This window comes from Scardinius erythrophthalmus (assembly GCF_964197995.2).
Source record: "Scardinius erythrophthalmus genome assembly, chromosome: 13".
Classification (NCBI taxonomy): Eukaryota; Metazoa; Chordata; class Actinopteri; order Cypriniformes; family Leuciscidae; genus Scardinius; species Scardinius erythrophthalmus.
In genome coordinates, this window is record NC_138233.1 from 27,208,187 (window position 1) to 27,280,275 (window position 72,089).

The 72,089-nt window shown below is 41.0% G+C and overlaps 1 protein-coding gene across 3 annotated transcripts; it reads left to right on the forward strand.

The window, feature by feature from the left end:
* The first annotated feature begins 12,852 nt into the window (after positions 1–12,852).
* reep2 (receptor accessory protein 2) lies at positions 12,853–31,753 on the forward strand. 3 transcript variants are annotated; one of them, XM_081382804.1, is made up of 8 exons: positions 12,853–13,081; positions 15,459–15,531; positions 19,658–19,734; positions 19,935–20,055; positions 20,199–20,312; positions 21,129–21,276; positions 24,299–24,465; positions 29,316–31,753. In XM_081382804.1, the coding sequence occupies exons 1-8, from the start codon at positions 13,050–13,052 to the stop codon at positions 29,391–29,393; spliced, it is 810 nt and encodes a 269-aa protein (XP_081238930.1). In that variant the 5' UTR covers positions 12,853–13,049; the 3' UTR covers positions 29,394–31,753. The 3 variants fall into 3 exon arrangements, with proteins under 3 accessions (XP_081238930.1, XP_081238931.1, XP_081238932.1); XM_081382805.1 differs by having other exon boundaries at positions 29,319–31,753; XM_081382806.1 differs by lacking the exon at positions 12,853–13,081 and adding an exon at positions 14,926–15,138.
* The last annotated feature ends 40,336 nt before the right edge of the window (positions 31,754–72,089 follow it).

Sequence of the window (72,089 nt, forward strand, 5' to 3'; positions counted from 1 at the left end):
CTTTATGATGCAGTGCAGACAGTGACACACGCATGCATGTCACATCAAAAGTTAGGGCATCAAAAAAGGAAAGGAAAGAGAAGACAGAGAACGCCGAAGTCGACAGTGTCACACAGTTTTTCAAAAAGAAAGGTATCTTGCCCTATTCCTGTATTCCAATAATTACTGAATTATGATTTACATCCAACAATAATAACATCTCTGGGTTATCATGTCTCTGCACCATAGACTGTAAAAAAGCTACACAGATTCAGCGGCTGCTGCACCCACGTCCTCCTTCTCCCCCCGTGCGAAATTCGCGTCCGATATTTTAGCACGTTAAAAAATAAATACAACCTCACGTTATGTCAATCACACTTGCACACTTCCTCCGAAACTTTCGTCCTATCAAAAAAAATAAAAAAAATAAAATCGGATCGGGTTCGATTTTCTGCGTTTTTCGCATCCGTAACAAGGGTTTGAATAGTGTTTTGACAGTTGAAATCAGCTCCGATACGGCAGCGAAACGACCGGAAGTCATTCATTTCCTATGGAGATTCGCATTTCGCAGACCGCATGCGAATGGGTCCGAACCAGGTGCGAACGAGTGCTGTGCGAAAAAAATCGTGTCCGTTGGCCATCCGGATGCGTTCAAAAAATTGAACTCTTGCGAAAGGCTACGGACGGTTTCTATCCGAAAATCCCAACGGAAGTTAGCGTTGCTATGGTACTGATAAACAAACCTGGATTCTTAACTTTTAATAAAATAAATAATGATTTTATAACGATTAGTTGTCATGTCATTTTTTTATTTTCATGATGTTTTAACGTTATTAGGGCAGTTAATACAATTAAATAATTCAATATTTAAATATACTCGCTTCCGAGGCTTCCGCCCACTGATCTATATAATGACATTATATATATCTATCTATCTATCTATCTATCTATCTATCTATCTATCTATCTATCTATCTATCTATCTATCTATCTATCTATCTATCTATCTATCTATACGTGTCCCAAGTTTAGTATATTATATATATAATGTCATTCTATATAGATCAGTGCTTCCGACGCTTTTCACCGTTGTGTACGACATCCGCTGGGGGCGTAATGCGTATTGCGTATTACGGAGCTGATTTGGGACATTCTAAAACGCTTAACGTGAAAAACGCTTAACGTGGCTTACTGTACTAAGACAGTGATATTAAAAGACCAAACTCAGTACACATCATATTTATAAACCATACTATGTATAAAAAATCAGATGAGCCCAGAAATTGAACGCAACGCGTTTAATTACACGTTAAGCGTTTTCCTCCCATAGAAAACCGTTAAAAGAAAAGGCTTAACGTGGCTTACTGTACTAAGACAGTGATATTAAAAGACCAAACTCAGTACACATCATATTTATAAACCATACTATGTATAAAAAATCAGATGAGCCCAGAATATGAACGCAACGCGTTTAATTACACGTTAAGCGTTTTCCTCCCATAGAAAACCGTTATAAGAAAAGGCTTAACGTGGCTTACTGTACTAAGACAGTGATATTAAAAGACCAAACTCAGTACACATCATATTTATAAACCATACTATGTATAAAAAATAAGATAAGCCCAGAATATGAACGCAACGCGTTTAATTACACGTTAAGCGTTTTCCTCCCATAGAAAACCGTTATAAGAAAAGGCTTAACGTGGCTTACTGTACTAAGACAGTGATATTACATGACCAAACTCTGCACACATCATATTAATAAACCATACTATGTATAAAAAATAAGATAAGCCCAGAAATTGAACGCAACAAGTTTAATTACACATTAAGCATTTTTCTCCCATAGAAAACCATTATAAGAAAACGCTTAGAAAAATACTTAACGTGTAATTAAACGCGTTGCGATCAGTTTCTGGGCTTATCTTATTTTTTATACATAGTATGGTTTATTAATATGATGTGTGCAGAGTTTGGTAATTTAATATCACTGTCTTAGTACAGTAAGCCACGTTCCCTTTCGTTGTCACTCCGAGTTACGTCGGATGACGACGAATGGGGTTTCGCTTAGAAATCCTATCATCTTCGAGTATATAAAACGAGCCAATGGCAATGAAATGCCATGGGTCTGCGGAATTTGCATAGCGTAACTCCGCCCCACCCTGGGGGTATATAAGGAAGTGCGCTGGCAACATGCAGATATGTTTTCGCTTCGGAGCCAAGTTCAGTACTTCACTCCACAAGCCTTCTGAGTGTCATCTCAAATCTCTTCGAGACGAGCGGCTCTTCAGTGTGTTGGTGTGACGGCGTTTCCAGCGAGATCGCATTCCTGCTGCTGATTTGTGCAGTAATCTGCCGACAGTGAGTGTGTTTCTCCCTGGGTGCTTCAGCACTCTGCTGAGCTTTTCCACTCTCTAAAAGAGCTGCACGCGGCACGTCTTTTTCAAGACGGTTCGCCCGTGTATTTTCTATTTCCTGGATGTGTGTGCGTGTTCATCTGCCTAACGGTCGCGAGCGCTGTTTTGCGTGTTGGGCTTAATCACGCTCGGCAGCGCTCGTTGATGAGTCATGTTTTCATTGCGGGAACATGACCACCGCGATGTTTATAGATCGAGACTCAATGATCTCCATGTGAGTAGAGTCCCCTCTGCCACACCCCAATTTATCTCTTCCTCGTGAAGGGATACTTTGGCTGGTGGCCAGGGTGATCTGAGGGTTTGGTGTGGCACAACAACCGACGAGTCAATTCCTCGGGCCACACCCCCCTCCACATCGCGAGCCGTGGAGCTTCCGTATGTGCCTGGTTTCTTTCGGGGACCCAGTGTTTCATTCGGGGCTCTGGCGGATGGTGTCATGCACTCACAGCATCACAAGGCGGGCTTGATTCCTCTGGAAATGAAGTTTCGACTGCGTTGCCTCCCGCGGGAGTGCCATCGTTGCCGGGACCGATCCAGAGCTGTCAGCCATGCTTTCCCGGGCAGCTGAAAGCATCGGCTGGAGTGGCCCCGCCCTCCCCCCGAGCGCTGTAAGCTTCTCCCGGACGTGCATCAGGCCGCCTGCGCTCCGCGAGAGTCCACGTGACTTTCGCGGCCCGCTGGTGTCCTCCGCCTTCGCTGCTTTCGATCGCACGGCGATCATGGGCTGTATGTTCCCTGTCACTATTGTGGCACGGTCATGCAGTGCTGTGTGTCGCCTGCGCCTTCGATGCAGTGCTGTCCCGGGAGTTCTGTCCGAACCGGCCACAGTGGAACGCTAGTCCTTCCCTGGCCAACCCTGGCAGAACGCGGAAACTCTAACCACGCCCCTATGCTGGGACGCTATGCTTCCCATGCCGGCCTGGTTGTTCCGCCACGCACACTGCTGACCTCGCTCAGGCGACATCAGTACCTGCGTGATCCTGGGTCAGGTGATGTCCACTAGTGTGGTCCAGACATGGGCTTAGCCAGGTTGATGTGGGGGTGTCTGAGAATTCATATTCTAAGCTCCCCCATGTCCCGGGCTGGGCTCTTTGGCGGTGTGGCTTCGACCACCTGAAGTAGACTCGGGTCCTGCACCGATGGTCATCCATCCGTGCGGTCTCCTTAGTCTGCTTCCCGCCAAGGCCCCCTCCGTGCGGCTGCTCCCCTCGGGTCTTCACCGGCCCTGAGCAGGAGCAAGTCGCAGGAGGGCGGCGCTGCCCGTCTCCGCCCCTTAGACTGCCACGCCAGCCTAAGCAGCACTCTTGAGACGGGCAGCCTGGTCGGTGGTGTGATTGAGGATTGCGCCCAACAGTCTTCGATCACTCTATAAGCAGGCTGAGGACCTTCTGCACCGACGGTCATCTGTCCGTGCGGTCTCCTTAGCCTGCTTCCCGCCGACACCGCCCCTCTGCGATTCCTCCCCTCGAGCCTTCACTGGCTCAGAGCACGAGGAGCTCGCAGGAGGGTAGCACCGCCTGTCTCCGCCCTGTGCCCCGCTAACGCCAGGCCAAGCGGCGCTCCTGAGACGGGCTGCTCAGAGATGGCGTTGAGTTCTTCCCTGGAGACGGTAGCAGGGCCGCTCCTTCCCCCGGTGGAGGGCCGGGGGAGAATCCTTGCCGCTGCTCGTCCCACGACGAGCAGCACCCTAAGTTAAAGAAAGAACTCACTTCCCCATCTCTGAGCAAACAGAGCGCGCGGATGACAGTGCACGTCGCTCACGAGCCTCGCCACTCTCGTCCCCCTCTGTCGCCAGTTCCCTGCCAGAGCACGTCCCAGTGGGACGCTAGTCCTCCCCTGGCCTCCTCTGGCAGGATGCGGCTAATGACCGTGCCCCCGCACCGGGCCGCTATGCCACCCACGCCTGGGCCGGTCATTCCGCCTCGCTGCACCACCGAGGGTACGTCTGTGGTCCGTATGACCCCGCTGGTACAGTTCCTGGAAGCCTGGTTAGAGCTTCCCAGGCTGTCCCGCTGGGTCGCGAGGACCATCAGGCTCGGCTACGCGATTCAGTTCGCGCGGTCTCCTCCCCGCTTCAGGGGAGTCCGCTTCACTATGGTCGGTGGCAATGCCCCGGTTATGAGAGCGGAGGTCGCTACCTTACTGGCGAAGGGTGCGATCGAGACTGTCCCTCCAGCCGAAATGAGGTCCGGCTTTTACAGCCCTTACTTCATTGTACCGAAGAAATCCGGTGGGTTACGGCCAATTCTCGACTTGCACGTCTTGAACCGCTCCCTTCACAGGATGCCGTTCAAGATGCTCACGGCCAAGCGCATTTTCGAGTGCATACGGCCGCAGGATTGGTTTGCAGCGATCGACCTGAAGGACGCCTACTTTCATGTCTCCATTCTTCCTCGACACAGACCGTTTCTACGGTTTGCTTTCGAGGGGCAGGCATACCAGTACGCGGTTCTCCCTTTCGGGCTAGCCCTGTCTCCTCGCGTCTTTACGAAGGTCGTCGAGGCAGCCCTTGTTCCCCTTCAGGAACACGGGGTTCGCATCCTGAACTATCTCGACGACTGGCTAATTCTAGCTCACTCTCGAGACCAGGTTTGCGAACACAGGGACCTTGTGCTCCGGCACCTAGCTCGTCTGGGCCTTCGGGTCAACTGGGAGAAGAGCAAACTCTGCCCCGTGCAGAGGATCTCTTTTCTCGGTATGGAGATCGACTCGGTCGCCATGTGCGCGCAGCTTACGAGCAAGCGCGCGCAATCACTGCTGACTTGCCTTCGTCAGTTCGAGGGCAAGAGTGTGGTCCCACTGAAACTATTTCAGAGGCTCCTGGGGCATATGGCATCCGCAGCAGCTGTCACGCCGCTCGGGTTGCTTCATATGAGACCACTTCAGCTTTGGCTTCGCGATCGAGTCCCGAGGTGGGCATGGCACCACGGCACGCTCCGAGTTCCAGTGACTCCGACCTGCCGTCAGACCTTCACCCCGTGGTCGAACCTCAGTTTTCTTCGGGCCGGAGTGCCCTTGGAACGAGTGTCCAGGCATGTTGTTGTGACAACAGATGCCTCCACCACGGGCTGGGGCGCCATGTGCAATGGACATGCGGCCGCGGGCTCCTGGACAGGACCCCAGCGCCTTTGGCATGTCAATTGCCTCGAGTTGTTGGCTGTACGTCTTGCCCTGCACCGCTTCCATGCGTTGCTCAGGGGTCAACACGTACTGGTCCGATTGGACAATACCGCGACTGTAGCGTACATCAACCGTCAGGGTGGTCTGCGCTCCCGCCGTATGTCACAACTCGCCCGCCACCTCCTCATATGGAGTCAGAAGCATCTGAGGTCGCTTCGTGCCATTTATATCCCGGGAAACCTGAACCAGGCGGCCGACGAGCTGTCTCGGCTTCGGCCTCTCGCTGGAGATTGGCGACTCCATCCCCAGACGGTTCAGCTGATTTGGGATCAGTTCGGGGTCGCACAGGTAGACCTGTTTGCCTCCCACGACTCGTCCCACTGCGACCTGTATTATTCCCTGACCGAGGGCACGCTTGGCACGGATGCACTGGCGCACAACTGGCCGCGGAGCCTCCGCAAGTATGCGTTTCCCCCAGTGAGCCTTCTTGCGCAGACCTTGCGCAAGATCAGGGAGGACGAGGAGCAGGTAATTTTGGTTGCCCCGTATTGGCCCAACCGCACCTGGTTCTCAGAACTAGTACTCCTCGCGACAGCACCTCCCTGGCCTATTCCCCTGAGGAAGGACCTGCTTTCTCAGGGACGGGGCACCCTATGGCACCCTCGTCCCGATCTGTGGAACCTCCACGTGTGTCTCCTGGACGGGATGAGGCAGGTTTGAGTACCCTACCACCAGCGGTGGTGGCTACCATCACTTCCGCTAGAGCATTGTCCACGAGACATGCCTATGCGTCGAAGTGGAACCTCTTCGTCAACTGGTGTTCTTCTAAAATCTAGAACCCACGATATGCCGATCAGTGTCGTGCTTCCTTCCTGCAAGAAGGGTTGGAGCGAAGGCTGTCTCCCTCCACCCTGAAAGTGTATGTTGCCGCCATTGCCGCACATCACGACGCAGTTGATGGTAAGTCCTTAGGAAAGCACGACCTGATCGTCAGGTTCCTGAGGGGAGCCAGGAGACTGAATCCTCCTCGGCCTCCCCTCGTACCCTCTTGGGACCTCTCAGTGGTTTTAACTGCCCTGCAGAGTGCTCCCTTTGAGCCTCTGCAATCAGTGGAGCTTAAGTTCCTGTCAATGAAGACAGCGCTCCTGGTTGCATTGGCCTCCATCAAGAGGGTAGGGGACCTGCAGGCATTTTCGGTTGACGAAGCGTGCCTGGAATTCGGACCGGCTAACTCTCACGTGATCCTGAGACCCCGGCCTAGATATATGCCCAAGGTTCCCACCACACCCTTGCGCAGGTGGTGAACCTGCAAGCGCTGCCTTTGGAGGAGGCAGACCCAGCCTTGGCACCGCTCTGTCCAGTACGCGCACTCCGTGCTTACGTAGACAGAACGCAGTGTTTCAGGACCTCAGACCAGCTCTTTGTCTGTCATGGTGGGAAGCTGAAGGGAAAGGCTCTCTCCAAGCAAAGGCTGTCTCACTGGATAGTGGACGCCATTGCTTTGGCATACCAGCAGCAAGGTCGACCGTGCCCCCTTGGTGTGACGGCCCACTCCACCCGGAGTGTGGCATCCTCTTGGGCTCTAGCGCATGGCGCCTCGCTAACAGACATCTGCAGAGCTGCAGAGCTGCAGGCTGGGCGACACCTAACACATTCGCGAGATTCTATAAATCTCCGAGTGGAGCCAGTTTCTTCTCATGTACTCGCTTCAACTAGCCGGTAAGAGATTCTGCTCAGGTGTCTTCGCTTGTTCGCCATTCCTCTCCACGGATGGGATACGTGCGATATATTTCCTCAGGTGAGCCTGATAAGCCCTGAGTCTCCTCCAGCACTGACGACGTCAACGCCAGAGTTATGCCACCGGCAGCTTTCGCGCTTGGCCAGGTGCCTCCATGTGCATAGTTCCCCCTCTGGGTGACCCCCACATGTGTATTCCACTGTAAGCCTCTTTTGAGCATGTGTCTTTCCCTTGGCAAGCCACCTTGCCACCCCTGGGGTTGAAATATTCCACCTGCGGCTGGACACCCCAGTGTTATTCCGTATGCAGCCCTTCGGGGTCATATGTGTATTCCAAGTCCCCCCCCTTCAGGTTGGGCATGATTGCATATTTCCACTGGATATGCTTCCCAGTGTACCTTGGTATTCCTGTGTTAAGTAGGACTCCTTCGTCCGTGCTAGTCTCACGACAGGGAGCTCAGACTTACGCAGGGCACTGGAAGACAGTCGAGAGGTGGCGTGATTACACTGGGAACCCCATTCGTCGTCATCCGACGTAACTCGGAGTGACAACGAAAGGGAACGTCTCGGTTACGGATGTAACCCTCGTTCCCTGAGTAGGGAACGGAGACGTTACGTCTCCCTGCCACTTCCGCTGTACCGCTGGAACGCCTGAGTTCAGTCTCGGCTCCTCAGCGAAGACATATCTGCATGTTGCAAATTCCGCAGACCCATGGCATTTCATTGCCATTGGCTCGTTTTATATACTCGAAGATGATAGGATTTCTAAGCGAAACCCCATTCGTCGTCATCCGACGTAACGTCTCCGTTCCCTACTCAGGGAACGAGGGTTACATCCGTAACCGAGACGTTAAGCGTTTTCTTATAACGGTTTTCTATGGGAGAAAAATGCTTAACGTGTAATTAAACGCGTTGCGTTCAATTTCTGGGCTTATCTTATTTTTTATACATAGTATGGTTTATTAATATGATGTGTGCAGAGTTTGGTAATTTAATATCACTGTCTAAGTACAGTAAGCCACGTTAAGCGTTTTCTTATAATGGTTTTCTATGGGAGAAAAATGCTTAATGTGTAATTAAACGCGTTGCGTTCAATTTCTGGGCTTATCTTATTTTTTATACATAGTATGGTTTATTAATATGATGTGTGCAGAGTTTGGTAATTTAATATCACTGTCTTAGTACAGTAAGCCACGTTAAGCGTTTTCTTATAATGGTTTTCTATGGGAGAAAAATACTTAACGTGTAATTAAACGCGTTGCGTTCAATTTCTGGGCTTATCTTATTTTTTATACATAGTATGGTTTATTAATATGATGTGTGCAGAGTTTGGTAATTTAATATTAATGTCTTAGTACAGTAAGCCACGTTAAGCGTTTTCTTATAATGGTTTTCTATGGGAGAAAAATGCTTAATGTGTAATTAAACTTGTTGCGTTCAATTTCTGGGCTTATCTTATTTTTTATACATAGTATGGTTTATTAATATGATGTGTGCAGAGTTTGGTAATTTAATATTAATGTCTTAGTACAGTAAGCCACGTTAAGCGTTTTCTTATAATGGTTTTCTATGGGAGAAAAATGCTTAATGTGTAATTAAACTTGTTGCGTTCAATTTCTGGGCTTATCTTATTTTTTATACATAGTATGGTTTATTAATATAATGTGTGCTGAGTTTGGTAATTTAATATTAATGTCTTAGTACAGTAAGCCACGTTAAGCGTTTTCTTATAACGGTTATATGGGAGAAAAATGCTTAACATGTAATTAAACGCGTTGCGTTCATATTCTGGGCTTATCTTATTTTTTATACATAGTATGGTTTATTAATATGATGTGTGCTGAGTTTGATAATTTAATATCACTGTCTTAGTACAGTAAGCCACGTTAAGCGTTTTCTTAAAATGGTTTTCTATGGGAGGAAAACGCTTAACGTGTAATTAAACGCGTTGCGTTCAATTTCTGGGCTTATCTTATTTTTTATACATAGTATGGTTTATTAATATGATGTGTGCTGAGTTTGGTAATTTAATATCAATGTCTTAGTACAGTAAGCCACGTTAAGCGTTTTCTTATAATGGTTTTCTATGGGAGGAAAACGCTTAACGTGTAATTAAACGCGTTGCGTTCAATTTCTGGGCTTATCTTATTTTTTATACATAGTATGGTTTATAAATATGATGTGTGCAGAGTTTGGTCATGTAATATCACTGTCTTAGTACAGTAAGCCACGTTAAGCATTTTCTTATAATGGTTTTCTATGGGAGAAAAATGCTTAATGTGTAATTAAACTTGTTGCGTTCAATTTCTGGGCTTATCTTATTTTTTATACATAGTATGGTTTATTAATATGATGTGTGCAGAGTTTGGTAATTTAATATCACTGTCTTAGTACAGTAAGCCACGTTAAGCGTTTTCTTTTAACGGTTTTCTATGGGAGGAAAACGCTTAACGTGTAATTAAACGCGTTGCGTTCAATTTCTGGGCTTATCTTATTTTTTATACATAGTATGGTTTATTAATATGATGTGTGCTGAGTTTGGTAATTTAATATTAATGAATTTAATATTAATGTCTTAGTACAGTAAGCCACGTTAAGCGTTTTCTTATAACGGTTTTCTATGGGAGAAAAATGCTTAACGTGTAATTAAACGCGTTGCGTTCAATTTCTGGGCTCATCTGATTTTTTATACATAGTATGGTTTATAAATATGATGTGTGCAGAGTTTGGTCATGTAATATCACTGTCTTAGTACAGTAAGCCACGTTAAGCGTTTTCTTATAATGGTTTTCTATGGGAGAAAAATGCTTAATGTGTAATTAAACGCGTTGCGTTCAATTTCTGGGCTTATCTTATTTTTTATACATAGTATGGTTTATTAATATGATGTGTGCAGAGTTTGGTAATTTAATATCACTGTCTTAGTACAGTAAGCCACGTTAAGCGTTCTTCACGTTAAGCGTTTTAGAATGTCCCGCTGATTTCAACTGCCAGTGTGAAGGCGGCGTAAACTGTCAAAACACTCAAACCCTTGTTACGGATGCGAAAAACGCAGAAAATCGAACCCGATCCGGTTTTAGGTTTCTGTTCCAAAAAATCACCTTGCTTTTCTGATTGTTGTTTTCAGAATCTAAGAGAAAGTGTTTGTTAAGTTCCAGAAAGAGCCCTGTTTGTATAGCCTACTTTACTAATTGGGCCTCATTTATCAATCTAAAGTATATCCGAGCGCAGAAATCATCTTAGACAGGGTTCAGGTGTGATCCATGAAACATTCCAACACAGCCAATCCCATCGTACGAATGACGTTGATAAATGTGGCGGCTGAAAACAATCGTCATTTGAATATCATGGCCCTAAAAATTCACGGTTTAGAAACCGTAACTTCCTCATTATCTTCACCTGGGATGTTCCCATGACAATGCGGCACGGTGTCCATCAGCTGTTCTTAAAGGGGTGGTTGATTAGGATTTCAATTTTTTAACTTTAGTTAATGTGTAATGTTGCTGTTTGAGCATAAACAACATCTGCAAAGTTACAATGCTCAAAGTTCAAAGCAAAGGGAGATATTTTCTTTTAAAGAAATTGCTTTTTAAGGATTCCTTCAGGGTTAGTGACATCACAAACCCTAAAATGTACATAAACCCTGCCCCTGGGAATGCGATTTATAGATTATCATGACAGAATATGTTAATGACTAGAAGATAACTACACAGCTACATAAATTCATCAACTAACCATTCAGAAATGTCCTGTTGCATTCTACATGTTGTTACTTCTTGAGACTCTCCATCATTGTCTGACACCGGTTTGAACATAAAAGGCTAAAAGTTTTTGAAATTTTCAGTGCATGCCTGTGGCCCCGATCACACCTGACGCGTTTTTTGCAGTGAGAGGCGCCTTTTTTCAATTGGTTTCCTATGGCAGCCTTTTGACAAACTCCTCCCTTCTCCACTTTTGTTGAAATCTTATAGGCTAACAGCAGCTTGGAACAGCTGGAAAATTGTTGCGAAGTATGCAAATACTGACAGGCTTGCGGGCACTATAAAATGCATGGTGCGACAATTGCATCAGAATCTCTTTCTTCACGCTGTCATTGTTGAAATTGCACCTGAGGACTAATATTATCACACGGAATCAATGTTGATGCCGTTGAAATTCTGCAGCAGAGAGACTCAGATCATAAACAGTCTCTCGCGTTTACTTCATTTAGTCAAGGCTACAAAGCCGACTCCATGTTACAAATATGTTAGAACCATAACTTCTGCCACTAAAGATTGCTTTATAACATTCCTGATCAGATTCATCTGCTCAGCGATAGCCTAGAAGAACTCGATATTGCAAAAGCACCAACACTTCAAAATAATTATATTTGAAACTAGACTTCTCAGTAATTCTGAAGATATTAGTCTAGGCTATTATAGATTACATCAACACCTTCCCCTTTTCCTTTCAGATGTGGCTCGTTTTTATAACAGTAATCTTTTATCATGCAATTCTGTAAAACACAGCACATCTAGGTTATAATCTGTAATCATATCATTAACAATAAGTGCTTTTGAAGTAAGGGACTGAATATTCAGGAACCCAAGCTTTATCATTTGTTAGCTGTTTTTTATTTGTTGAACATCAATTAAATTTTTACCCTTAAATGGGTTTTGGGAGTTTTGTGATTCCTAGTTCAGGGAACAGACACAGTCTTTATATGATGATATCTTGGTGAAAGAGGCTCTGTGTGATGGGATTTATCTGACCTCTGTGACGTGAGACAGCTAGCAGACAGTCGGTTTAGCCATAGGCATAAACACAGACACACATTAGGCATAATTGTCAGATATTAATCCATTAGAAAATTGTCAGTTTAACCTTCAGCAAAAAAGTAATTTCTATTAAAATGTTTGAAGTGGTTCTTTGAAAATGGTTATTTAGAAAAATATTATTAATACAGGGGTCTAAGCAACACCGAATGTCTTGGATTTTGCAGGCTTTATGAACCAGCCAACATCATCTTGGTTTTGTATAAGCCTACACCAGAAAGTAGTCATGTACAATTTAACAAATACAAATGTACCATTTTGAGCTGATTATATAGGCTATTTATTAAAAAGTGTGGTTTTAGTTTCACTTCTAAAAACATTGATCGTTAGTTTAAACACACCAGTTCATGCAAATGCTTGATTTAGGCCTACTTGTATTAAGTATATATTTTATATTTTAAGTTTTAAAGGTCAGAATGGCACATAATAATAATAATAATAAAAAAATGACCTAGTTATGGATTTTTAGCTGCAAATTATGACATTTGAAATTTATCTATGGCATCCTACATGATTAAAAGGAGTCCACATACAACACCGACCTATATGACAGTAAAATGTACAGTAATTTTTCTTCTTCTGTTTGAACCCCTGTGACTGCAGCATCTGGCAATGTTCATAATGTACATCAATATGGCTGGTTTTACAGTACAAGCAATAACCATGTACTAGTACCTTTCTGACGGAAACTATGGATACCATGTCAAATATTTGTCAGGGCAGCAATGAAACAGATAAATTAATATTTGTTTTTTAATAAACGGAGCAGGTGTAAAGATGTCACTGTCCCTTTAAGAGACACGGGCTGACAGACTGAGCGCATATGCAGCGGCTCCCCGTCATCATAACGGCTATACTGAGACACAGACACACAACATCCGTTGAGGTCCCTCCTGATATTAAACATCACTCGTGTCGTGTGGTCGGAATGGAGATGTTGAATAATCGACTAAAATAAGGAAAAGTCCTCGCAGAGATCAAGATGGTGTCGTGGATCATTTCGCGAATGGTGGTGTGAGTGTATATGCGGCACGCGCGTGTGTTTGTGTTGTGTGTTGCTGCGGATACATGAGGCTTTTCAATGGAAATTTAAATATATCTGCTTATTTTTTTCTGGGAAATGCTTTACTAGTAACAGTTATAGGGATCTAAAGATATCCAGCTACTCATATAAATTGCATATAGGGTTAAATTAATAAAACAAAGCGATGACTTCATCCAGACGAGGAGGGTTCACCATTTGTGTTGCTTGTTGTGTGATTTTCACCTGGAGCAAAATGCCCTAGGCATTCAATTGGGTCTTAATGTACCAAACACTTCAGTATAGAATGTGAAATATAGAAATGTAGAATGTGAAATATAGAAATGTTAAAAAACAAAACATATGGGCAGGTTTAAGGCGTCCCAGATGTTAGCCTATGCACTGTATGTATTACACCCATCACATCATCTCCTTTGTATGCTTATGTCATCATACTTTAAAATGCATATTTTTTTAAATCACAAACTGTGATCAAAGACTTCTGAGATGGGTTTTTCATTAGGAAGGCCTACCTGCACAGCTGATTTGTCCCGGCTGGTAATGTTACGTAATCTGTTCCATATGACTCACATTTATGATGTTTGGGTCTCTGGTGGGTTCCTTAGTGGGATTTACAGTCAGGTTTTTGATTGGATCATACTCCGATTACTAACTCCATGATTAATCGATTACATCAAACACTTAGGCAAGGCCATACATGCATGTGCCGAACAAATTGTCCCAAAGACTGCTTGGGCACAAATGGCAGAAGTTGAATTCATTATTTGTTGGTCTGGATCGAGGCCATTAGAAACAAACATCAGGCATCATTATCATGGTTTTGCTGAATCTCATGGAATGCTCTTTGCTGTGGCTTTAACTGTGGTGAGCAGATGCATTATGGGAGTCGGCTAGTTGTAATGGGACAGAGGGCATGTGGTCTGCCACGCGCCAGACTGCCTCATTGTCCTCATGCTTCATTATGCATTACACATGGTGCACGGTCTAACTGTACACATTTACAGAATATAATGCATCATATGCACAACCATAAGATAAAGGGATAGTTCACCTAAAAATAAACATTCTGTCATTACTTACCCTCAAGTTGTTCCAGACCTGTATGAGTTTGTTTCATCTGTAACCAGACAGTTGACGGTAGCACTTCCATGGTGCCGTCAACTCTCCGGTTACCAGCATTCTTCAAAATATCTTCTTTTGTGTTCAACAGAAGAAAGAAACCCATACAGGTTTGGAACAACATGAGGTTGAGTAAATGACAAAAGTTTCATTTTTTGGCTGAACTATCCCTTTAAAGCATGTTTTTGAAGTCAGCATAAAACAGAAGTTATGATACTTTTCTTCTCTATTGTGATGTATAGGCTATCTGTGTGAAACGGCTTCTCGAACAAGATAAAATGTAGGGTGGGACTTGATTTTGTCCATGGGGAATTGATTGGATGGTTGTGGTTTGCTATTGGTCGATCCCGTGTGAGTTACATGTTGCCCCGCCCTCTCGCCAGTAAATGCATCATCAGGGAAGAGATGTCGCTGCAAGAGGGAGCGGAAGTTATTTTGATTAAAGATTTCAAGGACATGTGATTTAAAAATAATAATAAATAATAATATGCGCATAGATAAATCATTGATAATAAACACTGGAATATTCCATTAAAAAATAAGAATTGCCAATTTTGATTTCATGGTGACTTTAAGCCACAGAACACAGTGATCCGGATGCACTCGTGCCAGCTGCTGTGGGTAGGTGTGGTCTGTCCTGTATCCTGACATCCTCTTCTGGATCTGCTAGTGCAGAACGTTCAGATTTTGTCGCCTCAGCACAAAATGGCATGTTTGTGTGTGTAGGAGCGTGAGGGCACGTGTCTGAGTTCATGCTGTACATGCAGGGCATCTGTGTGGAATCTGGTCCTTTTGTGTGTAGATCCGTCTTCATGCGCTCATAAATGATTTACTTTTAATGGCTCTCAGTCAGATTCAGAGTGTTTGCTTCCAATAGCGTCATGAAACATGCTGGTGTGTGTACAGTAGGGTTAGTATTGACTGGGATACGATTTATGAGCTTGCTTTTCACTGAAGTGCAGAGCCTCTGAATAATTTGATCAGTCACCAGAATTGGTTGTGTGATTCATAAACTTGTTTTTTCTGTTCTGGTTAGATTTGAATGAACTGGAGATAGCCATCCTCTAACACTTAAAATAGGCAGCGTCTTAAGTGCTGTAATTGTGTCCTGTAACTCTAGGCAATGGTTCAAGTGAAATTTTAGCTGCTGAAGTGAATTGGTGTAATTGTAAGATGAGCTTGCCTGTTTCTGCTGGGAGTGTGTTCAATAAAGGTCTTTTCTCTCTGCAGCCTGGCCTTCGGGACTCTCTACCCAGCCTATTCCTCCTATAAGGCTGTGAAGACGAAAAACGTCAAGGAGTATGTGAGTATTTCAGTACGGCTTCTAATAGGATATTTGTTCTTATTTTTTACTCTTTTGTAATGTTATAGTTATATTAAATTATATTGCTATTAATTGGACTAGGTTTTATTTTAGGTGGGTCGCTTTTGCAGAAAATGAGGAATCTACTATATATGAAGCTAGTATATTGTATATAATATTTTATATACTATATTTTATAAATATATACTATATAATTTTACTAGCCTATACTATTTATAGGCCTACTAGCCTATATTTTACAATACTGTATTTTTTTTTACATATATAGATACATATTTTATATCTCATACATATATATTTTATAAATAGATAAAATATATATATATATATATATATATATATATATATATATATATATATATATATATATATATATATATATATATATATATATATATATATATATATATATATTAGAGGTGGGCATAGATTAATTTTTTTAATCTAGATTAATCTAGATTAAAATGGTTCATTTGAATTCTGCCGAAGGCATTCAGAATATGTGTGCTACCCAAATAATGACTATAAAAGTAAGTCTTCAAGCCAGGTGGCGCATTAGACCAGGGGCTCATCTCCTGTTTCCAAAATGCATCACAAACTGCTTGAGAAAGCTGTTCTACTCATAGACTGTAAAAGGTTACTACTGTACTGTTACCGTCCGTAGGTAACATTAGGTAGGCCTATGTTATTATCAACTACTATAGGCTATCAATTAGGGATGGGCGATATGGCCTAAAATCCATATTGTGATATACATTGCAGCCTCTTGCGATAACGATATTATAATAAAACTATTTCAGAACAGGTTACACAGACCCTGCTAAACAACTGCTAAATGTATTTTTTTTTTTTTTTTGAAAGGGTGTATGTAGTTTTGAGAACATATATTGTGCAAAACTGTAAGTATACAACATAATTTTGCAGATAAATAAGATTTAAGTACACTAGCTGCAGAGACTTAAGTAGGTCTTGTTTATTATGGCTTGGAGCTTATGAAACCCCAAATTTAAAATTAGAATATTGTATAACTGATGTCTTTTCAGTTAAAAAGAAACACAACAACGATTCTTAAAATCGGGCGCTTTTAATAAAAAGAGATTATGTGCTACACCACTCACTAAGATATATTGGGAATAATACGCGCGCGCTGGTATTCAGTGATATGTTTCGTTTTGAATTTGAGGTGGTAGAACGGATTAGTCGTGTGTTAACTTACCGAACTGTTACACCACACAGTCTACGTCGGACGGCTTAAATCCGAACCAAGTCCAATTAATGGATGTTGTTGTCGATATTTTTTTTATCGCGCGATAAGAGTCTCGTGTTAACGCAGCGCGTTAACGCCGATAACGGCCCACCACTAATATATATATATATATATATATATATACTATGCTATATATATTTTACTGTATTTTACTAAACTATATTTTATACATATATATTTGACAAAAATATACTATATTCGTTTTATATACTATGCTATATATAGGCCTACTATATTTTACAATATTTTATTTTATACATATATATATATATATATATATATATATATATATATATATATATATATATATATATATATATATATATATATATATATATAGTGTGTATACAGTGAGGAAAATAAGTATTTGAACACCCTGCTATTTTGCAAGTTCTCCCACTTGGAAATCATGGAGGGGTCTGAAATTGTCATCGTAGGTGCATGTCCACTGTGAGAGACATAATATAAAAAAAAAAAGCTGCATAAAGACACCTGTCCACCCCATACAATCAGTAAGAATCCAACTACTAACATGGCCAAGACCAAAGAGCTGTCCAAAGACACTAGAGACAAAATTGTACACCTCCACAAGGCTGGAAAGGGCTACGGGGAAATTGCCAAGCAGCTTGGTGAAAAAAGGTCCACTGTTGGAGCAATCATTAGAAAATGGAAGAAGCTAAACATGACTGTCAATCTCCCTCGGACTGGGGCTCCATGCAAGATCTCACCTCGTGGGGTCTCAATGATCCTAAGAAAGGTGAGAAATCAGCCCAGAACTACACAGGAGGAGCTGGTCAATGACCTGAAAAGAGCTGGGACCACCGTTTCCAAGGTTACTGTTGGTGATACACTAAGACGTCATGGTTTGAAATCATGCATGGCACGGAAGGTTCCCCTGCTTAAACCAGCACATGTCAAGGCCCGTCTTAAGTTTGCCAATGACCATTTGGATGATCCAGAGGAGTCATGGGAGAAAGTCATGTGGTCAGATGAGACCAAAATATAATTTTTTGGTCATAATTCCACTAAACATGATTGGAGGAAGAAGAATGATGAGTACCATCCCAAGAACACCATCCCTACTGTGAAGCATGGGGGTGGTAGCATCATGCTTTGGGGGGGTTTTTCTGCACATGGGACAGGGCGACTGCACTGTATTAAGGAGAGGATGACCGGGGCCATGTATTGCGAGATTTTGGGGAACAACCTCCTTCCCTCAGTTAGAGCATTGAAGATGGGTCGAGGCTGGGTCTTCCAACATGACAATGACCCGAAGCACACAGCCAGGATAACCAAGGAGTGGCTCTGTAAGAAGCATATCAAGGTTCTGGCGTGGCCTAGCCAGTCTCCAGACCTAAACCCAATAGAGAATCTTTGGAGGGAGCTCAAACTCTGTGTTTCTCAGTGACAGCCCAGAAACCTGACTGATCTAGAGAAGATCTGTGTGGAGGAGTGGGCCAAAATCCCTCCTGCAGTGTGTGCAAACCTGGTGAAAAACTACAGGAAACGTTTGACCTCTGTAATTGCAAACAAAGGCTACTGTACCAAATATTAACATTGATTTTATCAGGTGTTCAAATACTTATTTGCAGCTGTATCATACAAATAAATAGTTAAAAAAATCATACATTGTGATTTCTGGATTTTTTTTTTTTAGATTATGTCTCTCACAGTGGACATGCATCTACGATGACAATTTCAGACCCCTCCATGATTTCCAAGTGGGAGAACTTGCAAAATAGCAGGGTGTTCAAATACTTTTTTTCCTCACTGTATGCTATATATATTAGCCTACTATATTTTGCAATACTATATATATATATATATATATATATATATATATATTTATATATTTATTTTAAATATTATGCTATATATATTTTACTATAGGTCTACTATATTTTATACATATATATATTTGACAAATATATAGAATATATATTTTAAATATTGTGGCTATATTTGATCTACTTTTCATTTAAGTATTATTTTAATTATTTTTAACACAAAATTCCAGAATGTGTATTCCTGAAAGGGTTGCAGATTTAGAGTCTTGCTAGCTAGTTTGGCAACAAATGTTGATTGTTGTTAGTTATTTATACTATATATTTGATACCGAGGTTGAAAGGTTGAGCCTGATGAATTCACTGACTAAACCATACAATTTGTGTAAATGGAATATTTATTGCAGAAATATTTATATGCAGAAAGAAAATGATCATATTTACATTTATTAAACTAAATGCATTACTAAATTATTCAAAAAGGCACATTGTGCCTTTATTGCTTCAACTACACTATTCATGTAAAATGGCAAACATATGATAAATTTTAAAAGAGATAATGACCTTTTGTTATTCCCTACGATTTGAGGATTAAATTATGTTTTTGGTTAAATGCATCATACTATTTTTGGAAACGATTTATCTTGGATTCTCAGGTTACTAGTTGCTATGGAAACCACTAGGGCAGCAGTTTGCTCCCACGGACACCATTTTTAGTCTCATCTGTATTACAAATACAGTTTAGTAAAGGGTTTGGACATTTCGTAACGTTTTATTCTTCTGTTTTCTTGCGGACCTGGATTTGTAAATGCACAAGCTTTTTTCTAGACAAACATAGTGATGTGTCATGTGATCATTTTTTTAATTAGCTGTTAATCTTATTGGCAGTTCAGATAGAGTCAAATCCATTGGCAATAGCGACTGTTTTTTTCATAAGCAAGCAGTCATGCGTAATACACAAGGCTGTATTCAGCAAGAGCATGTGACCTGATGTGTGCTTATGTCATGTGCACACGTGCTTGATTATAACATCTGTGTGTTGTTCTTTCCTCAGGTGAAATGGATGATGTACTGGATAGTGTTTGCGATATTTACGACGGCAGAGACGATCACAGATATGCTTCTCTCTTGGTCAGTCAACTGATTCTTTTAGATGTATTTATCATGCTAAATACATTTTTATAAAAAAAAATTTTAATTAAGCTACAAATTAGTTTTATAGTGATATAATATTATGGTCATCTTTATCCCTATCATTATTATTAATGATTATTCATTTATCTTTACTTTTGTTGCATTAATCGTTAATATGTTGACCTCCCATTTGCCAGGTTTCCATTTTATTTTGAGCTTAAGATTGCCTTTGTTGTCTGGCTGTTGTCCCCGTACACCAAGGGCTCCAGCGTGCTGTACCGCAAGTTTGTGCACCCCACGCTCTCCAATAAAGAAAAGGTACTAATGAACTTGCTTCATGAATATAATCAAACTATTGTTAGAGTTGGTTGCTTTCAAAAAGGTTTCCTGAGCACTCCACCAATCAGGGAATTAGGGCAGAGTAATGAATTTGTGTTGCATGACGTATGTGTGTGTTACAGGAAATTGATGAGTACATAACCCAGGCTAAAGACCGCAGTTATGAGACCATGATGCGGTTTGGGAAGCGAGGACTCAACATTGCAGCTACTGCAGCCGTCACAGCCGCCTCAAAGGTGAAATTAAAGTATTAATTTCTTTAAAAGAGACCACAAACTTTTGATCAGTAGCATATAATAATATTTATTTCTGAAATAAAAATATAATATACTTTTTTGTGGTTGAGCCAATGAAAATATAGGCAAGTAAAATCCAGCATATAAGAATTCTTATTGTTGTGACCTGTAGGTGCAGATGTTTGTTGCATATAAAGTTAAAGGGTTAGTTCGCCCAAAAATGAAAAATCTGTCATCATTTACTCACCCTTTAAACTCAAGACTTTAGTTTATCTTCAGAACACAAATTAAGTTATTTTTAATTGAATCTGAGAGCTTTCTGTCCCTCCATTGACAGCTACGCAACTACCACTTTGACGCTTCAGAAAGTTCAAAAAGAGATTGTAAAATTAATCCAGTCTAGTCCCTTTTTTCTGAAGAGACGCGATCGCTTTATATGATGAACAGATTGAATTTAGGCTTTTATTCACATATAAACATTCATCAACTCACAAATCAGTGGGTTCATGGTTCTATGGAGGGACAGAAAGCTCTAAGATTTCATTAAAAAGATCTTCATTTGTGTTCCAAAGATGAATGAAAGTCTTTCGTGTTTGGAACAACATGACAGTAAATGACGACAGATTTTTCATTTTTGGGTGAAAGAAATGTATCAGTGTAAATTTTGTGTAGTGTAGTGTCAAGTTCACTGTTCAATACGCATTTGTCTTTTATTCAAACTGTGTTCAGCAAAGAACAAGTATGTACAGTAATAAATATGCATCTTGAATAAGAATATGCAATTGTAATGTTTGTCTTTTGTGTGTTGAACTGCAGGGTCAGGGTGTGTTATCAGAGAAGCTGCGCAGTTTCAGCATGCAGGATCTGACTCTGATTCAGAACGAAGACGAGCTGCTGCTGGACAGCACAGACGACACCCACACCGCAGCCACGCTACCTCGTGCTAAAACTGTCACGCGCTCAGGTAACACACAAAACAACAGTCCTAAATAGGTAACCATTAACCAACTATCGATTAAAGCCAGGTAGGGTAGGCATTTTTAGAAGATTTTAGAAACTTTTTGTTATACTATTAAAACTATATGTACTTATATCTTCTGTGGAAGTCTCAGGACCAAAACATGCCTGTCAATATGTATTTCAATACCTGGGCGCACCTGCCCGCGCAGACATCACACGTCATCAGCGTGTTTGATGAGGCGATGCAGAGTTGTAGCCAACAGCAGCCACCTTTAACATTTCCTCCTGAACCAAAACAACAAGCTAATGCTGCTTTCATGCCATGTCATAACCGTAATTATGAGATTGCAACCAGTGACGTTCTACCCGGAGCTGTTCACAATCTCAGACTTGGATTTGTGTGTTTCTATGTCAGCACTATCAACGCCGAAATTAATCTGCAGCAGTCAGGTGGTGCTCTGTGAGTTGTTTATGTTCATTATTATTGTAATGTTTAGTGCTTTGAGACGGGAGGTAATTTAACCCGATCTATCGTGACGCTTTGCAGACTCTGCTGTGTACGTTCATGTGTTTTGTTGGAGGCGTGGCTTTGGAGACGCTCTAAAGGGAGGGTGGGATCTTATGCTTTCAAAGCTAGCTTGCTATTGCTAGCCTCTCTGAAATTTCCTACCCTTCCTTTAATTATCGATAATAATTGAATCAATATCATAACTTATCGATGGTTGATTAAGCAAGTCCATAGTTTTGAGGTGCGTGCGGCTCATGCGCAAAATACGTGCAGCAAACACATGAGGAAAAATTAAGCGGGCGAGCCGTAGTTACGTATTCTAAATGTATTAATGTCTTCAAGCCATGCAATAGATTAGGTAGGCTAGCCGTTTATTGCTAAACATGATTAACTAAGGGTCCAAAAAACCCTCCAAACAAGTGATTTTTCTGAACATAAGAACTACTTACTTGTGTAAATGCCACAATAAAAGTACATAAATAAACAATAAGTAATAAGATCCTGGTTGACGAGTGATCTTCCAGCGCTGTTTCTGCAGTGCACTCTTATTCTGTGGCGCATGGTAAATTCAGACCTGTCAATCTGGGGTGCGTTTCCCAAAGCCAACTATGGTCACAACTCTGCCAAATACATAAATGTAAATGTAAGAGTTCAATGGAAATTGCAATCATAGTCGGCCAACAATGCTTTTGGGAAACGCACCCCTGAACGAGCGATCCAATCCAAGCTCGATTCTGATGTAAAACAGTGTCCGATTGGTACACATCGTCCCTACCCACTATCCCCAACCACCGCATCCGAGATCCAGATCCGGAAAGTTTGGCAAGCTGTTTTAACTCCCAAAACTAACTCCAAATGAACTTTGTTTCGGCCTAATGTTGTTTGAAATGATGTCACACCAGTTCGTTCCTCAATTTTGCTTAAAGTGTATCTAGGACATAACTATATGGAACTAAAACATAATAAGCCACGTTTACACAGTCAGTGTTTGGTTGCAAAACTGTAACAGGTGTGACTCCCTAAATGTACATACAAGAGCAGACAGGTGCGGATTGAAAAATGCTGGTATGTAACCACAATAAATCCTCTTCTTTAATGTCTGTACATGACAAATAACTGTAGTGAATATCCCTTTGTTACAATACTATTTCAATATAACTCCTATTTATAATGTCCTGTTCAAACACACACAGGCAGGTCAGTGAGGTGTGTATGTGTGTGTTTGCTGACTCACTGAAAGCTGCTTTGCAGGCAGCCATTGTCTCAGCCTGTTTATAATGCTGATGCTGATGCGACCAGCATGTGATTCAGCTGCCTACTGGATGAGAGACGAGGGTTCAGTCTGCTGGAGTTTGTTCATGCTCAGCTTGGATGAGTTTCAGCACTCATTCAAGCAGATCAAGACCATGAAGTTTAGTGTCTTTACACACTATGACGTCATTAAACTGGCATGTTGCTGAAGGTCATGACCCCCATGTGAGGCTTTACAGCAAACACGAACAAAGCCTGTGGTAGAGTTATCCAGAGTTTCACAGAGGTGATGATTTCAATAATGAGATTCTATTAGCACACAGAGCTCCTTCTTTGAATTACAGAGCATCAAACATATATTGTGAATAGACAAGTAAAAGGCTCTTCTTTGTTTCAGGCTTTGAATGAGGTCTGGCAAGCTTTAAATGCCAAAGAGAGTCCGTTTGCACCACAATGCCTGAGAGCTTCGATTCATGTGACCTCTTAAATGTGGCTCATTTTAGGTACTTGTCTGTAACAGATACTTTTTTTATAATCGTATCATATCGTAGTCAACAAATTTCATATCACTTAATTGATATTTTGTTAGAAACTTTTTTTAACTTCCATTTTTTTTAAAGTATACATATCAAAACACATTTCCAGTGTATTTTCACATTGAGCAACATTCAACTGTATTGTGAATGTAGCCTGAGACAGGTTTTTTTTTTAAACTGGGGTCAGGGGACCCTCGGGATGTTAGGGGTTCTGTGAAAAGTTCAGAGAAAATTTAAGTTTGCAAATAAATGAATAAAAACTAATTATTATGACATTTATTTATAAATAAATAATATAAAAATATCATTACATTTACAGAATTTGAGAGTACTGTTTTATTCTGTTTTCTAAAGACTGGTCTGTAATCATGAGATTAATGACAGTTACTTTGCTATATTTTATGTACATACATGCATACATATTTCTAGATAATGTACACACTTCTAACATGTTTTACTAAACAAACTATACATGATTATGTATATGAATTAAGAAAAGGGTCTCTTTGTAAGAGAACCTCATATTAAGGGATCCTTGGCATTAAAAAGTTTGAAAACCCCTGGCCTGAGAAACCTACTCAAAATCTAGTTCTTTGGACTAATAAAAAGCAAATGGCAACATGTCACATTCATGGCAGCTGCTCATCTAGAAGATGAAAAAAAACAGTATAGCACATGCTGCAGAGTATGAATTCTGTCTAAACTGTATCCATCATTATGGTTTTCCCCAGTTCGTGCCACACCCATGCCGGCTGACACTGAATCACAGCACAGCTCTCGCTCGGATGAGCAGTCAGATTGCAGGACTGAGCATTCAGATGAAGATGCAGCTGATAAGGCCCCCAAACGCACTGCAAGCGTCAGAGCAGCCAAGAAACCAGCCGCTGCCAAGACAGAGGTTTGTGCTCTACCACCCTCTTTTTTTCTTGTTTCTTTTACTCATAGACAGGGCCTAAAACTAACTTTTTGCCACTCCTGCCAATGGCGGATGACTTAATTTACCAGCCATAAATATATTTTACCGGCCTTGAAACGTTTTTTTTTTTTTTTGCGTCCTTTTCGCATCCTATTGCACTTGAATGTTTAAATTGGCAATGCTTAAACTTTGGGGACGATGCAGCACTGGCCCGTCAACCATCCCAAGTGTCGTTCATGTTCTCACAACACTGTATTCTTAAAATTCATAAAATGGACAACTGGTGATTGACACCTTTCATATACTCGCCAATGCCGTTTTTTACTCGCATTTGGCGCCTAGTGAGTGTTAATTTTAAGCCCTGCTCATAGACACACGCTGATTCTAATTAGAAAATGGGTGCAAATGTCTTGACAGTGTCCTGTACTTCTGTTTTCACAAACTGTATTATTTATAGCACATGGTTTTGTTGTGACTGTTGGGGCTATTTCAGCATTTGTCGATTGTGTCTGGAATATTCAGTATTCAGGAAAGCTTCTTAAAGTCTTTAAGGTCTGAAAGCACCTAAAAATATTCCATGGACACAAAAGTTATGTTTAGCAGAATGTTCATGCTGTTCTTCTTTAAAACTCTATGAAAACTCAATTGAAGTGGCTCATACATCTTTTGCACTATATTTCAAGTCTTCGAATCTGAAGAAATATGATAACTGCTGGAATGAGAAAATAAATGTTCCTGGCTTAGATGTTTTATTTGCCATACCCACATTTCAGAGCTTACTTCACTGGTAGTTTGTAATATGTGTTTTCCAATTACAGTTCTCTGAAATACAGTGCATTCAGACCAGTTCATTTAAATAGTGACATTTTATGTTGCAACCTTGTGCTAAAATGCCCCACATGCCATAATGACAAAGCAAAATCATATTTGTGATGAGCTTATCTCAAGTGCATCCCATTTCCATGGATTTTTGAGATGTTTCTACCCTTTGATTGAAGTAAATGTGACAAATTCAATTAACTGGAAATGATTTGGAAAGGCACAAACCTGACTAGACTTAACTCAGCGTCAGGGTTGTGTCGAGGAACAGATCTGGGGAAGGCCAGAGACAAATTCTGCTGCATTGTAGGCTCATAAGAACACAGTGGCCTCCATATTCCTTAAATGGAAGAGGTTTGGAATAATCAAGACTCTTTCTAGAGCTGGTTGCCCAGACACACTGAGCAATTGAGGGAGAAGGGCCTTGGTAAAAGAGGTGACCAACTTGATGGTTGATCTGGTTGAGTTCAGAGATCGTGTGGAAATGGGAAGAGTAATCGGAGCAGAAGGACAACAATTACTGCAAAACTTCACCGGTCTAAACTTCATTACAGAGTGGGCAGCTGGAAGCCGCTCCTCATTGGAGACATGTGGAAGCATTCTTCAAAAAAACAAAACAAAAAACAAACACCTAAAGGACTGAGAAACAAGATTATCTTGTCTGATGAACTTCAATTCCCACGGTCATGTGTGGAGGAAACAGCACAGTACCATCATCCCAACAGTGAAGCATGGTGGTGGTAGCATCATGCATTAGGGGTGTTTTTTCTTTTTTTTTGGCAGGGTCTTGGGAACTGGTCTGGGTTGAAGGAGGGCTGAATGCAACAAAATACAGAGATATCCTTAATGAAAACCTGGTCTAGAGCACTCAGGACCTAGGTCTCTCAGAGGTCTCCCAGACCCCAGACTTTAACCCAATCAAACATCTCAGGAGAGACCTGAAAATGGCTGTCATTCAACCTTACCCATCTAATCTGACAAAGCTTGAGATGATCTGCAGAAAAGACCAGAGAATTGACCAAATCCAGATGTGCACCACAAAAGGCTTGAGGCTGTAATCGCGACCAAAGGTGCTTTAACTAAATGCTGCGTTAAATTGCCTTTCTGTCTCCTACAACAGGTCAAAATACACTTTAATTTTCTCATAATATACAGAGTCACAGTGTCTGAAACGGTTCAATAAAAGATTTAGGCCCAATCCCAATTCTATTTTATACCCCTTCGCCTACCCCTAACCCTTTGCCTACCCCTTACCCTTGCCCCTTTGAAACAGAGTGGCAATGCGTAGGGGTGAAAATATTCCCCTAAGAAATGGGACACCACTACTACACCGTTACACGTCATTATACGTCGTTGCTAGCGCCTACGTCACAGGAGATGCGCCAATGTTTATCACAAACTTCCAAGATGCCGTCGTCAGCTGTAGTCTTGCGTGAGTTACAGCTATTTTTTTGCTTTTTCTTCTTAAGTTCGTAGAAAACAACGGAGATGACGATATCTTCGACGGCTAATGCTGTGTTCACACCAAACGTGAATAGAGCGTCTGGCGCGAGTGATTTCAATGTTAATACGCGTTTACGCGCGTCTTGCGGCGCGAATGAGGAGTTTAGCGCGGCGCGATGGACGCGAATTCGCCTCATTCGCGCCTCCACTTCGCTTCAAACTTTTGGTTTTTACACGTGTCATATTGTTAACGAACTTTAGCTTTTTTTTTTTTTTTTTTTTTTAACCGTTTCTTTGAAGAACATGACTGTAAATATGAACACAAGATTGAAAATGATTATTGGCAGTCATGTTGCCTCTGTAGCCGGTGTATGGAGGTGCATTTCTCATACCCCTTCGTTTGAAGTGTGGCCCCGAAAAATCTTCGTTTCAAGGGTTATCTGGCCCTTACCCCTACCCCTCCAACCAAAAGAGAATCGAGACAACCCTACGCCTTCACGGGAACGCGCAAAACGGAGAGGTAGGGGCAAGGGGTAGGGGCAAGGGGTGAATTGGGATTGAGCCTTAGTCTCTCTAAACTCCTCCTTTTCGAGAGCCTACCCCACTCTGATAGGTTAGATGTGCTAGCCTGTTGTAATTGATCGACCGAACCGAAGTGGTCATTACCATATCTGAATTTCAGCTCTGGATCTTCCTCAGCACTTGATGCACAGTGATACGAACAGTAACTATGGCGTTGGTTTTACTTTATCAGTTCCAGCGAGTCCGCATCCTTTAGAAGTTCATGCAAAGAGGATTTGCTTTCACAGAGCAGAAAACAGCGTCTTTTTGACATGCCAACAACACAAACCAAACTCTTCCAGGCCTCAGCCACAACTACAGTGTTTGAGGATCAAAGTACATTGTTCACGGACAGCCAGTGAAGACCATAGGCTGGCATTATGCAAACAAACCTGCATAGTTTTGAGCAGGAAGTAAGACTGGAATTACTGACAACTTGTTTCTGGGACTTCAAATTTGGTTCTTTCTTTTGGGAGACAATAACTCTTTTGATCTTTGAAACTTTGCAGACCTTTTACATTCACAAACAACCATATTACACACTACATGAAAGGTAATATCTGAAAAAGCATAATAGGGGCACTTTGAAGGCCTGTACACACCGGGACGAATTTCGCGCGCGATATTCGCCGACGTTTAACGCCTCGTGACTAAACAAAGGGCGCCAATGTAAGTGTGCACGCCGACGCGAAAAACGCCACGCGTAAAAGCATAATTTTTTAAAAAACGCCTCGGGTTCGTTTTTTTGGTTTGACGTGCCGCGTCAAAAACTATCCGACCAATGAGATTGGCGCTTTTGCTCACGTGTCTGGAGCTTCTGGAGTTACAATAAAACACAACTTGGGGGCGCTCAAACACAAAACAAGCACACATACGTAACGGCGAAGAAGATATACTCCGAGTAGCATCTAAACACTGCCGGGAAGAAATAAGACAAGGAAGATGCAAGGCAAGATGAATGTAGAGCTGCTGGTCTCGTTGGTGTCGGAACATAAAGAACTATATGACAAACGCGACAGCGACTACAAAAATCTTGATAAAAGAGAATGGAGTGGTTATGGAGTGGTATTAAGCGCCATCTAATGTCAGGGAATGAATTTGCATGTTCACTCGGCTCATCGTCAGCGAAAATCGCTTGGTTGTGAACACAAAAAACGTGTTGAAAAACGCTGGCGAATAACGCGCGCCGATATTCGTCCCGGTGTGTACGGACCTTAAGGCTCTGAATACTTATGCGAATGTGATATTTCAGTTTTTTTTTTTTTTTATACATTTGCAAATCATAATTGTCATTATGGGTTATTAGGTGGTTTAAAGGTGTGGTCACATTTAGCATTTTTGAGCTTTTATGCATACATTTTCCTAGGTGAAATCCAGTCATTTCTGTTGGAATCCACATGATCTGGAATTTTGCGTGAGGGCAAAAGTTTTGCAACAGGTTCAAGTTAGTTATTTGGGTTCACTGCGTTGATTAACAGAAAACTGCTTGGTTTGAAAGTGACTTCTGTGTGAGCAGTGCTTCATACATCGCTACACTATTGACCTTTTTGCCTGCAAAATTCTGCCGACATTTTGATAATGTGATCGCACCTTAAGGCTGCATCAAAGCAAAATAAAGGGGTCTGAACACATACTCTGAATGCACTGTAGTCTGTCACATCTGCCTGCTTGAATGTAGACCAGAATAAGACAACTGTTTATTTTCTGTATACACATTTTACATGCCTTTGTGTGTGTGAGCTGTCATTAGCACATGCCTTCACTAAATTGTTTATCCAGTTGGTCTTGTTATAAATGTAAAAAAAAAGGAAGTGTGTGAGAGACAGTGTGTGAGTCTACCATTAAGTTTTTCACATTTTTGGAGCCTTTTTTTTTCTTGTTGAGCACCCAATTTGAGCAACATTTTGCTTGGATGTGCGTGCTTTGGATCTGATTTTCTTGTTATAAATGTAAAATTGTATTAATGCTCTTTTTTTTCTTTTACCACCATTTCTTGCTGTCATCCCCAGCAGACCACCAAGACATTGAAGAAACCGCCAAAGAAGAAAGCCACAACCACGACCAACAACATTGCCGAATCACCATGAGTCACACTGCGTTTATCCATCCCTGGACCACACACAAACATCACATGCTTCCTCATACTAACAACCAAATATTAGTGCTCTTTGCTATAGATACTTACTGATACACACATACACATCGCCTGGGGCTGTTTTTGTGTAATAGGTTTAATGCGGTGAATATATTTAGAGCTCAGGCTTCATGTGTTTATTTTCCACGTTATCACTCCTGTGCGTGTGTTAAGTAAGGATGGGTCTTGTCTTATTCTCTGTAGGCCTTTAATACTAGAGAGCATCTTTGTAAAGCATAAGACCAGAAAGCAGTGCCTGCACATGATCGCACATCAACACTTTTGTCCTCAGATTCCATGCCAGAAGTGTTTTCCATAATGGAGGCTTGTTCCCTTTTTTTCTTTAGCATGTAGGCCACACGCTATGGGACGAACAAGAATTGGGAACAGAAAAATTGGGCTATTAAATGAATAGAAACAGACTTGATTTACACGAGTGCAGCGTCCGTGGAGAGTTCTGGAGGCGCCCAGAGCAGTTCTGTTCTTATTCCGGGTCACAGAACATCCAAAGTCTTGCGATTTGTTGTGAATATTCATGATCAAAGAGGTCAGATGTCTCCTGGAAGCTTCAGGCTCTCAAACGATCCTGCCATTAATAGCGCTTTTGTCAGCTGGGGCTGGAGGCGTTCATCTCGCATAAGCAGTCCCTTGTGCTAATTTTACATTCGTGTAGCGTGATGTTACACATTTTGAAAGTATTGTAAGACATTTCTGTTAACTGGTAGATCAGATAGCAGGTGTCATCTGGTGTTTTGGTATTGAAACAATCACATGTTGGCCACAGAAAAGGGCAAGATCCCTCCGTCTTGAGTAATCTGCGTTTCAATGCTGGAATTTTTGTTGTGGCTTGCTTTGGAAACTCAAATACTCCATATCAGTTTGTAATTATAGTGAGCAGATTCGGTTGGCGCAGCACAAAGCATGGCATCACCCGAGAGTTAACAGGTGGTTAAGTTTGGTGAAATGATCAGCCGTCGTTGTTGAAAATCATAGGTGCTTTTATAGAAAATGCTCCAATTATTTTTTTAAAAGACATCTATTGATTTTTTTGTTTGTTTGTTGTATTGGACCCTGTGAACCAAGTTCATTTGAAATTGCATGTAACCCAAAATCCAAATGTGGGCAGCTGTGTTTCCCAGCACAGCTGTTCAGAACTGAAGGATTTGGTGTGTGGTGGTACTGATCTTGAGCAATGGCAGTTTGAATTATGGTTTTGCAAAGATAATACAACTTGCAGTCCTACTGAGAGCTGGTAGGGGGCGCTGCTGTACAGGGAAAGAGCACAGTGCCCTGCCTGTCAAGATTAAATGATTATACACGCCTTTTGAATTAGTCTATTTAAATCAGTCGGTTATTTAGCTAAAATTTACCTGGAAATGTTTATTTGTATAATACTATTGACTGTACAAAATTTCTGCCTTACTCTGATAGGCTTTTTAAGTTATTTTTCTTTCTTTCTTTGTTTACATTTAATTTGTCACTTTTGTTGTGTAGGATGTACAGAAACATGTTAATTTCTTGTTAAGTGCTATTTGTTTAGTGTATATTCGTGTGGTGTTTTAATTTAAAGTGTTTTTTCTTCTCTCTGCCTTATTTTGTAGAGAAATGAAACATGGGGGCAGTTGCGTTTGAGAAGGACTGATGATTTTTTTTTTTTACAGTTTCTTTTAACAGTGCAAAGCATATGTCAGTCTCACATTAGACACTAGTTAATAGCAGATAGATGTTTCTGTAGAAACACGGTTTAGAAATAACATGCGGTAATGCAGATCTGTTGTCATGACACACTGCTGTCTTAACGTCTTTAATTCATTGTTGCTGATTGGCAACTTGACATTCTCTGTCTCAGTCTCTTGAGTAATTCAGTTTTTAAAAAAAGAAACTTGTTTTTCTTTTTCTTTTAATTAAATGCTAGTGTGGTTGGTTCTCACCAACCCACACAAAAATGACAAGTCAGTCTCACTCTTTTCTTTGTTCCTGTTTTTCGCTTCTTTTCCCCCTTTGTTCAGTATGTCTTATTTGCATAATCAAAAATGACTAACTTGTTTTTAATTCACCGATGCCTGCACTGAGTGAGATGTGACAAATTGAACATATTCAGTTTTTCTTATAGATTTTTTCTGTGATGTGTTGGAAATTTATGTTCTTGCATACAGATTTGATCTGTGAGAGAATAGTCAACATTAATATACTGTTTGTGCCAATCTCAATGCTCTTAATATATTAAAAGAATGAAAAAGAAAGAGATTGCTGCTAAGTGTGTACTAACTGACCTTGAATTATTATTCAATAAAAATGCAATTGCATCCCTAATGGATTATTCATTTAACTCATTTAATATGTAGTTTTTCATCTTCTTTCACCATTCCTGTAATTTAATATCTACCTTTAGTTTTTCATAAAGAACTTTTTGTTATGGTTTATGAGCTGTAAATTCTCAAGCTTAAAGGGATAGTTAACCCAAAAATGAAAATTGTCATTAATTACTCACCCTCATGTCGTTCCAGACCCAATAGACTTTTTTTCATCTTCGTTACACAAATGAAGATCTTTTTATGAAATCTGAGAGCTTTCTGTCCCTCCATTGACAGCGACGCAACTACCACTTTGAGGCTTCAAAAAGTTTATAAAGAGATCGTAATAGTAATCCATATGAATTGAGCGGATTCCAAATTAAAAAAATTCTGAAGAGACACGATCGCTTTATATGATTGTGTATTTTATTCACATATAAACATTGATCAGCAAAAATAAAAAGAAGTTCAACTGAACCTGCTTGATGCACAAGAACAAACCTCTTGCTGAAGCTCAAACGTGCTGCGTAACACGAGAATGAACCTCTTTGGCTCTTGCTGAAGCTCAAACGTGCTGCGTAACACGAGAATGAACCTCTTTGGCTCTTGCTGAAGCTCAAACGTGCTGCGTAACATTAGAATGAACCTCATTGGTTCTTGCTGAAGCTCAAACGTGCTGCGTAACACGAGAATGAACCTCATTGGTTCTTGCAGAAACTCAAACGTGCTGCGTAACACGAGAATGAACCTCATTGGCTCTTGCTGAAGCTCAAACGTGCTGCGTAACACGAGAATGAACCTCATTGGTTCTTGCTGAAGCTCAAACGTGCTGCGTAACACGAGAATGAACCTCATTGGCTCTTGCTGAAGCTCAAACGTGCTGTGTAACACGAGAATGAACCTCAATGGTTCTTGCTGAAGCTCAAACGTGCTGCGTAACACGAGAATGAACCTCATTGGTTCTTGCTGAAGCTCAAACGTGCTGCGTAACACGAGAATGAACCTCATTGGTTCTTGCAGAAACTCAAACGTGCTGCGTAACACGAGAATGAACCTCATTGGTTCTTGCTGAAGCTCAAACGTGCTGCGTAACACGAGAATGAACCTCATTGGCTCTTGCTGAAGCTCAAACGTGCTGTGTAACACGAGAATGAACCTCAATGGTTCTTGCTGAAGCTCAAACGTGCTGCGTAACACGAGAATGAACCTCATTGGTTCTTGCTGAAGCTCAAACGTGCTGCGTAACACGAGAATGAACCTCATTGGTTCTTGCAGAAGCTTAAACGTGCTGCGTAACACGAGAATGAACCTCATTGGCTCTTGCTGAAGCTCAAACGTGCTGTGTAACACGAGAATGAACCTCAATGGTTCTTGCTGAAGCTCAAACGTGCTGCGTAACACGAGAATGAACCTCATTGGTTCTTGCTGAAGCTCAAACGTGCTGCGTAACACGAGAATGAACCTTATTGGTTCTTGCAGAAGCTTAAACGTGCTGCGTAACACGAGAATGAACCTCATTGGTTCTTGCTGAAGCTCAAACGTGCTGCGTAACACGAGAATGAACCTCATTGGCTCTTGCTGAAGCTCAAACGTGCTGTGTAACACGAGAATGAACCTCAATGGTTCTTGCTGAAGCTCAAACGTGCTGCGTAACACGAGAATGAACCTCAATGGTTCTTGCTGAAGCTCAAACGTGCTGCGTAACACGAGAATGAACCTCATTGGTTCTTGCTGAAGCTCAAACGTGCTGCGTAACACGAGAATGAACCTTATTGGTTCTTGCTGAAGCTCAAACGTGCTGCGTAACACGAGAATGAACCTCATTGGTTCTTGCTGAAGCTCAAACGTGCTGCGTAACACGAGAATGAACCTCATTGGTTCTTGCTGAAGCTCAAACGTGCTGCGTAACACGAGAATGAACCTTATTGGTTCTTGCAGAAGCTTAAACGTGCTGCGTAACACGAGAATGAACCTCATTGGTTCTTGCTGAAGCTCAAACGTGCTGCGTAACACGAGAATGAACCTCATTGGCTCTTGCTGAAGCTCAAACGTGCTGTGTAACACGAGAATGAACCTCAATGGTTCTTGCTGAAGCTCAAACGTGCTGCGTAACACGAGAATGAACCTCAATGGTTCTTGCTGAAGCTCAAACGTGCTGCGTAACACGAGAATGAACCTCATTGGTTCTTGCTGAAGCTCAAACGTGCTGCGTAACACGAGAATGAACCTTATTGGTTCTTGCTGAAGCTCAAACGTGCTGCGTAACACGAGAATGAACCTCATTGGTTCTTGCTGAAGCTCAAACGTGCTGCGTAACACGAGAATGAACCTCATTGGTTCTTGCTGAAGCTCAAACGCGCTGCGTAACACGAGAATGAACCTCATTGGCTCTTGCTGAAGCTCAAACGTGCTGTGTAACACGAGAATGAACCTCATTGGTTCTTGCTGAAGCTCAAACGTGCTGCGTAACACGAGAATGAACCTCATTGGCTCTTGCTGAAGCTCAAACGTGCTGCGTAACACGAGAATGAACCTCAATGGTTCTTGCTGAAGCTCAAACGTGCTGCGTAACACGAGAATGAACCTCATTGGTTCTTGCTGAAGCTCAAACGTGCTGTGTAACACGAGAATGAACCTCAATGGTTCTTGCTGAAGCTCAAACGTGCTGCGTAACACGAGAATGAACCTCATTGGTTCTTGCTGAAGCTCAAACGTGCTGCGTAACACGAGAATGAACCTCATTGGCTCTTGCTGAAGCTCAAACGTGCTGTGTAACACGAGAATGAACCTCAATGGTTCTTGCTGAAGCTCAAACGTGCTGCGTAACACGAGAATGAACCTCATTGGCTCTTGCTGAAGCTCAAACGTGCTGTGTAACACGAGAATGAACCTCAATGGTTCTTGCTGAAGCTCAAACGTGCTGCGTAACACGAGAATGAACCTCATTGGTTCTTGCTGAAGCTCAAACGTGCTGCGTAACACGAGAATGAACCTCATTGGTTCTTGCAGAAACTCAAACGTGCTGCGTAACACGAGAATGAACCTCATTGGCTCTTGCTGAAGCTCAAACGTGCTGTGTAACACGAGAATGAACCTCAATGGTTCTTGCTGAAGCTCAAACGTGCTGCGTAACACGAGAATGAACCTCATTGGCTCTTGCTGAAGCTCAAACGTGCTGCGTAACACGAGAATGAACCTCATTGGCTCTTGCTGAAGCTCAAACGTGCTGTGTAACACGAGAATGAACCTCAATGGTTCTTGCTGAAGCTCAAACGTGCTGCGTAACACGAGAATGAACCTCATTGGCTCTTGCTGAAGCTCAAACGTGCTGCGTAACACGAGAATGAACCTCATTGGCTCTTGCTGAAGCTCAAACGTGCTGTGTAACACGAGAATGAACCTCAATGGTTCTTGCTGAAGCTCAAACGTGCTGCGTAACACGAGAATGAACCTCATTGGCTCTTGCTGAAGCTCAAACGTGCTGCGTAACACGAGAATGAACCTCATTGGCTCTTGCTGAAGCTCAAACGTGCTGTGTAACACGAGAATGAACCTCATTGGCTCTTGCTGAAGCTCAAACGTGCTGCGTAACACGAGAATTAACCTCATTGGTTCTCACACATCAAGTGAAAATGCTTGAGTTTCCGTTTACTACTGATGTGTGAGTTGATGAATGTTTACATGAGAATAAAAGCCTAAATTCAATGTTCATCATAAAAAGTGACCGAGTCTCTTCAGAAAATTTGGATTCATATGGATTAGTTTTACGATCTCTCTATGCACGTTTTGAAGCGTCAACGTGGTAGTTGCGTAGCTGTTGAGGCAGGGACATAAATCTCTCAGATTTAATAAAAAAAAAATCTTCATTTGCATTGAACGACATGAGGGTGAGTAATTCATGACAGAATCTTCATTTTTGGGTGAACTAACACTTTAAACTGCTAATTTCAGTTGATGCTGCATTTCTGTTAGGTTCTGATATTACATTTTTGTTGATGTAAAAAGCATTCTGTCAAAAAGCTGTAATTACATAGGAGGTTTGGCAAGATTTCGAGAAAGATGGGGGAAGATGCCCTCCTTAAGAAATGTGCTTTTACTTTTAAATTGTAACCTATTTAGAAGTTTAGCATGTGCAGGATGATGATGATGCATCAGCCAATGTGCTAAGGAAAAGAAATAGAAACATTTGCTAATTTTGTTGTCATAGCACAAAATGTTATTCAAAGAGACCTTGCATACCTGGGGCAAGAAGCCCCCCTGGCTAAACTTTTACAGAATGTATAAATTACTTTAGATATCATTCCTATAGGCCTACAAATATATTTTTTAATGTGTCATGCCAGCAGCCATATTACCCTGTAGCCCAAGACTGGTTGCCCACTGAAGCTAAGCAGGGTTGCGTCTGGTTAGTACCTGGATGGGAGACCTTCTGGGAAAACCAGGTTACTGTTGGAAGAGGTGTAAGTGAGTCCAGTAGGGGGCGCTCACCATGTGGTCTGTGTGGGTCCTAACGCTCCAGTACAGTGACGGGGACATTACACCTTCAAAGATCACCGTCCTTCAGATGAGACGTTAAACTGAGGTCCTGACTCTCTGTGGTCACAAAATATCTGAAAGATGTCTTTCGAAGATTAGGGGTGTAATCCCGCCATCCTGGCCAAATTTACCCAGTGGCCTCTGTCCATCATGGCCTCCTAGTCATCCCCATATATACATAGTAATTGGCTTCATCACTCTGTCTCCTCTCCACCAGTAAGCTGGTGTGTGGTGGGCGTTCTGGTGCAATATGGCTGCCGTAGCATCGTCCAGGTGATGCTGCACATTGGTGGTGGTTGAGGAGATTTCCCCCTTCTATGTAAAGTGCTTTGCGTGCCGAGAAAAGCGCTATATAAATGTAATGAATTATCAAATAATTGAAATAAAATACTAAATCAGCTTCGGCAATTTAGAATAATTGATAAGTAATGACAGACAAAGCATAATAAAAGAGAATAATTTAATCTGACTATAACAATACATATTTATTTGCCCCTTATTTCAATCATAATAGCAACACTGAATTCAGATGGAATGATAGATTGAATCGTGTCCAGGGAGCATCTTCCCAGCTAACAAAAATATGTTCTAAGGAAATTTTGCTAACATTCCCATTAAGTTATAAACTTTTTTCTAAATGTTCTCTGATCTTTAAAAATGTCCAGGTTTAAATGTTTGTCTCTTTGGTTATGCAGATGTCCAAAGCGACTTCGTCATCGTGAAGAGGCCAAAACAACGCAAGAAGTGCTCAAAATACGAAGTTCAGGCATTGTTCAGAGTAGCATAAGCCCGATAAGGGAGGATTAAAGGAAAAGGAAAGACTTTTTTTTTTTTTATGAGGTTAAGTGCTCACAGAAGAGATGGGTTTTCAGCTGTCTTTTGAATGTTGTCAGGGATTCTGCATTCCGGATGAGGGTGGGGAGATCATTCCACCAGCAGGGAGCTGTGAATGAGAATGTTCTGGAAAGTGATTTTGTGGCTCTCTGTGATGGAAACACGAGACGTCACTCGTTGACGATCGTAGGCTTCTAGTTGGGATGTAGACTCGTAGGAGCGAGTGAAAGTAGGAGGGAGCTGAGCCTGTGGTAGATCTGTAAGCAAGCGTCGATGCCTTGAACTTGATGCGAGCAGCGAGTGGTAGCCAGTGCAGAGAGATGAACAGAGGAGTGACGTGGGCCCTTTTTGGCTTGTTGAAGACAAGACGAGCTGTCTTGTGCTGAATACAGTACAGAGTACATGTTCACCGAGGGGAACGCGTATTTGCACGCTTCAAGGCAGGGGTGTGGAGCGCTGAATTGGAAGTGAATGGGAATATTCTCTGCTGACGCAATGAGATCTGAGGGTGTCTGTGGGTGTAGTCTCCATTTTCCTTAGGTTACCCCGTGTCTCAACAGCATGTCCGCCCCATAGTTCAGATGGACGGGGACATGGACAGCTCAAATAGATAGGAGATGTTGATCTTCCCATAACAACAGGCTCGTCGCGAGAGTAAAACCTGGTTCACACGGCAGGATAATTAGGCCGATTTTAGCCCCGATTCACCCCTTCCGACAATCTTAAGGATGCTCCGATTATCGTAAAATAATCTGATCAGATATTCCTGCCGTGTGTGGTGTGTTAAGACTGCTCTTGTCTACTCAGAATGACGTCTAGACCGCTCCGATCTCAAATCGGGGATATCCAACATGTTGGATTTTTTTGGCCCGATTTCTCCTCGTGTGTAGTGTGTCCCCCGGGGACAAACGAGCACGCAGCCTGTGGACTGTGGCGTGTAGCCAATCAGAAATCGAGGTGACGAGGCGGCGAGGAAGCACCGGGAAACAAAATCAAAACAGCCGGCGGCATGCCGCACCAGAAAGTCCGCTGGACGGCGGAGATTTTCTTTTGATTACTTTTTTTTTTTGGTTAAAAACAAACTACAAACTATCGCCACTGCATCCTCTTCGTCCGCCATGATTGTTCACTCTGGAGTCACGTTTGATCACGAGGGATTTTGCGAGATTTCCCGTCTGACCTGGGATTGCTCAGGAGTCAAATCAGTTTGTGTGTGATGTGTTGATTTTGCCGTGTGGCTGCGCACCACACACTGTACGACCAAAACTGTTAGACCCGTGATTTTTTTATTGCCGTGTGTGGGGTCTCTCAGGTTTGGAAAATCAGCCGACAATTTTAAAATCGTCCTGTGTGAACCAGGCTTTAGGAGAGAGCGAGAACGGATTCCTCCTTAGCGATTTATGTACACCACCACTGCCATGTTGTCTGTGCGAACGAGAACATGTTTGTGATGGACTTGAGAGTAAAAACACTTGAGATCCAGGTGAACTGCTCTGAGCTCCAGACAGTTTATGTACCCCATTCTCTCTGTGTCTGTCCAGACACCGAAGGCCAGACCACCATTGCAAAGGTCCCAGCCCATGCCTGAGCTTCATGACTACCTTAGGTCTACACACCTGTCCCATAGGAGCACCCCGATCGTTAAACTCGGTGCTCATCCAGGGGATTAGCGTCTTTAAGCATTTGCAAGTGATTAAGACGCGCATTGAGTCCGAGTGCCAAGCGTGCATGGCGATGCGTGCTTTCAACCATAGTTGAATTGGCCACGTGTGAAGCAGTTCCAAGCAACATACCGCTGAAGACCTGTCGTCTTTGAACATCACAAGCGAGTTCATGATAGCCCGTGAATGCTCTGGTAACAGGTGGCCTCGCATAGAAATAGAGTTCAGAATTAGGCCCAGAAATGGAATACATTGCATGGGCTGGAGGTGGCTTTTCTGTAGTTTGATCGTAAGCCCCAAACACTGAAGGAGGATGATAAGCCGATCTCTGTGGCTGCACAGCTGGTTCATTAGAGGAGCCATAAGCAGCCATTCGTTAAAATAATTCACAACACGTACTGCGCTCAGATGAAGAGGAGAGAGAACGGTGTTCATGCACTTGGTGAATGTGTGCAGAAGCTAAAGACAGACCAAATGGGAGGACCGTAAACTGGTAGGCCACAATTTTGAAGGAAAATCTTACAAAGTGCCTGTGTCGAGGGTATATCTGGATATGGAAATAATCATCCTTTAGGTCCACAGATAAGTTAAATGGGGACATTTAAGTACCCAAGCCGAGGTTCTGAAAGAATGCTGTGAGGGCGCAGTTTAGCCGACATAGGTCTAGAATAGAATAGAATAGACCGTCTTTCTTGGGGACCAGAAAATAGAGTCCCGTGCTCCTCGAGAGGCACAACCTCCACGGCTCCCTTGGGGAGGAGGTTGTGAATCTCTACCCTCAGAACTGGGGCATTTTGAGCTTAAATCTCTGAAGCCACCGTCGCATTATATCGGGGTGATCTGTGGGTTGGCACCTCGATACGCCTGGAAGCGACTGCCTGGGCTCCGTGAACTGCGTGAGAGGTTTCAATGTGGCTCGGTCTGACAGTTCGCTGCTGAGTGGCGGGGAACTGTGTAAGACCTAAATGCGAGAATGAAAGGGAAGAGGAGAAAAGCACTTTTTGTACATTTGTTTTGGATTTTATTACACAAACATGTTGAACAATCACATATATCACATTCTTTGTTCTCATTGTCTGCAGCAGGCAGGAAGGCGAGGGGAACAGGCGGAGCAGCCTCCGAATGAGCAGCCTTTGCTGCCGGACTGTCTCTGGTGTCGAGCTTCAGACTGGATTACTCATATGGACTTACTTTTGGGCCCTGACGCTAAGGAAACGCATGACGCAGAGGGCTCGATGGTGTTTTAAGCCCCCAATGGCTCCTTAGAGGCAGCTAACCTTACCCTCAACCTTAAACCTACCCATCCCCTCGCTGCCTGGAAGGCGCCATTGGGGGCTTAAAACACCAAACACCACGCAGAGGCCAAGAGTCTTTGGGCTGCACCGAAGGCTCTGGCTGAGAACGAGGTTTTGGAGTCAGAAGAAAGAGTGCTGTGCAGACGATGAGAATGAGTGCGAGGGAGGAGGTTCTCCCAGGGAGGAGAGAGCTTGGCATAGCCCCATAGATCAGCACAATCCACAGAAGAGAGAAGTGACGAACCCGATATGTGGGCATGAGTCGAATATGAGTGCCACATCTTGGAGACCTTGTCCTGCACCTCAGGAAAGAATGGGGTGGGCCTTTGGCTGAAGAAACCACTCATCCAGTCTGCTTTGTTCTGGCTCAGTGAGGGGAGACCATTCCAGCTCGTGATCCACATGTTCGGAGGGCTCATCAGCAACGCTGTGGTGGGAATGGAAGTACTCCATATGGCTAGCCGTCCAAACCTCCCGCTCAGACCTCACAAAGCTTGAGATCTCACCGGAACACTTAAGGGAATTATTTTCATGAAATAATCCACTTTTATGTGATTCTGAGGAGTACCGCCTCATATACTGTAGGTTGCGTTCCCGCCTCCTTTTCACATGCTTAAGCTCCATTGCAATGGCGTTAAGCAAATCAGGCTTCAGTATTTCTAGGAGAAAGGTGTTTCCCCATAGCATCAGCTAGCTGTACACAACATTGAAAGACCATCTCAAAAGGGAACGTTAAGTTTTTAGGATAAAAAATTAAAAGCATTCTTTTAAGAAGTAAAATGTCCTTTTGGGGCTTTTCAAGCTGGTTAATTCACACACTGAACGTGTCCGTCGCTGGTGAGGCGAAAGGTGACGATTCTAAGATCCTGGCTGTTACGGATCCATGACCGTAACTATCATCATAATAAATTAAATAAAGCTACAATTATGAAGGTCGTCAGAAATGGGCAATTACTTTTCATGACATTAGACGCTGCCATAGACCCCTGAGAGAGTAATTGTTAAAGGAAGAATAGTCATGTTTTTTTGTCATAACATCTATTTGAAGGTTGTATTAGAGAGAGTTTTAATAAAAACATGATCACAGACCAATTCTAAGCAGTGTCACTAGGTGGAGCAAGTTATCCAATACTATCCGTTTGTAAACTGAGGGAGTTAATAGATAGAAAATGACAAACAACTAGAGCTTTATTGAGCAGTTATGAATATTATTGATGGTATGTATCTCAGATCTCTGTAATGAGAAAGCTAATTATCTTTACCAATTAAAACCAGTTTAACTGTGCAAATAAACAATGAAGCTAAATGAAAGTGAAATAATTATACTCTCAGTCAGTCACATTTCAAGTCATGTCTATCTTACAAGTGCACACATTAGCTTCAAATGCCACATTACATGCTACACTAATCACAGCACGTTTCTGTGTGCAAGATAGCAGCTCATTTTACAGAATAATAAGGGCTATAAATTCCGCATTATTTCTAGCGATAACCGCCAACACTTTTCTGTTTTTATGCCTACATAAAACATACAAAATGCTTTTTATGCCTTCCTCTGACTATATCCACTAACTCTACTTTCAGCAAAAGTGCTTGTTGTTTCACTGTATTAGTCATGGATTTGTGTGAAGCTGGTGACACTGGTGAAAGTAAGTTAGCTGGTTACATAAGGCTCTGCAGTAATTGAATCTCATTACCGCTGAAGTCCCGTGGTGTGTGGGGTGATTCCTGGGACGTGGGCTGGTGTGAACCCCAGATCAGGGAATCCCTGAGTTTGCCTGGTGGTTGCATCATCCCCCTCTCTCCCATAGGTTTGTCTCCTCCGCTCTCTGCCCATCTCTCCATGGCAGCAGGACGAGGGGTTGCTAGGTGGCCAGTTCTCCCACTGTTCTCTCGCTGGTTTTCATTCTCTCTGTTCGCTTCCCCAGAGACTGCGGAGTTTGCAAGGACTGTTCTGACGTCAGCGGGAGAAACCCTGTTACACTGCATCAGCTGGGATACGAAGAGGCCCACATAACAGTTCTCACCCACTGCAATGAAAAAGCACATTTCTGGCTTTATATTAACCAGCTCACAGTTCCTGTTTTTCTCCTCCATCCACCCATTGCTATAAATTTATATTTATTTTTTAGGCGTACATGTGTGCATGTACATTTAAGTTTATTTTGACTACTTAAAGTCCCCCTGTGGTGAAAATCAAGCTTTTAATGTTGTTTATGTCTATGTGGTGTTTTTAAAACTGCAGTGAACCAAAGACGGTCTCAAAACACGGTTTGAAATCGCTGGTGTTTCTGACGTCACAAACTAACTTGCAACCAATCAGGTCAACGTGTGATCGTGTGATCTCTGGGGCTAATTTGCATATTCATAGAACTACCTATACTAAATGAGGCAAGGGTGTATTATAACATTCAAGCTATTTTATTACATGAAGAAGTTTTTTTCAAGGACAGAACTTTTAAATATGCCATTTTGGTGATCAAAGAAGAGTTTTAAGAGGTAAAACTTTTGACTACAGGGGGATTTTAAGATTTGGCTCAGAAGTGTGTTTACTGTTGTATAGAAACGTTTAAAAGCTTTTTAATAGTCTTCCATCTCAAAGCTAAAATCTAAAATTACATTTTAGATGCATGCAGTAGATCTAGAAAGTATTTGAATGCTTAAAGCTACATAAAAAAGAATGCCTCCATTATAAAAATATTCTAAGCGTCATTTGTCATTCAAATGTTTTGCTTTTTTAAAATTTTTATAAAGAAATTAATCATTTTATTTAGCAAGGGTGCATTAAATGAATCAAAAGTGATAGTAAAGACATTTATAATGTTACAAAAGCTTTCTATTCATCAAAAAATCAGTAAAAAACCCCAACTTTTTTCAACATTGATAATAATAAGAGACGTTTCTTGAGCAGCAAATCAGAATATTAGAATGATTTCTGAAGAATCATGTGACACTGAAGATTGGAGTAATGATGCTGAAAATTCAGCTTTGCATCACAGGAATAAATTACATTTTAAAATATATTTACATTTTAATACATATTTGTTTATTTAATAATATTTAAATTTTAAATAAGTGTAGATTTTTGGGGATCAAAAAGTATAAATGGATTGAATGATCCTGTATGACCAGCAGAGGGCCTTGTTTGATCAAGAAAGACAGATGGCAGTCTCTAGTTTAGCTCCCAAGACACTGTTTTCAGCTCATTTATTCAGCAGCTCCTGTCATTTCCATACTCTAAAAACTTGAACGTTGCGATCAGGTACGAGAACAAAAAGTATTTTCCCTCCCACTAGTTTTGATATTTTGGTTTTCGTAGTTTTTATCTCTTTGGTAAATTTGTCGACAATGTGTCATTTATTTTATGTAGAACTGAAAGAAACACCACTGTAGGTCGGCACTGTTGCATACATAGTTTTTGTGTACTCAATAGTCTATACACTTTTATTAACGAGTGGAGTGGATACAATATAGTATGCATCAAACATTATTCTTTCTCAATTTAAAATTAATTATTATAAATCCTACCTAACATTGTTATACAACATTCAAAATCTAACAGATGTTATTGTATAGTGGCTACAGTCTTTGCATACTCTTGTTGATTGATATTTCTTTAACCCTCTACAACAAGACACGCACTGAGTGACATAAAAGCAATGTATTTCAGTTACACAGGACCAAAACCTAAAATCTAAACTTACCTTAAACTTAAACTCTATTCCTCTTCCTTCAGGAATCTAGTTAGACCTTGCACATTTTTTGAAGTGATTATTGAAAAATTCAGAGCTATTCAGGGAAGTTAGTTGCCATGTGCATCAAAAGATGATGTTCGGAATTTTGTGCTGCAATTGTGTCATTCCTGAATAAAATGTCAAAACTTTTAAAGCATTTTTAAGCACAAGTCAAACACACTTCATCAAGCATCAGTAAAACATCACTTGCAAATGTAGTTTATGATGCGCACCTTTATTTTGTTTATTAGTTTACTGGCCTTTCATGCATGAGTGATTTTTATGTCATTTATCCTTAGCATTTCATGGCAATGGACTTTCTCACAGGAAAACAAACCTTCACCCGTGTCCCTGTCGCATGCTGTTTTTGTTTGGATCATGTCTAATGTTGTGGCTTTCTCTCTCTTTCTCTCTTCCTCTCCTCTAGCTTTCTTTCCTCCGCCCCTCCATTCTTGTCCTCCGGTAGCCATAGCAACATGTGCTGCGATGGTGCAGGGCCTCTGGCAGGTGACACAATGCGTCTAATTACTGGCACTTAGCTCAGCGCTAATTAAAGCGAGCTCAGCTAATCGGGGGGTCAAGTGGACCCGCTGATCCATCCATCCTTCCATTGCTCCATCCATCCTTTATCTTTACCTTTAGCCTAAACGTCCCCAGCCCCTCCAAGAGGATCTCTCTCTCTCTCTCTCTCTCTCTCTCTCTCTGTGTGTCTGTCTGTGTCGCTCTATCAGACAGCTGGCATCCACACAGGGGTTGAGGGTTTGACCTTCCTGCTCTCCAGGCTCTCTCAGCATCCGAGTAAACAGACAAATGAATCTCTACAAAGGTGAGGGTCAATTTATCTAATTTGGTCGAGGTTGGTCAGCCAAGATTACCTTGTCTCTGCTGGGAGGAACACTTCTCTCTCTCTCTCGTTCTGTCTCTTGCTCTCTCTTTTTATTTCTCGCACGTTTTTGGTCTCATGTTCTACACGTCTCCAGCATCACACGTTCATTCTCCTCTGCAGCAACTCTGCTTACACTGCTCACCTCTTCTGTTCCCTGATTTAAAAAAAAAAAGTATTGTGTCAGTACTATGGTACAGTGATGCTATCATGTCCAAATGTCTATGGTATTACCATGATATATGTATGGAAACCATGTTATGACCATGGTACCAGATTAATAATAATAAAATTCCATGCTACATGTGTAGTACAGATCCAAAAAACAGGCTTTAACATGCTACCATGTCCCAAAAAACAACATGGTCAGATCATATCATCATATCCCAAAAAACATGGTATACCATGGTCTCATTTATACTATATTTTATAGCTTTATAAAAAAATTAACTATATTTAAAGTACTATATACAGTTTGAATACAGTTGTGCTGCTTAATATTTGAACTGTGATAGATTTTTTTCAAGATTCTGTTATAAAATTTGTTTTTAAAACAGCATTTATTTGAAATAAATCTTTTATAACATTTTACTGTCACTTTTGTGCAATTAAATGAATTCTTCCTGAATAAAAGTTATTTTTTTTACATGCTATAGAAAAAAGTACTTGTTATATAATATTTAAAACATTTGGGATTTGAATTTCCAGCAGAAATAGCTAACAAAATAACTACATTTTATTAAATATAATACAAAAATCTCTCCTCAGATGCTTACAGGTCTTTCTTTCTCATTCACTCATTCATTTTGCTCCATTTCTGATTTTCATTCTGCCATAGAACACACACACACACACACACACACACACACACACACACGTTTCCTCTCCTCTGCATAAAGATTCATCGTACCTTTGACAAATGAGAGCAGATGAATATTAGAGTTGCCCTGCAGAGGAGAGACAGATGTGGAGCATACATGCATACAGGGAGACGGAGGGATGGAGGGATGGATGGAGTTTAGAGGAGTGGATAAGGTCAGAACTCGTCAGCAGGTCCGCTGTTTACTGATGTTTACCTTGGAGCCCCTGCTGAGGGGACACCTGGTGTGCTGTCATCATCCACCACACACACTCGGACATGCAAACACACTGAGATACACGCATAAACTGTCGGATATGCACTCAGTCATACACTAACACACTATGTGCAAAAAATGCACACACACATACAAAGACAGGTGATCGTTGGAAACACCTCTCATAATCAGATGCCACTCTCATTTCTTTGTGGCTTCTAGAGCTCTCCATGGTGCTGAAACCTCTCTGTAATCCACAAGCACTTTTAAAAAGAGAGAGAGAGAGAGAGAGAGAAAATGAAGGCTATATTTAAAACAGGCTTCATTTTTTAGTTAATACGTGCTTGTTTAGACAGATCCAAAGTGTATGATGACAAGTGTCCGTTGGGCATTTCTAAATTTTTCTTCTAAATAAAATCAAATACACTTTCAGTATATAGCTGCAAACTTTTGTCTCCTTACTCACCATCGAGACAGTTGAGATCCTTCAATCATCCCTTGTTCTAAATACAAATCTAAGCGAGATTGAGCTTTTTGCGGTTGTGGCACAGTCTCCCGTTACAGCTCCGCAGTGGAGCTGCTCCTTCTGTCTAGTTTTAAATCAGCTCTTAAACGTATTATTCTTTAGCATTTAATCGTGTCTAGGGTCATGAATTTTGACATTGATTGATGTTTAAGGCAAATGCCTTATTCAAATAATATTTGCATTGTCTAGCGACATTCAGAAATTTGAATATTCAAACTAGACCTGAACTCAAGTAAGAAACTTTAGCAGGGGTGGCCACAGTCCGGCAGTGTTCAGCTTCAACCTTATTTAAACACACCTGATCCAGCTAGTCCTTCAGGCTTATTTGTGTAGGAGCAGGGTTGGAACCAAACTCTGTAGGACTGTGGGTGGCCCTCCAAGATGTTTAAAAACCCCTGCCTTATGCCGGTACACATTGTATGATTTTGGGCTGTCCCAGACCAGACGAAAGATGACCAATCGAGGCGATTTCTGTGCTCGAGGCTCCTAAACCGGGGTCCGTGTGAGAGGTTCAAAAACGGCCATTGTCACAGTCTTCCAACCAAAGATAGCCTGCGATCACTTTACAAAACATTGTTTTTGTGACGATTTCTGTGAGAATGGTTTTGTAAATGATTTACAAATTTGATCTGTTGTTCTGTTTTATAATTGATGTCCAAGGGTTTAGTTAATTGCAGATTGATGACTGCTTTCTACAAAATAAATTCACTTTTGCAGTTAAATTAAATCTGCATAGTACGTGCTCATCCGAACTGAACAAAATAATCGTTAATACATTGTTAATGACTAATTAGAAGCCCTATACTATATTTTCTCCTAACCCTAATATGATACATTTTATGTCCAGAGAATGAATGCTAACAATTGCCAAATTATAATTTGTCACTAGTTGCTAATTGTCACAGTTGCACAGTACGCTCCCTCACCTTCCTCACAAGCGGTCTCGTTTTGAAGGCTGCTTCCTCTGAAGGTTGTTTGTGTCAGCAGCATCAAGCATCAAGGATGTCTCCATTCAGAAAAGAAAACATTATTATAACTCATTGTGAATTGTTGTAATTTCTTAAGGAATTTTGAATGTAATGGTTGCTTTACCTGCTGAAATGAGGCATGAATTACGTATGTGGCCTGCAAATGTGACCTCTGGTGGACGCAGCCTTCAAAATGAGACAGACACAGCTACAGTCACCAACATAGGGTGCGTCTCAATCATCACCCCAGTTCAGAAGTCAGGAGACTGATTAGGGAGTTTTAGGGCTGTCTCAATCGCAGAATGCTTCCAGTGAACTGAAAATTGAGTGAAAAAGTCCCAAAATGCACAGTGAAAACAAGGGAGCGTCGCTGCTCACTATTTTCCCTTAACGGAAGTTCTAAAGCATGAAACATAAATCACGTGAGCCAACTCACTACACTTAATTAACACGCAATGGGTGTTTTTTTCCCCAAATACAAACCATTGAATGCATGTCAGCATAAGCATACATCACTAGACAGGTAATGAACACAATCTAGCCAACAGCTGAAATTAAAGGGATAGTTCACTTTGAAATTAAATTTTGGTATGTTTTAGCTTACCTCAAGGGCATCCAAGATGTACGTGTTTTTTTTTCGCAGTAGTTTCAATTTTGATATTTTTAGGTCAAACCGTTCTTGTCTGTCAGTCATTTAATGCAGGTCTATGGTCACTGTCTCAAAGAGCATGCACAGAGTCCAAATTAAAACAATTCCCCATCGTAAGTACACATTGATGGCCTAAGACATGAAACGAGCGGTTTGTGTGAGAAATTTTAACTCTTATACACAGCCACGTCCAAGTGATCTGCGCGCACCCTCAGATCACTTGGACGTGGCTGTGTATAAGAGGTAAAAACAATATAAATACTGTTCGTTTTCTCACACAAACCGCTCGTTTCGTGTCTTAGGCCATCAATGTGTACTTACGATGGGGAATTGTTTAATTTGGACGATGGGGAATTGTTTTAATTTGGACTCTGTGCATGCTCTTTGAGACAGTGACCATAGACCTGCATTATATGACTGACAGACATGAATGGTTTGACCTAAAAATATCAAAATTGAAACTACTGCGGAAAAAAGACACCTACATCTTGGATGCCCTTGAGGTAAGCTAAAACATACCAAAATTTAATTTCAAAGTGAACTATCCCTTTAAGCAAATATATCCAGCAAGTAAAATATTTATCATAATGTACTTTAAATAACATAAAAAAATCTATAATATAATATAAATACCAGAAGTGTTGTTATACAATGTGGACATTGTCATGTCGCAGGAAATAGAGCCATCAGTGTCCCAGTCTGTATAGTGAGCCAGGGTCCTTACTATCCTTACTAATGCCTGCATTTGTGTATACTATAGACTGCTTCACGACCTAGAAAGCTAGGGAGTTGACTGAGATGCGCAAAGTCAGCTCACAGTATTCTGATCACACACACCTGACATTGTTACGCTGCTAATCAAGGACAGCATTTATACTCAGCACTCACACTCACTCTTTGTCTGGTCTCGTCTGTGTTACCCACAAAGACTATTCAAACTCCTGTGCCCACTTACCCGTCTGTTCTCCATCGTTTGTTCGTCAGTGTAGTTTCTTCTTCGTCAGTTTTTCAGCGTTGATCTCCATTGACTGTCTATTGTATTTCTGTTGTCCTCCTCCCTTGTGGCATCTGCATGTCCGTCAGCATCTGCAATAAAAAGACTGTCACAACTCTGAGTTAAGTGCATCCTTAATTCTATATTCACCTGTTTACTCACCGCTGTCACTCACATAATTAGGCCTCATCAACCTCACCAAGGACAATCGTTCCCTCAAGAAATGTGTTTGTGAGTTTTTACATTTGGCTAAAGCAGTAAATTGAGAGGATGAGACTCTCATCATTTGTTTCTTCAGAGCTAGCATTAAAGAATTCAGATTGCTGCTGCCTGCCAATGGTCCCTGAGGGATGCTCTGAGAGCTTCTGGTTCTGGCCCTTCAATTGATTGTATTCCCCTTAACCATGGGAGAAGTGGAGGAGGGCCTCAGCCAGGGCCGGGGGAACACACTGCAGCGCTCTGGGCAAAATAGGAATATGCCGGCTATATATATAAATGAACTAAATTAATAACTTTTTTACAACAAAAAAGAAACATGCGGTGCCCTCTAGTGTTTGGCGCCCTGGGCATTTACCCAGTTTGCCCAGCGCTTCCTCCGGCCTTGGCCTCAGCCACGCCAATCCAATTTCTGTAGGGCCTCCACAGTCCACTCCAATCATCACAGAACCTCCAGAGTCTGCTTCAGATTTCCCTCTTGTTGAAGCGTACCTTACCAGTGGATTACGTGTCTGTTCTCCATCATTTATTCTTCAGTGTAGTTTCTTCTTCATCAGTTTTCAAGTGTTGATCTCCATTGACTGTCTATTGTATCTCTGTTGTCATCCTCCCGTGTGTCTCTGCATAGCTTTCCATCCTCCAGTCCTGTGGTCCCAGAGCTCCCATGTGGTGCCGGTTCTCTCAAGTCTGGTGATCCCTCATCTTGGCCACAGAGGCCGCCCTTCTGTCCTTTGTCTCGGCCACGGAGGCCACTTCTTGATCCCTCGTCTTGGCCACGTGGCTGCTCCCTGCTTCCTCCCTTGTATCGGCTATGAGGGCACTCCTCGCTCCCTAGTCTCGGCCTCTCTGGCTGCTCCTCACTCACTCCCTCATCTTGGCAGTGGAGACCACTCCTTGTTCACACCCTTGTATTGGCAATGGAGGCCGCCCTTCTCTCCTTTGTTTCCTTCTCCGTTGTCTCAGCCATAGAGGCCACTTCTCGCTTCCTTGACTCCCTCATTTAAGCCACAGAGGCTGCCCCACACTCCCTCCTCTGTCTTGGCCACTTCTTGATCCCTCGTCTTGGCCACATGGCTGCTCCCTGCTTACTCCCTTGTATCGGCCACGGAGACTGCTCCTCACTTTCTCGACTTAGCCATGGAAGTTGGGAGGGACACCACGGCTTTATCAAGGCCATAATGATCATAATAATAAGAATTTGTTACATTTATAAAGCGTTTTTCTTGGCACTCAAAGCGCTTTACATATGGAAGGGGGAAATCTCCTCAATCACCACCAGGTGCAGCATCAGCTGGATGAACGCCCACCACACACAAGCTTATTGGTGGAGAGGAGACAGTGATGAAGCCAATCAGTATATATGGGGATGATTAGGAGGCCATGATGATGGACAGAGGCCAATGTGCAAATTTGGCCAGGATGCCGGAGTTACACCCCTACTCCTTTTCAAAGGACATCTTGGAATTTTTAATGACCACAGAGAGTCAGGACCTCGGTTTAACGTCTCATCTGAAGGACATTGCATTTTGACAGTATAATGTCCCCATCACTAAGCGTTAGGATCTCTCTCTCTCTCTCTCTCTCTCTCTCTCTCTCTCTCTCTATATATATATATATAGAGAGAGAGATAGATAGATATGTAAGTAATAGTAGTCATAGTCCCTCCTCTTCTGGTTTCATTTACTCCACCCTGGTCCTCAATTCACCTGGTTACCAGCTCTACTCTGCTCTTCCAAGGGGATTCAAGCGATTTGCACCAAACTTTGCCTACATGTTAAATGATTACAGATGCTAAAATTTTAAATCATTTTTTGATATCACAAAGGGTGATGTCGTCATGAGGGATTAATTCAATGACCAAAAATGGAAACAAGAAAAGGCTCATATCTTCTAAGTGCATTGTCTGCTTTAGATCAAACTTGAGCTGTATGTTTTTTTATGGGGGCTGATGCCATGGGTGTGTCACGGTCATAGCGCCACCTACTGACAACAGGAACTGCCACAATCAATGCTGCTTGCAGATTTAATATTTATTACTCAGTAAGTTATTCAGTTAATAATTTAGGTTATATGGGTTCAGCAGTGGTTCAGCAAAAGTTGGGAACCCCTGATTTTGAGGATTAACCTCCGCAAAAAGAGGCTTGTGTGTACATGCTCATAGAGGGAGTGATACTAGAGCCACAGCGAGAGTGAAAACTGAATAAATAGATGATGAGCGAGAATTTTGTTTCACATGCCATTTCTGAGAAGTAAACAAATGTCAGAGCAGTGTGTATTATGTGGTTGTGCAGCAATGCAACATTTGTCTGTAACTCCCTGTGCAGTCACCTCATAGCGCTGCTCATTACGGATCTAATTCAAAGTGTTTCACTTACCCCGCCCCCCCCCCCCCCACACACACACACACACACACACGCACGCACACACGCACACACACACACACACACACACACACACTCAGCCATACAGAGACATGACAAAATTCATTGTCTCTCCCTCATGAACAATTCACACATGAGAACATGCACTTGGAAACATGTCAACGTACACACACACATATACTCGTGTGTTTGCTTAAGGGGGCATGAATGACACAGGAGTGTTCTGACAGTCGCCTGGAAGATCTCAGAGGGCAGGAGGGAGATCAGTAAAAAAAAACAACAATTTGTTTCTCCATTCTAGATTGATGAGCACGCACGCGCACACACACACACACACACGCACACACACGCACACACACACAAACACACACACACACACACACAGACACAGTGAGTCACCATGGCTCATTGAGGCCATGCTTTACCAAACTGACAGCAGCAGGTCTGTGGGCAAGCACAGAAAAGAAGGAGAGTGGTATGCTATGAAAGTGAAAGAGAGAAAGAAAACGGGGATGGAGGGAAAACAGGAAACAATGAGGAGGAGAGAAGTTAACGTAGGAAAACACAGACAGCAGGAGAGAGAGAGAAAAAGTCCCTGTGGCACATTGTTATATGGCGTGTTGTGGTGTCACTACAATACAGCGGCAATTCTCGTCTCCCCTCCAGCGATGTTATGATGGAACTAGCTGGATGGATCCAAACTTTATAAATATACAAATCCGTATCTGTAGAGTTTCTCACCAACATCCTGGTCGTGTAGCGGAAAGGGATCTGGAGAGGTTAGGAAGCTGTTGTGCTTGTGTTGTTCATGTTCATTTAGGATCTCATTATGTGAGGGGTCAGTTACATGTGAATGTAACAGAGAACATTCTGCATGGCAACACAAGCATCCTACTGAAAATCATTTGTTAAAGGAGACAAAAATTATTAAATTAATGTGGCACTTGGGTTTATTATTATTTGTGTCCATGGCTGCCCGAACCCCTGTCGACGGCATTTTAATTGCATTGGAAAATGTTAAACAAAGTTCTGTTTTTCAGAGTGTTTTTTCATTTTCCATTAATTAATTTCAAGGTTATTTCATTTTTATATGTTGTTTTTGACTTTGAGGGATACATATAATTCAAAAGCAGATTGACAGCTAAATTAGGATATTCAAAAGTCAAAATTTAATCAAGTAACAACAGCTTACTAAATGAAAATGTCATCTGACACTTGAAAAGCTGAATGTAGATGACATGGTCTAAACCTTTTTCATTTTTACTTAAGGTTAATTCACGTCAAGAACAATAACTGTATCCATAAAGTTTGAAAAAGTTATGTTTTAGGCTTCACAACTCCACCTTTAATTCTCCAGACATTAATTTTCCCTCAGGGAACTTCGTCAAGTGGATGAGGGATAGATAGATAGATAGATAGATAGATAGATAGATAGATAGATAGATAGATAGATAGATAGATAGATAGATAGATAGATAGATAGATAGATAGATAGATAGATAGATAGATAGATTGTTTTATTTAATGCCATGTAAGCATCTGAGGCTATATTATATAGCCTAGGCCTATAGGGTGAATTCAGGGTGATTGGGACACTTTTTCCAAGTGATCCCATAGGCAAAAAGTGTCCCAGTCATCCTGAATTCACCCCTATGTACATAGGCCTACATCAGTTTGGACACTTTCATTGCAAATATAGACTAGAGTTTATAAAAGTTTGTTAAATTTAATCTTTAAATCTTTACTTTTGGCATACAGAAACAAAACTTGCATCTTTGATATAGACAGATTATATAGGCCTTGTGCTAAAAAACAACAACCCAACATACATACACGCTCTCCACCGCCATCCCCACCCCCCGCAAGAAGATATTTAAATTATCCAAATTTTTTCCAAAAACAACACCGAGGCCACCCACCCCCTCCCCCAAACACTTCTGAGGCTGCACCCATCCATGTTTAAATGTGTTATCTTTATCAGAGGGCTTTTGTTGTAGTTTGCAATAAATGTGTACTTGATAGCGTGGTCACATTGTGGACTGTGGAAAGTGTGTGTGTGTGTGTGTGTGTTTATGTAAGCTGTGCGTCAGTAATACCGGGGAAGCCCTTTTCCACCCACCTGCAGTTTGGCGCATGAAGTCTTTTAACACCAGCCGTTTGTTTCCTCCTCCACTCCTTGCTCCCTCCATCGCTCTAAATAATGGAACAACAGCCTCCTGATATTACTTCATAAATATTACATCAATAATCTGACGCTAATGTTTTCCCCAAGTTATAGTTTCCTAAACCGCATGCACATTCGCTCCTCATAGTCACCAAACCAACCTGTCCTCTGAAACAAGTTATAAACTAATGTTCTATGTATGTGTGTTTGAAAATGCATGTAAACGTGCATTTACAAGAAATAAATCCAGATCTATGATGAAAAGTCCGAAGGCATTGTGGTTGCATACAATTTAATGTAATGTTTATGAGTTAAATTATTTATTGAGGTGCTTATTATTAGAATATATCAGGTGCAATGTATACGGCATGATGACAAAGGCGCTGCTGAAAGAAAATAATTTCAACTTGTCCCTCAATTAGGAAAAACAAGTGAGAGAGAGAGAGAGAGAGAGAGAGAGAGTGAGAGAGAGAGAGAGAGAGAGAGAGAGAGAGAGATTAATAATAATAATAATAATTATTATGGTAGATGAAAGCATTGAATAGACAAAAAGTCTCTTAAGAAGTTAATGCATTGCAATGCATTATTAGATTTCAATGCATTTGCTTTATTTATGCAGATTAATGTTTTTGGCCGTTGTATTGCATCACACCATGAGAGCCATGTTTTTATGAAAAGCAATTATCACATTTTTTATATAATGAGTTGTTTTATATAATTAGATTTTAATTAATTAAAGTGTCCCATCTGTATTAAAAGCCCTAAAAATGTGTACACAGAAATGTGCTCACAATGGACTTCCATTAAGTGCATAGGCTACCTGTCATCTGTCTCTTTAAAAGGAACTTCTCTCCTGTAAAGGAGTGTGAAATGCAAGTTCGTAGCTCAACACTGGACATTGTCAATCCCCAAGACACATCTACTGTAACTTTAAGGGCTACCTTCATGTATTATGTTGTAATTTAGTAAATAATTGATGTTTTTCCTCTGGTGTGTATTTTGTTTTGAGAAGAATAGCATGCACAGTTGAGTAGCGGGTGGAGGTTAGATGGAGGGTGGGTGTTTCATTTGGTTTGTTTGCTTTTTTTTAATTGTGCCGCTGGTTGCCGTGGAGAGCCTGAAGGCTATAACTCCACCCACTCAGCGTTGTCATGGACGACAGAGCTACAGCACTCATGGAATTGTTTATATACCTATAGTCTTCCATTACTTAGAACAGGCCAGTTATGGTGCAGTGGAACACGATTTGGACTTAGAGTTAGGGCCCTATGAAATACGTTTTATTTTTTCCCAAATTCCGTTTGATTTTTTTTCCAAAATCCATTTTTTTTTCGTTTTAATTTTTCTGGATTCAGTTTTTTCATGTTTTATTTTTGTTGGACTCCATTTTAATGGTTAAATTAAATGTTAGTAATCAAAAAGTATGTCTAATTAATTAATTAATTAGGGGGCCCTATGAAATATTTTTTTCCCTGCAAATTCAGTTTATTATTAGTAGTATTATTTAACAAATTCTGTGTTTTCTGTTTTAAGTTTTCTGGATTCCATTTTAACAGTTGAATTAATTTTTTTTTTTTTTTTTTTTTTTGAAATTCTGTGTTGTGTATTTAAATTTCTCTAGCAATCAAAACATTAATTTATCTTTTAACCATTTTAAATTAAATAAACTTTTTTGTCAACAAAGTGCTGCTCAACAGAGCTTTAACTGTTAAAATGAAAACATGGAAGAAAAATTGTGATTATTCCTTAAAAAATTGTTTTAATAATAATTTATTATTATTATTAATGTTATAGACTAGTTTTATTACATTGAGACATATATATATTCTGTACAACAGTAGGCTAACCGAACCTTTATTTTGACGGGTTGCCGCAAGTTTTTAGTGCGTTTATGATATGACCATAGATTTTCTCAAATTAAACGGTAAAAAGCTCATGAAGTGATTCTGGAGATAAAGTTGTGTTCATGTCCTCATATTGTGAGACGGCAGAGATTGAAAACGTTTTTCAGAGATTGAATGCGTTACGCGCGCTTCGTGTGTCTGTGTGTGTGTGTGTGTGTGTGTTAAACCCGTGCATCTGCGCCTTACATTCACACAGAGACACGCATAACATGCAGGATTCATATTCAAATGGGTCCTATTATGCCCTTTAGAAGTCTTGATTTTGTTTTTGGGGTGTACTAGAATATGTTTTCATGCTTGATTGTTAAAAAACTCATTATTTTCTACATATTTTACATTATTATTTATAGCTCACCTCACGGTTGAACGTGTCGTTTTCGATTAAGCCCCGCCTTCCGATATATGAAACGTGCTGTGATTGGTTAGCTGGACCAGTGTGTTGTGATTGGCAGCGCTTAGCGCATGTTCGGGAAATGTCACACCCGTTCATAACCGCGCGAGCTCTACTCAGAAGTAATACTGTCCGATGGCATCAATTTCAAACCATTTCGAGCCCAATTCAGACCCTGACAATGTTAACGAACAAGAGGATTGTGCTGTGAACAGATTGCAAGCATGGACTTCACAGGACGTTTCAGAGTGGTCTGTTTTTTTTTTTTTTTGTAATTTTCTTATAGATAGGATGCTATCCACCATTTAATCATGTTTGTTGGAAAACTATGGTAATACAAACAGTAATTTATCTATCTCTAGGGATATTTTGATTGTTGCTATAAATAAGGACATCATCAACATGAGTAATACAAAAACAACATAGTAGATGTTAAACAGTCAAACTTTAAGTTTAGCAGCACTTCCTTATCGCTGAAGTAAACATTACATCAATACTGTAATCCCAGCAAACACATTTACGTTGTGGTAATGTCTGTGGAACATTGCACGTCTACTATGGCAACGTCGCTGTCTACGTGCTCGTAACATTGTAACAACGTAGAATTGTAAGACGCGACAATTCTTTTTTTTATCCCCCATGTTTTGAGGGTAATTTTTAATTAATCAGATGTTAGATAATTATACTTTTTAAATATTGTTTATCCTTATTATTTAATGGGGCTATCAGTAAATTAGCCTAATTATAATCAACACCTGCAAGTGTACATGCCATGTACAAACCGGGTTCTGTACATGGCAGACAGGGGAACGTAGTCGAAAGCCAGACGATAAAGGTCGGTAACCGGAATCAGTCAAGGAAACATCCACAAATCCAGAGGAGCAAACAAACTAATGAGACTAAATAGCTGACAAATCAAATGAAAAACTAAACAGTGCGAGCGAGTCTTCATTAGTCACATTAGAAAATGAAGTTATAGGTTGTGTTTGATTAATTACGTATCTTTTTTAGCTGAGGCAAATTAAACACAATTCTCTTGTATTCTTGCTCGATGAAGAACGAGACAACACAATGAGCCCAACGGGCGGTTGAAATTAAAATAAAAGAATAGGCCTTGAAATAAAAGGCTGATTTTCGCACTTCAGGGCAGTGAGTGACGAGTACATATGTAGTCCAGTGGTTGTCAAGACACCATAGGCACAACCTTAAGCAATGGCCCTGAATGGTGGTTCAATGTCAACATTGTGACAACGCTGTAACAACCTTCAACACACAACGTAGTTATAGCAACCTTTTGGCCATGTTGTTAAAACGTTGTTAGAAGGTTGGGTACGTTGTTCCAACGTTCTGTGTTTGCTGGGATGTTAGTTAGCGGGCTAGCGGAGGCAAAGCTTTGCCCTTCGTTTACATCATAGCTATCATAACTACATAATGCTTATATTTGGAACTGTTAAAAACAAAACTACAAATAATAAAACATACAGTGCTATGCATAAGTTTAGACACCCATGCTAAAGTTGACTAAAAAGAGGGAAAAAAAATCATCTTTTGGAAATTGAACTTAATGCCTTAATTTAAAAAATTAGGAAAAATCCAACCTTTAAGGACACCAATTTTCTTTGTGAATGAATAATGTATCGTAAATAAATAAATGTTCTTCCTTAAAATACAGGGTGCATAAGTTTGGACACCCCTATGTTAAATTCCCATAGAGGCAGGCAGATTTTATTATTTTTTAAGTATTTTTTTTTATTTATTTTTTTAGGATACTATGCATCCTGATAAAGTTCCCTTGGCCTTTGGAATTAAAATAGCCCCACATCATCACATAGCCTTCACCATACCTAGAGACTGGCATGGAGTACTTTCCCTAAGATCATCTCTCAATGCAAATCAAACCAGCTATTAGGCTAACTGAAATAAAACCATGCCAGTCTCTAGGTATGGTGAAGGCTATGTGATGATGTGGGGCTATTTTAATTCCAAAGGCCAAGGGAACTTTATCAGGATGCATAGTATCCTGGATCCATGAAGTAACTGGCCTTTAAAAATAAAAATCTGCCTGCCTCTATGGAAATTTAACATAGGGGTGTCCAAACTTATGCATAGCACTGTACTTACAAGTTGTGATCCATAAACAGATTTTCCCGACAAAATGGGAATGGTTACTTCTTTCAGGAGAAGCTTTTGTGCCTATAACCTGCATTGTACTCTCTTCTGGAAGCTGTTCTCCGTAAAATGTGCAGCGCACAGACAAACGTTGAGGTTATAATATAATAGATTTTAACCTCTCTAAGTTCATCAGCCTTAGAACAAACTTTTTCCGGGGTGTAAAAAACAGTGACAACAACCCTCTTAATGAAGGCCTTACCCACTTTGTTGCATGTCCCAGGGGTGGGGTTTATGTAAATTTTAGGGTTTGTGATGTCACCAACCTGTGGAAAAGCTTGTTGTAGTCCCTACCAGCCATTTGTTGTAGTCCTTATAAAGTGATTTTTGTAAAAGAAAATATCTTCCTTTACATTGAACTTTGAGCGTCACAACTTTGCAGATGTTGTTTATGCTCAAAGAGCAACATTACACACCAAAAAAAAAAAAAAAAAAAAAAAGGTGAAATCATAACCAAGGATCCTTTTGCGGTTTAATATTCACAGACACTAGTCTATATTGCAGTTTGATTTAAAAGTGTACTGACCTGCTTTTTATTTATTCATCCAAAATTTGACAAATTCCATGAAATTCCGTGTTATACAGTGAATTTTGTTTTTATGACTGGATTCACCGATTCCGTACGCATTTTCTGCATCACGGAAATCATAGGGCCCTTTAGAGTGTGACTGTTGCATCTAATACATCCTGAAAAAAGCACATTATGGTTGATGCAGTAAAATCCAACCTGCAGTCTCCAAACATTTCTCTCTTTCGAGTTTTTCAGATCAATGCTTGTGTCATATTTCCGTCTCCTTTTGACTTGTTCTTTCGCTCTTTGAAATCTCATAGCTCACAGCGGAGAAGACCACTGAAAATATACGCTATATGTTCCTCTTAACGCTATTGGAAAAATGAATCTCCATTACGTCTGAAAGCTTTTCTCCGGCAGTCAATATCTCTGATATGCACAGAGAGATTGCAGAATGAATCATCCATGGGCTGCGCGCTTGCACAGCCAAATACAGGAGATTCAGAGTCGCGATGGCGCCCGAGAGTTATTCTCAGACATACGCTCTGTCACTATTGTGGCGGATTCAATATGTGGAGATGTTGTCCGATCGCAGTGACATCCTTGAGAAGCCGTTTGCAGAGTGTGTCATCAACACCTGGCTTTGAAATGACTTGTGAAATGTCTTCTAAGTGAAAGCAGCAACAGAGATTGTAGCTCGCAGGTGAAAAAAAGACCCATTATACACGTCGCATGGAAGAAACCACCTTAATCTACAAGCAAAGAAAGTTTGAGTCAAAGCTGACCTAACCTGATAATAATAACCATCGCTTTGTGTCCAAGTTAGATCCTCCTGAGTGGAACAATTCTATTGGAAACACTTTTAATGGACTTCTTTTGCTACATATGCCTACACAGAGGAAGAAAAGGGCACGTACTGTTTTTAAAATAAATGAAAAGAAGGTTAGAAAGTATCGATCTTCAAAGCTGAGCCAAAAGCATTCACATTGAAAGGAGTAGCGCTAGTTTGTGTGTGTGTCACTGGCGTAGGAGGCTGCTGGCTCTCCCGATACAGCTCCGGAGCGCTGCTGAGGGGGCGATTTGGGATGGCCGCTGCTGGTGATGGAGTTTTCCGTCTCCACAGCCTGTTGTCAAAAGAAAGACCCCTCCACCTCCACCCCCGATCCCAGTCCAGGGACAAACTCTCCACCTGCCAATAAAGACTCTGCTCCACATGGTAGAAACCTGCATGAAAGCGCTGTATGTTCCTCTTTGTTCCCAGGATCATTCATGTCATATGTGATGTGATCGCTCATGACTGGGACAAATGTATATCTTAAAATGCTTTCATTATGTTGGAGATGTAGCCTGGTAAGTAGTGCACGTGCCTCCTGTTGCTGTCCAAATAAAAAGGCTAAAACATTATTAAGTAGCCGAATACTTAGTCTTGAAAATAAAGGTTCCAAAAGAGGGTTTTTCCATTTTAATAATCTAATGAACCATTTTCCACTTTAAAGACCAGTTTGTGCATGGAAAGGTTCCATGGATGTTAAAGAGGACCTATTATGCAAAATTCACTATATTGTTATTGAACATAATTCTGAAACTGTGTCTCAAAATTGAGCTGTTCAGGAATGTGACGTCACATTGGAATAGGCCCCGCCCACGACTGGCATGGAATCCGCCCTATTAGCTTAGCTCTTATTAATTCTTATTAAAGCTACTAAAGTTATTCAATCAAGAGCATTGAGTGATTTTCTGTTTTTCTATTGTTGTTTGATTCATATTAACAGCAGTAGGTACTGTATATTATGCTGCTGTCACTTTAATACACAGATCTAATACACACTTTTATGTTCACAGACATAACCGACTGTTTAAGTAAACTTTGTGTGTTTTTGACAGAACTATGTGTGTATTTGATAGTTTAAGGGCAATAAGACGTGAAAGAGAACTTATTTTAGTACTCACAGGACGCGCAGTCTGACATCCAGCTTTCTGTGTGCGTGCTTCGAGTGTGTGCACCCAGAAAACCATGCAAAGACATTTTCATGGTGACAAAACACTGCAATGTCACGTGAGCATGGCTGCGATAGAGATGATAATCATGTTTTGCTAGTTTTTGGTGGAGAATCTATTTTGTTAGCGCGCATTACTAGTCTTGCGGTGAACATTTAGCTTAATCCGTGCAAGTTAATATGCAGAAAATATTTTGTTTATCGTGGTAATCTTTAATAAAAATATGCAAATTTGCTTCTGCTCTGGAATGGCATTCCTTCTCTGATGATGTCCGTTTGGTGGCTTGGGATGAATATCCTTAACCACTTACCTCCAACCATCAGTCTGCTGTGAGCGAGGGATGGAGAGGAGGTGCGCAAAAATAAACCTGGCCCTATATTCAATATTCCGTTTCACTTGGAAATACATCACAACACTGAAGTAAAGTCAGTTGCAACTTGCGGGTTCACGGGGACTCTTCATGGAACCATTGACGGCAATAAAGAACCTTTATTATCAAGGTCATGTTACCGTTGCATTTTCCTCTTTTTATCTTTGCAGCTTCATTCACAACTTGTATTTTTCTCCATTGCCCTTGGTTATCTGCCAATAGTGTTGCACGCTGTAGATTCATAGAAAATATACTGTAGCTGTAATGATTTTTTATTATTATTTTGGCCTGAAAGGATGTAAAAAGCTCAAAGTTAAGTGCATATGTGCTTTTTTATATATATACGCACACTCTTTAACCTGTGTGCTTTGTGCCTGCTGCTCTGTGGTGAAAATCATATTAGCTGTAAATGGCATGAGAGTTTGTCTCTCTCCCCTCCACAAGCAGCCGGCTGTATTAATATGAGGATAGTTGAACAAAGCTGCAAACCTTTCCTTAGCAGGATATGGAACATGCAGTTCAGGGAAGGCGAACGTACAAAGTGCTACATTTACTGAGCGTTCAGTTTCTGCATGATCTGTGTCTGTCATAAGTCATAAGGTCTGTTGTGTAAAGCTTCAGTATAGAACTAGTAAATTGAAAAAGTAAACATTTGTACATTTCTAGAAAATGTGTTTTTTTTTTTTTTGCATGTGAAACTCGCTGCTATAAGTTTGCTTTGTTTGTCAGAACTTTTCTGTGTGGTTGCTGAGTGGTTTTTAGCATTTTGCTAAGTTGTTGCTAAGTTGCTAAGTTTGCTATGGTTTTTCTCAGTGGTGGTTTATCAGTGGTTCTTAACAAGTTTGAACACATTTCTATATGGTTTCTAGGGTGTTCTGGGTGGGTTTTATTGCATTAGTATGTGGTTACTAAGGGTTATTGCTAACTATGTTTTGATCGGTAGCTAGTTGGTTGCCTACTGCAGACTAGAGTTTAACACGTAGAGATAACCAGCAGGTGTTTTTTTTGTTTTTTTTTTTAACACAAGTATAAAAACCGGTAACACTTTAGGTGACGTAGTTACACGTTACTACATGTATTTACTAATAACAGTTAATTATACAAACCCTAAACCTAACTCTAACTGTAACTCTAAAGTACATGTAGTTAAATAATATTCTTATGCACTTATTTGAGCAAGTACAATGTAACTGTTACCTTAAAATAAAGTGTAACCTAAAAACATTCAGGAATAAACAGTGCTGTTACCCAAGCGCTATTCACCAGTACGTGGCACCGGAAATATATGTGTAGAAAATGAAAACATTGAGAAATATTGAATGGTGGTAATCTACTGGCTCTTTAAGAGATTTAAGCTTGCCTCTTAACATGTTGGGAGTGCTGCCCTATGGTAACAATAGTGTTGGTACACAGGGATGATAATGATAATGTAAGCCCGGGTAAGGCGGGATAATACGGGCTTAACCACTGCTCTGGGATGAAGGAGCAGTGGAGGAAAATAAAGAGAGAGAGAGAAAGAGAGAGACAGCAAAACCCTCAGGCGTCCGCCTACTTCTTACCATTCAGACATGATCAAATATCTACACAAACACACAAACAACCACAAACACACTCTCAGCAGTGAAGTGCACACAGCTCAAAGGTGGGAGCTATAAATAAGTGATCCAAAATCACTCTCTCTTTTTTAAGTTTAGGTTTTGTCCATGTAAATGTGGCTTGAGGATTAATCCGAGACTCCGGCGCGGCTCTTCCTGGATAACGTTGTAAACTGATATTATGCTCTATTTGTGAGTGCAGTTTAGGTCATAAATGGTTTGGATTAAAACAGACTAAACGTCATGGCTCCATTGACTAAGTTTTGCCCACACAATACCTGTACAATCTTGAGTGGCTCATAAGAGCTGCTGACTGCAGCGCTCTCTCCTGAGAGCTGTTTTTATTGTGCCCCTGACTGCATCGCTCAATATTATACATCTCCCTCATGTCCATCTCTCTTTCTCTCTCTCCTTACTTTAATTTCATCCCTCAGTTTTCAGCTTCGCTGTTCATGATGAAAAAGTTTTATTTGCCATAGCAACCACTTCATTTTTTTTCTCCTCTTACAAAAAGCACTAGGGTGGTACCATGATGCAGTAATGGTAAAGTCATGGCACTATATGATTACCATTTATACACCATGGCATATAGATGGTACTGCGGGTACTTCAAAGAGTAATATATAGGTCCATGGTATATTTCTATAAAAATCTATTTTGTGCATGCATTTACACCATATATGCTGTATGTGTGTGCCAAGTGTGCCAAGAAAATATCTGACCCTATCATCTGAATGTCGCAGAGACTCATCAGACCAAGCAACGTTTTTCAAATCGGCTGTTGCCCAATTTTGGTGAGCCAATGTGAATTGTAGCCTCATTTTCCTCTTCTTAGCTGACAGAAGTGTCACCTGGTGTGTCTTCTTCTGCTGTAGCCTATCTGCTTCAAGCTTTGACGTGTTATGCTCTTCTGCAGACCTCGGTTATAATAGATAACCAGTGGTCATATGAGTTACTGTTGTCTTTCTATCAACTTGAACCAGTCTGGCCATTGTCCTCTGACCTCTGGCATCAACAAGGCATTTTCACCCACAGAACGGCTGCTCACTGGATATTTCCTTTTTTTAAAAAATTTTTTTTATAAACATTCTCTGTAAACTAGAGATGGTTGCGCGTGAAAATGCCAGTAGATCAGCAATTTCTGAAATATTCAGACCAGCCCGTCTGGCACCAACAACCATGCCACATTCAAGGTCTCTAAAATCACCTTTCTTCCCCATTCTGATGCTCGGTTTTAACTTCAGCAGATCATCTTGACCATGACTACATGCCTAAATGCATTGAGTTGTTGCCATGTGATTAGATATTTGCATTAATAGGCAGTTGTACCTATAAAATGGCCGGTGAGTGTAAACACACACAAACACACACGTTAGGTTTTTGTGTTTTAATGAGGACTCTCAGAGTTAATGATTTTTATACTGTACAAACTTTACTCTCTATCCCCTAACCTCTACTCGTAAGAAAAGTTTCTATAGTGAACTTTAAAGGGTTATTAAAGGGTTCTATCATATAACCTTTTAGGTGTTCCCATTATGGAAACATTTAATGGATTTAGCTTTACTTAATTCAGTTTTAATTCATTTAAAAATTGTATGAATTAAACAGCAAATTTTTTCACTAGGTAAGCTAATTTATGGTGACGTAGTTACATGTTACTACATGTACTTACTATAGTCATATCAGTATATTATGCATAATTACAAATAACTAACCCTAACCGCAACTCTATAGTAAGTACATGTAGTTAATTAATATTGCTCAGTACTTATGAGTACAATGTAACTGTCACCTTAAAAAAAAGTGAACTAAAAAAATGAAATAGCCTGTTAAACATGAAAGAATTATGCAATTATTTAAGACATTTCTGCTTAAATAGAATCTTTTTGGTATAAAGGGCTCCTTAAATTTTAGTCAAGAGCCCTAGAGTTCTATATAGAACCCTACGGAACCTTGAAGAGTGTCCCCCTAAACACAACCCTTATAGAGAACATTATTTAGCATGATTTATGAACTGTTTTCCTCATGGGATTTAAATTTAAAACCTCAGTTTTGAAATTACATGTGGGTGAGTAAATGATGACATACAGGGGCGTAGTTTGTGGGGGGGATGGGGGGGGAGATAACCCCCCCAATATTTAAATCTATGCATTACAACCCCCCCAATATTTATACCATGATCACAATATCAGGAGGCATACCCAAACTTCAACCCCCCCCAATGTTCAAACCAAATCTACGCCCTTGATGACAGAAGTAACATTTTTGGGTGAACTTTCTCTTTAATGCACTGATACTGTACTTTGTAATAGTTTGAAACCAGCTCATTTCAACAAACTTCTCAAGCCTGAACTCCAACAAACTTTAATTTTATCCCATTTTGTGATTCTATACCTATTCCTGTCATTACAAAACAAGACACTGACTTTTCAGCTCTTGCCTCAGTCACTAGTTATGAGCAAGATGTCAACATTATTGCGACAGCTCGCCGCTGATTACCTGTGGCCATTTCTTATTTTAGTGCCTTTGCTTCACTTTCGCTCCTCATCTGTCTCTATGGCAACCACTGCAGCCCGAGCTTGAGCTGCCCGCTCTCTCTCTCTCTCTCTCTCTCTCTCTCTCTCTCTCTCTCTCTCTCTCTCTCTCTCTCTCTCTCTCTCTCTCTCTTTCTTTCTCTCTCTCTCTCTCTCTCTCTCTCTCTCTCTCTCTCTCTTTCTTTCTCTCTCTCTCTCTCTCTCTCTCTCTCTCACGCGACAGTGCTTCCCGCCTCCAGCCAAGTTGGGAGTCTTCCCGCTCCAAGGGTTAAAACGTCATATCCGGAGGCCACAGCTGGAAGTGTACGGAGGGCCGTCGTTTCAATGTCATCTCAATACGACTCTTGACAGCAACGTGTCATTGTAGTGCGACGCGGGCATGCGCTGACATTGATGCTAAAGCTAAAGGAATAGGTCAATGTGTCTGTAAATTTGTAAATCTTGCCAAGAACGAGATGCCGACATTAACGCTGACGTGCCTGTGTCACCCCGTGCCAGACATGAGTTTCCAAAGAGACGAGATGTGTTGTGACGCAGGTCAGAGTGACAGATGTCCACTAGCGGAGTTGGCCCAAAGTCAGTATCGGGTGTCGGGATCACTAGAGGCTAGAACAGGCAAGATAACAGAAGAGGAAATTACTGTCATTAAGATGACAAATGCCCCAGCCTGTGAACAGACTCTATATACTTAAGAACTAAAGAGCACCATTATATACTGACATGTCTAATAAATGGGCTCACAGAGAGACTGGGGGTTACATAGTGCAATGATACAGAGATACTTATCTACACTTAGATTTGAAGTATGAAGTATACCATACCTGATTACATCAAGAGCAACTTTGAACTCTAAGGCCCTGTTTACACCTTGTATTAAGATGCGTTTTGGTCAATCGGATCACAAGTGGGTGAAGCTAAATACAGGTGTAAACGGGGTCTAAAACGTTTTGACCATGTCCACTTTCAACCACTTCCAGAGGAAGTCAAAAATGCATTAGACCGGATTGCTTTCGTAGTGTAAACGCTCATGTGGTCGAATGTGTTCAAACAGCCACAAGACGCCTACTCGCTGCCTACTGACCTAATGCGCAAACATTATGAGAAGTGCGCTAACCAGACTGGATTTAAACTTTATCAGCTGAAGAACCAAGTTTGGTTTGAAGACGAAAAACACACCTAGCACAATGTTCTCTCACCATTCCTGATTTCTAACACACACGTCTTGCGACTGTTAGCGCAGAAACGAAAGCTGCTGCTCTCTGCATGTTTTCCTGTCGTCTTCGGTTGTGTTCATATGTAAATTGTGCGAGCTTATTTTGTCCATTAGATCGAAAGATCTGAAAAAGCTCATACATTTACCCGCCCATAGATCCTTCCCTCGCAGAAATCTGGACAGAGGTGGTTGAAAGTGGACAAAAGAGATGGATTAAAACTCCAGGTGTAAATGTGAATGTGTTTCCCTAGCCTACTAGTGATCCAAATCGACCAAAACGCATCTTATCACCAGGTGTAAACAGTTTAGCACTTAAAATCAGGTACTCTAAGGCAAGGTTTCACAGACAGGGCTTAGATTAAGCCAGGATTAGGTCTTGCTTAGTTTAATTAGGATATTTACAGTAAGTCGCTTTTTAAAATGTGCCTTAGAAAAAAATATGACTAGTGTGCATCTTGAGACAAAACAATGGTAATGACAGATTTTAAGATTTGTTAGTGCAAGTTGCTTTCAGTTAAGACAGCTTTTGCATTTTAGTCTTGGACTATAGGCTTAAGCCTTGTCTGTGAAACCACGTAAGACCCCTGTTGTACAGGAATGAGTTGTAACTTGTAATGGAGTCATTTTCGCACTAACTTCACTCTGAGCTATTCCAATTACTTTTAACCAGGTGGTGTTTTAACCTTGGTGTCAAGGTGATGTTAGTAGATGTATGAAGTAATTTCTCCTCAAGTTCACACAAGTCCAGCAGAGTAACCACAGGAGTAAAGAATCACATTACCTATAAACATGATCCACAGAACATGTCCAAAACTTTTGAGCTCTGTTCCTAAACCTAGTGAGCTGCATTGCTGTCTACTGCTCACAGGGAGCTGGTGTATGTTAACTTCTAAGGCAGTGTAGGGATGGAAATGTCACCTTATGTGACTAATTTGGTGCGCTCATCATTGTCAGCAGCTCCACAGATCACATAAGGCACTTCCTAGTGAAGCGCACGGGAGATTTGAATTGCTCGAATTGAGTGTCAAAAGAGTGTTTTTAGAGAAACTCTGTTATTGTTTCTTATTTATTTACACACTTGTGACTTTGAACTGTTGTATAAACGCAACATCACACTCTTAGCCGTGTGATATGGCTCTATATCAGCACACTGTGATTACCTACACAGCCGTGATATAGAGCGATATCGCGTGGCTAAGAGTGTGCTGTTGCTTTATAAATCAGAAAATTTGTAATGTCAATTTTTTTCCAGTTCTGTGTGCAGTCCTGGCTGCCAGTGTTTAAAATGAATGCTACTTGGTTTAAAATTGTATCTGATGTATCAATGGAATGCTATTCATAGTTTTTTTTTTTTTTTTTTTTGAGTCATAAACACCTTATAAATACTTTATACTTTATTAGGGGCCACTGTATGATAATGTTGGCATGAAACTGAAGTTGCAATAGTCTTTTCTTCCTTACTGTGACTCGTATCCGAGTGAAACGGCGTCTCGAACAAGCAAAAATGTAGGACATGTCTTTGTTGATTTTGTCCCTGGGGAATTGATTGGATGGTTGTGGTTTGCTATTGGTGGATCTGATGTGAGTGACAGGTTGTCCCGCCCTCACGCCAGTAAACACGTCTTCAGAGAGAAGAGAAGAGATGTCGCTGCAAGAGAGGGGGGAAGTTATTCTGATTGAAGATTACTAGACTTAATGACAGTACTTGAAATCTGCCCATTTCTCCATGTTTTGGATCTAGTGAAATTACTGTAGCTAAAAAAAAAACAGGTGTGTGATTCTGTCAGGGAATGAGAAGACAGTTATGGCAGCTACTTGGCGAGAAGTTCTGAGAACTTGTAATTCTTCATTTTGTCTTGCAGTACATAATCACACAAGTCTTTTATCTTTCTCTGTGATGGATCGCAAGTCTAGTTTTCACGCAGGTTTGACGAATAGTCTCTCTGCGTGGATCGTTTTTCAGCACTACACCAGGAATTGGTCTTAAGGATCAGAATGACAGCTGACATTTCCCTCCTGCCTATTTTTGGTTCAACACTATTGATTTCGGGTCACCTCCGATGTCTGCGCTCGGATCCGACCCCTCCTCGTCGTGTAGAGATGATTGTGTGAGTGTTTTAATATGTGATGTGGCAGTTTGCCCCCCTTCCTCGCTCACATTGTAATCCGCATAGTAGCTGTAGTCTGATATGGGCCTCCTGTGGTGAAAGGGCTGCTGGGTAATGGTGTGAGAGCTGTATTCCCTGGCAGACAGCTTCATTAAAGGCAGTGGGATGGTTCCTGGATCAATCTTCTCGCACAGGGATCGATTGATTCTCTCCTGTGTGCTGGGGATTCCTCTGTGCTCGACCTGTTAACAGAGTAAAGAAGGCCGAGGGGGGTGCGATGTCTTGCTAATTATCCAAGAAGCCCCCGTCGCTGGCAGGGGGCTGATGAATAACGAACACACACACACACACACACACACACACACACACACACACATATATATATATATGACAATGTGGTGTGTGGTCTGTCTTGTAGTTAATCGCTCTCTGATGCGTTTGTTAACCGTCGACTTTGACATCAGTGCTGTATGTGTGTGTGTTTGAATATGTCGTGTCTGGCAGCGGCCCTCGATTCTCCAGTGGTCCACACTAGAATTAATAGCTCAGCTACTTTCCAAGCTCAGCAATTACGGTTATTAAGATTAGGTAATTGACCCAGAGGGTTCGAGAGTGCTGCTGTGGAGATATGTTTAAGCAAACACCAGCCTCTCACCATAATGAGGGAACATAGACGGAGAAAAACAAAGGCTTTTGCAAAAATGTTTAAATTTGTTGTTTTTTTGTTTTGTTATTTATCTAACCATTTTTGTGCATGTGTGTCTTCCTGTATTATTCAGTGAAACTTTGGTGAAACTTCACTGGAAAATAAGGTTCACTACTTGTCTATTGTCAATAGTGTAGTAATGTACACACAGAAGTCCCTTTATAACCAAACAGCTTTCTGTTGGTCAAAGCGGTGAATCGGCTTGAACCCTTTTGCAAAATCTCCGCGAAATTACAGATCGCGTGGATTTTTTATTAGATTCCTACTGGATTTTGTCTGTGAAAATGTGATCACACTTTAAAGGAGCATTCCGTAAGTTCTGAAATTTCTAACCGTTACTGACACCAGTGGCCGTTAGAGGAACTGCAGCCAGTCTCATGCTCGTTCTCGGTGCGCACGCTCGTACGAGCACGACCACATCAACCAGGGTTGCCGCGGCAACCACTGACGGCTCATCGAGATTCACCACTCACCAGCATAATGTTTGAGGTAAGAAAAGTTACAGTACTGTAAGGTTATTGTTTGACAGACCATATTTTAGTAAAATGTTGCAGTGCTGCTTTATATTATCAACTAAAGTCTACTTCTAAAAGTATTTTAACACAACACTGTAACACACACTCCCAGCACTCACAGACCCCTTATTTTGACTATTGTAGAGTAACGCTAAATTATATAAGTGAGTTGAAGACGTTATGCTTATTTTTAGATACAGTACAATTACTATTATAGTTGTACTACTATACTATTTTGTAGAATAGCAATAACATTATGGTATTAAAGGTAAAGGAACTCTAACCTTGATGTATGAGCTTGTCATGCTTTATTTTCATTCAGAATACCACATGAAATTTTGCACTAAAAACACTTGTCATAATTCGTTTTTTTTTTTTTTTTTACACTTCCGAGGAGTGTCCGTGGGTGTCTGAGTTGTGCTGTGGGCTGGTCGCTTCTTTCCATCCACAGAGTCCATTTGAAAACACAGATTGCCGCTGCTTACTATAATGGCTGCCGTGCCGTACGGTTGTAAGCCCAAGTAGACGAGAACGCGCATGACGTCACATTTTGTGAATTTTCGCGCCGATTCGGGCCCGACTCCTCCACACACGATTGAGCCTACAGGCTGATAGAGGCAACCGTGGTGGACAGTCAAGGTGTCATTCTTTTTATTACATCATGGTTGGCTCATACATGAACAAATGAAAACTCTATCTTAAAGATTTTTTTAAGTAAAAACCTACGCAATGCTCCTTTAAGTTCACTTAATTATTTCACTTCTCTCTATTACCTACACTGAAAAAAATACTTGGAAAAAAGCTAGGAAACCATTTTCATTCAGAAATTTATATTAAATTAAAACATATTGTATTAAATGTGACATTTTGACATTTTTGTTTTAGTTACAAATCATTTTTCACAGTGTATACAGTTACGGATTTGAAGAAACACCTAATCTGAAATAATGAATTTGGTGGCATATTTTGTCCTGCGTCATGATGTCTCTAATCGTGTGGCTTGTCAAAGCAGTTGGACCTGTGATTTTCACATGACTGATGATAAATGAAATAAGAAATCCCCTAAAGGAGGGCCCCAAGCCATCTACAGTAGAGACAAGAATGTCCCAATTCGCATACTATACGTACTAAATAGTATTCAAATTAGAATGAATATGTGTCTCAAATCGAAGTATGTTGAAATGAGTTTTCCAGAGGTACCTGGATGGTCTACTTTTTCCGGTTGGAATCCGAAGTGCAGATCTGTGCGCACTGTAACGGTTAATATTACCCACAACCCATTGCACATTGGATGAGAACTACAAACAAGAATGAAAAGTGTTGAACTGCAAACATGGCGGATGTGCGAGACCGACAGCGAAGAGAGGATTAGATTAAGTGATTAATTATCAGTATTTAACCTGACAAAAAAATATTTATTCATATTTTATCTCCAACAGCATTGTGAACTTTTATAAAGATACGTTTGATCATTAACTTTTAAATGCATCATATATGCAAACAGAGGAGAGTCTCTGCATGAAAGACCCACGACTGGCCAATTTCTCTCATTAACGGTAGTAAATTAAATTAAATCGAATGTGGAGGATTTAAGTGACTAGATGATTGACAGGTCAGTTTAAACGGTAGCAGGACGCAAATAACTAAGCGACGGAGCGTCCGTTAAATATGTAACTATGACAATCACTTAAATATCTTTGCAACCACATAACACCGTGTACATGGGCAAAGACCATTTCAAAATATAAATATATAATTTGATTTAGTTTAAAATGAATAAATCCTTTCAGAATATTTAAGATAATTTTACACAAATGTTTCAAACTAATTAGCTGGAAAATAGTGTTTTAGTAGTTTAGAAGTAAAAAATATATATGCCACTTGTTTTTCACAGCAAATGTCCCTTTTTTCCAGAATGCTGCTTCACAGTATGTTTAACAGGGATACGACTAATTGAACATTTTTTCATAAGCCCTTATGTACTAAACTATAATTTAGTGCAATTATAGAATAATTTACTCAAACTATTCAGCGCAGCACATTTAGACCTCAATATTCTCAATTGCCCTTTATGATAAATAATTAAGCATTCTTAATTTGGAAACTCAAACACGCAATATCCGCCATTTCATTGCCTTAATTTAATCAATTAAATATCAACATTATGTTGATGTTATGTTAGCGGTGTCCTCGGGGACTTCTCATTGTGAAGTGTCTTTTCAATTTCCTCTGCATCATTTTCATAATGCGAATGTGCCGGAGCCAAACTGTTTTCCACCTTCTGAGTGCGCTAACAATCGGCCACCTGTCAGGGCTGGATTTCATCCCTTTTCACTCCGGTTCGGAACAAGCGAGATCATAAGCCACTTTCAGCTTGTGTTGGAAACATTCTGTCACGCCATTGTTTGATCAGAGAGGGACAAG

Coding starts and splice junctions, on each gene's coding strand:
- reep2 (XM_081382804.1), top strand. CDS start 13,050: ATGGTGTCGTGGATCATTTCGCGAATGGTGGT. Junction 20,056..20,198: donor CGCTCTCCAATAAAGAAAAG/GTACTAATGAAC, acceptor TGTGTGTTACAG/GAAATTGATGAGTACATAAC. Junction 20,313..21,128: donor CCGTCACAGCCGCCTCAAAG/GTGAAATTAAAG, acceptor GTTGAACTGCAG/GGTCAGGGTGTGTTATCAGA.